The following is a 72,089-nucleotide window of genomic DNA, read 5'->3' as shown; positions in this document are numbered from 1 at the left end:
TTATCCATTCATCTATTGAAGGGCATCTAGGCTGGTTCCACAGTCTTGCTATCGTGAATTGAGCTGCTATGAACATCGATGTAGCAGTGTCCCTGTAGCATGCTCTTGTTAGGGCTTTAGGGAATAGACCGAGAAGGGGAATAGCTGGGTCAAATGGTGGTTCCATTCCCAGCTTTCCGAGAAATCTCCATACTGCTTTCCAAATTGGCTGCACCAATTTGCAGTCCCACCAGCAATGAACAAGAGTGCCCTTTTCCCCGCATCCTCTCCAGCACTTATTGTTGTTTGACTTCCTAATGGCTGCCAGTCTTACTGGAGTGAGATGGTATCTTAGGGTAGTTTTGATTTGCATTTCTCTGACTGCTAGAGACGGTGAGCATTTTTTCATGTACTTGTTGATTGATTGTATGTCCTCCTCTGAGAAGTGTCTGTTCAGGTCCTTGGCCCATTTATTGATTGGGTTATTTGTTATCTTATTGTCTAATTTTTTGAGTTCTTTGTATATTCTGGTTATTAGGGCTCTATCTGAAGTGTGTGGAGTAAAGATTTGTTCCCAGGATGTAGGCTCCCTGTTTATCTCTCTTATTGTTTCTTTTGCTGAGAAAAAACTTTTTAGTTTGAGTAAGTCCCATTTGTTGATTCTATTTGTTAACTCTAGCGCTATGGGTGTCCTATTGAGGAATTTGGAGCCCGATCCCACAGCGTGTAGATCATAACCAACTTTTTCTTCTATCAGATGCCGTGTCTCTGATTTAATATCAAGCTCCTTGATCCATTTTGAGTTAACTTTTGTGCACGGCAAGAGATAGGGATTCAGATTCATTTTGGTGCAAATGGATTTCCAGTTTTCCCAGCACCATTTGTTGAAGATGCTATCCTTCCTCCATTGCATGCTTTTAGCCCCTTTATCAAAAATAAGATAGTTGTAGTTTTGTGGATTGGTAACTGTGTCCTCTATTCTGTACCATTGGTCCACCCGCCTGTTTTGGTACCAGTACCATGCTGTTTTTGTTACTATTGCTCTGTAGTATAGTTTGAAGTCTGGTATCGCTATACCGCCTGATTCACACTTCCTGCTTAGTATTGTTTTTGCTATTCTGGGTCTTTTATTATTCCATATGAATTTCATGATTCCTTTATCTATTTCTACAAGATATGCTGTTGGGATTTTGATTGGCATTGCATTGAACTTATAGAGAACTTTTGGTAATATCGCCATTTTGATGATGTTAGTTCTGCCTATCCATGAGCAGGGTATGTTTTTCCATCTTCTAAGGTCTTCTTCTATGTCTTTCTTTAGGGTTCTGTAATTTTCATTGTATAAATCTTTCACCTCTTTTGTTAGGTTGATTCCCAAGTATTTTATTTTTTGGGGGGATATTGTGAATGGAGTAGTTGTCCTCATTTCCGTTTCAGAGGATTTGTCGCTGATATACAGGAATGCCTTTGATTTATGCGTGTTGATCTTATATCCTGCCACTTTGCTGAATTCATTTATTAGCTCTAATAGCTTCTTTGTAGACCCTTTTGGGTCTGCTAGGTATAGAATCATATCATCTGCAAATAGTGATAATTTAAGTTCTTCTTTTCCTATTTTTATGCCTTTAATTTCTTTTGACTGTCTAATTGCTCTGGCCAGTGTTTCGAGGACTATGTTGAACAGAAGTGGTGAGAGAGGGCATCCCTGTCTTGTACCAGATCTTAGAGGGAATGCCTTCAATTTTTCTCCATTCAGAATGATGCTGGCCTGTGGCTTATCATAGATTGCTTTTACAATGTTGAGGTATGATCCTGTTATCCCTAATTTTTCTAGCGTTTTGAACATAAAGGGATGCTGTACTTTGTCGAATGCTTTTTCTGCATCTATTGAGATGATCATATGGTTCTTATTTTTAAGTCTATTGATGTGGTGAATAACATTTATTGATTTCCGTATATTAAACCAGCCTTGCATCCCAGGGATGAATCCTACTTGATCATGATGTATAATTTTTTTGATATGTATTTGAATCCGATTCGCCAGAATTTTATTGAGGATTTTTGCGTCAAGGTTCATTAGAGATATTGGTCTGTAGTTTTCCTTCTTTGATGTGTCTTTGTCTGGTTTCGGAATCAGGGTGATGTTGGCCTCGTAGAATGAATTTGGAAGTTCTCCCTCTTTTTCTATTTCCTGAAATAGCTTGAAAAGTATTGGTGTTAGTTCCTCTTTAAAGGTTTTGTAAAACTCTGCTGTATACCCATCCGGTCCTGGGCTTTTCTTAGTTGGTAGTCTTTTGATGGTTTCTTCTATTTCCTCTATTGTTATTGGTCTGTTTAGGTTGTCTATATCCTCCTGGCTCAATCTGGGCAGATCATAGGACTCAAGGAATTTATCTATGCCTTCACTATCTTCTATTTTATTGGAGTATAAGGATTCAAAGTAATTTCTGATTATCTTCTGTATTTCTGAAGTGTCTGTTGTGATATTGCCTTTTTCATCCCGTATGCTAGTAATTTGGGTTCTCTCTCTTCTTCTCTTCGTTAGCATGGCTAAGGGTCTGTCAATTTTATTTATTTTTTCAAAGAACCAGCTTTTAGTTTTGTCAATTTTTTCAATTGTTTCTTTTGTTTCAATTTCATTAATTTCAGCTCTGATTTTAATTATTTCTTGCCTTCTACTTCTTTTGCTGTTCTTTTGCTCTTCTTTTTCTAGGATTTTGAGATGAAGTATGAGATCATTTATTTGTTGGTTTTTTCTTTTTTTGAGGAATGAACTCCAAGCAATGAATTTTCCTCTTAGAACTGCTTTCAATGTGTCCCATAGATTCCGATATGTTGTGTCTGTGTTTTCATTTAACTCTAGGAATTTTTTAATTTCCTCCTTGATGTCTTCTAAAACCCATTGATCACTCAGCAACCTATTGTTCATTCTCCAGGTGATGCTTGCTTTTTCCTTTCTTCTTTTATCATTGATTTTCAGTTTCATTCCATTATGATCAGATAAGATGCATGGTATTATCTCTACCCCTTTGTATTGTCTAAGAGTTGCCCTGTGACATAGTATATGGTCTATTTTTGAGAAGGTTCCATGTGCTGCTGAGAAAAAAGTGTAACTACTTGATGTTGGGTGGTATAGTCTATATATGTCAATTAAGTCTAGGTTGTTAATTGTGTTATTGAGTTCTATAGTTTCCTTATTTAACTTTTGTTTGGAAGATCTGTCCAGTGGTGAGAGAGGTGTGTTGAAGTCTCCCATGATTATTGTATGTTGGTCTATTAGACTCTTGAACTTGAGAAGAGTTTGCTTGATGAACACAGCTGCACCATTATTTGGGGCATATATATTTATGATTGTTATGTCTTGTTGGTGTATGGTTCCCTTGAGCAGTATGAAGTGTCCTTCTATATCCCTTTTGATTAGCTTTGGCTTGAAATCTATTTTATTAGATATGAGTATGGACACTCCTGCTTGTTTCCGCGGTCCATATGAGTGATATGATTTTTCCCAACCTTTCACCTTCAGTCTATGTATATCTTTTCCTATCAAATGCGTCTCCTGTAGACAGCATATTGTTGGGTATTGTTTTTTGATCCATTCTACTAGCCTGTGTCTCTTAATTGGTGAGTTTAAGCCATTAACATTTAGGGTTATTATTGAGATATGGTTTGTTCTTCTATCCATATTTGTTTATTGATGTTACTAAACCTGATTTGTTATCCTCTTTGACTACTTTCCCCCCTTTACTGTCCTACCTCCCATTGTTGGTTTTCAATGTTGTTTTCCATTTCCTCTTCCTGTAATGTTTTGCCAAGGATTTTTTGAAGAGATGGTTTTCTAGCTGCGAAATCTTTTAACTTTTGTTTATTGTGGAAGGTTTTAATTTCATCTTCTAACCTGAAGCTTAATTTCGCCGGATACATGATTCTTGGTTGGAGCCCATTGTCTTTCAGTGTTTGAAATATGTTATTCCAGGATCTTCTAGCTTTCAGAGTCTGTGTTGAGAGATCAGCTGTTATCCTGATTGGTTTACCCCTAAATGTAATCTGCTTTCTTTCTCTTGCAGCTTTTAAAATTCTCTCCTTATTCTGTATGTTGGACATCTTCATTATAATGTGTCTAGGTGTGGATCTCTTATGATTTTGCACATTCGGCGTCCTGTAGGCTTCTGGGATTTGGGATTCTGTCTCAATCTTCAATTCTGGGAAGTTTTCTCGTATTATTTCACTGAATAGACTGTTTATTCCTTTGGAATGGAGCTCTGTGCCTTCCTGTATCCCAATGACTCTTAAATTTGGTCTTTTGATATTTTCCCATAATTCTTGGATGTTCTGCTCATGGTTTCTTAGCAGACTTGCTGAGCTGTCTATGTTCTTTTCCAGTTGAAATACTTTGTCTTCATTGTCTGATGTTCTCTCTTCTAAGTGATCTACTCTGCTGGTAGTATTCTCAATTGAGTTTTTAAGTTGGTTTATTGTTTCCTGCATTTCTAGAATTTCAATTTGTTTGTTTTTTATTACCTCTATCTCCCTGTGAAATTGATCTTTTACTTCCTGGATTTGTTTGTCAATGTGATCTTTCATTGTCTGATTTTGCTGTCTCATGTCTTCCTTGAGACTCCAGATCATCTGAAGTATATATATCCTGAACTCTTTATCTGATATTCCATCTGTTGCAGCTATTACCTCTTCTAAAGTTGAGTTGACCTGCATTGCTTGTGGTCCTTTCTTTCCTTGTCTTTTCATACTGCTCGCGTTTCTTTCTGCTTGGTGCAACTGTTGTGTTTAGAAATTTACCCCCTATTTATTTATGTTGCTCTTGTATACTTGAAAAGTCTCCCTTGCAGGTGCGGGCGGCGGCTGTGCCCCTACTCCAATTGGGGTGACGTGTCTACCACGCTGGCGGCTCTCTGGGCCTGTTCCGGGAGTGGAAGGCGGCTCTGCTCTGTCCCTATTCCAATTGGGGTGTCGTGACTACAATGCTGGCAGGTCGCTGGGCCTGTTCCGGGCGTGGGCGGTGGGCTTGGCTGGCGGGATTCCACCTAATGGCAGTCCCTAACCTCCCTGCTTGCTAATTAATGGCTTCTCTGAGGCGCCACGCCTTCTGTAGCTGCGGGGCAGGCCGCGCGAATCAGTTGGCCTGGATCTCCGGGGTCCTGCTGCTGGCTGTTTTGATGTTGCAAGCTGTTGGAGAGTGGTGGTGTATTCTTCAGCTTTCCCGGATGGTGGCCGCTGACTGCCTGGATGGAGTGTCCATTGTTTTGATGTTGCACTCTGAAGGAGAGTGGCGGTGTATCCTTCAGCTTTCCCGGATGCTGGCCGCTGACTGCCTCGGTGGAGTGTCCGCTGTGGGGGATGGGACTGTACCGCTTCCTTCCCCTTCTGAGATCCCGTGCTCGGCCCAAGGGTCCGTGTGGGCTTGGCTGGTGGGATTCCACCTAATGGCCTTTCCTAACCTCCCTGCTTGCTAATTAATGGCTTCACTGAGGCGCCACGCCTTCTGTAGCCGCAGGGCAGGCCACGCGAATCAGTTGGCCTGGATCTCCGGGGCCCTGCTGCAGGCTGCTGGGATCCCTGGCACTCTATCACTTTGATTTTTTCTGCTTGCCCCTCCCCCAGCGCTGGCTAGCCAGGTTTCGTTTTGGCTGCTACTGGGAGGAGGGGTTGGAGGTCAGGTGTCTCTAGATTCCCCCTAGTCTTTATGGAGGCTCAGCTTGATACTCCCTCTCCCGGCAAGCCTAGGAGAGATTTTATGGGAATTCCCGCTGTCTGGGGGGTGAGCTGAATGACACCGACCTGTTTTGATGTTGCACTCTGAAGGAGAGTGGCGGTGTATCCTTCAGCTTTCCCGGATGGTGGCCGCTGACTGCCTCAGTGGAGTGTCCGCTATGGGGGATGGGACTGTACCGCTTCCTTCCCCTTCTGAGATCCCGTGCTCGGCCCAAGGGTCCGTGTGGGCTTGGCTGGTGGGATTCCACCTAATGGCCTTCCCTAACCTCCCTGCTTGCTAATTAATGGCTTCCCTGAGGCGCCACGCCTTCTGTAGCCGCAGGGCAGGCCACGCGAATCACTTAGCCTGGATCTCCGGGGCCCTGCTGCAGGCTGCTGGGATCCCTGGCACTCTATCACTTTGATTTTTTCTCTAGGGTGCTTTTTAATCTCCCTAATTAACTTCTCCTTAATTATCTAGTCTGAACAATGTGAAAAATAATATTTAACATGAAGTTTTATAGCAAATATTTTGTGCGATAATATTGGTAAACAAGTTGAAATTGGAAGGGCAAAATAATGCACAATATTGTTTTAGTCAGCTTTTTCACTGCTATGACCAAAAAGGCATGACAATAACGATTCTAGAGGAGGAAAAGTTTATTTGGCACTTATGATTTCAGAGGTCTCAGTTCATAGAGGGTTGGCTCCATTGCTCGGGATGAGGCAGAATATCATGGAAGAAGAGGAAAGCAGGTACATACATGACCACCAGGAATCAGGGGGCTAAGCTAGGCTAACCAGGGACAAAATATATACCCCAAAGGCATGCCCCCAATGACCCACCTCCTCAAGACACACCCTACCTACCTATAGTTACCACCCATTAATCTGTCAGCAGACTAATGCCCTGATTAGGTTGAAGCTCTCATAACCCAGTCACTTCACATCTAACTATCTTGTATTGTCTCACACATGAACTTTTGGGGGACATCAATTATCTAAACCATAACAAATACAATTAAAAAAAAAACATGGTCTTGCTTTCAGGGAGTAAATAGTGTAATTGCAGAGATGTATTAGACACATGAACAATCAAATCACCTTAAAAGAGATTAATGGCCAATTAGTTGAGCATGAAAGGATATAGTTAATAACACAATAAATGATTTAAGATGGAAAAACAAAAATAAAAGCAGGAGTTATAGGAGATCTTCAGACCAGGGATGATTTGAGATTTGAATCATTCCCAGAATGGAGGGAGGAAGAACATGGACAGGTGAGGAGGTAAGAACACGGAGAAGAGGCTTTGTAGACGTTAGAGAGGCCACTTTGGCTGAGAAGCTGTCCTTAGGGCCCTGTGTATTTGCAGATAAGTCTAGAAAGGCAGGCTAGAGTGGGATCCATGTAGGAGACTTTGAATGTCAAGCCAATGCATCATATGTACACTGAAGGAGGCTGTTTTCCAATTCACTTCAATTGGTACTAAACTCACATAACTCAATGGATCTAGTCACCCCTTACACCCATTCTTCATCATTTCAAAGTTATCTGGTATAAGGGGGAGATAGAGAATGAAGCCTCCAGTTCAGTGTTATCCTCACCTGACTGCTGTGTGCAGCCAATGTAATGCCATCCCTTCTACCACTGTCCCTCAGTGATCTTCATCTGTGGCACTTCCCTTGTGACAATGCTCTGTGTGGGGACGCTTTGATTTTTATGACTCTTCCCCGCCACACACAGATTTTCCAAGTCACATTCAGAAAATCTCCATCTGGTTCTTAAGGACTTTTACAGAAGCTCTGATAATAAACAGATGATGATGATGATTATTATTATTATTATTATTATTATTTTGCAATTCCCTAAACCAGTACTTCCTTCTATCCTCATTGTTTATTGTGATCCTCAGATTTTGCATTTTTATTCTTCTCATTGGTAATTGCTCCCTAGAAATCTTTACTCGTTACCTCATTTTCACTTAGATTGTTTCATTATGAATCTTTTTTAGTTAGTGTTGGATGATGAATGAAAAGTAGTTTAGATTCCTTTTAGATCATGTTTGGTATTCTGTGTCATTTAGTGGCATCATTCAGAACATTTAAATTTACAGCTACAATTATTAAACATTGCCAGTTTTTTTTCCTTCTGCTTAGTTGCTTTAAAATTTTTTTTTTTTAGGTTTTGATTTTTGCATGTAAACTTCTTTGATTTTATCAGTGAATTTCCTATATTGATACTATTACCAATTATATGAAGGCACCACAAAATACTATTGTGGGAATAAATTTTGTTTCATATTTATTAGCCTTTTTATTGCTGATTTCTGATTTTAAACTAGTTATATTTTTATGTATGTATCTTTATTTCTTCTGTAAATTAATATAGTGCTGCCCAGTCAATGGTAGATTGAAAAATTATATAATTGGCTCAGTTTACCTCTATGACTGAACATAAGACGTTTTCAAAATGCCCCATGGAGTAAGCACCAGTTTGCTAAGGCACTTTTTTGTATGGACCTGAGCACCTGCACTGCACAGCATTCAACTCAGGTGAGAAGAAATGCCCCAGGGATGTGGGGGTGATACATCAGTTCTTTGAGGACCTCACTCTGCACTGTGAACAACTCAGCCACCATCCACTGCTCCTGAAGGATACTTGGGGAGGACACACTTTGAGAAAATCTGCACCTTGGGAAAAGTTTTATAACTAGCTAAGATTTAGAATGCAAGATGAGGAAACTGGGCCAGGGAGACACATCACATGTAACCATGAGATTAAAGTCTCAGTTCTAGACAGGCTGATGGTCCATGTGTGCCATGTCATGTTCTATCTGCATCTTATACTGTCCCACTGCAGAGCTCCGGTCCCAAGCTTGGGAGAAAGGAAGGTGACATTCTGCCTAAGAGAGAAAATTTCTAGACAGACTGATGGAGTCAAGCATGGTTAAGAAATATGGCACATTTTTTCATGTACTTGTTGATTGATTGTATGTCCTCCTCTGAGAAGTGTCTGTTCAGGTCCTTGGCCCATTTATTGATTGGGTTATTTGTTATCTTATTGTCTAATTTTTTGAGTTCTTTGTATATTCTGGTTATTAGGGCTCTATCTGAAGTGTGTGGAGTAAAGATTTGTTCCCAGGATGTAGGCTCCCTGTTTATCTCTCTTATTGTTTCTTTTGCTGAGAAAAAACTTTTTAGTTTGAGTAAGTCCCATTTGTTGATTCTATTTGTTAACTCTAGCGCTATGGGTGTCCTATTGAGGAATTTGGAGCCCGATCCCACAGCGTGTAGATCATAACCAACTTTTTCTTCTATCAGATGCCATGTCTCTGATTTAATATCAAGCTCCTTGATCCATTTTGAGTTAACTTTTGTGCACTGCGAGAGATAGGGATTCAGATTCATTTTGGTGCAAATGGATTTCCAGTTTTCCCAGCACCATTTGTTGAAGATGCTATCCTTCCTCCATTGCATGCTTTTAGCCCCTTTATCAAAAATAAGATAGTTGTAGTTTTGTGGATTGGTTACTGTGTCCTCTATTCTGTACCATTGGTCCACCCGCCTGTTTTGGTACCAGTACCATGCTGTTTTTGTTACTATTGCTCTGTAGTATACAATCAATCAACAAGTACATGAAAAAATGCTCACCATCGCTAGCAGTCAGAGAAATGCAAATCAAAACTACCCTAAGATACCATCTCACTCCAGTAAGACTGGCAGCCATTCGGAAGTCAAACAACAATAAGTGCTGGAGAGGATGCGGGGAAAAGGGCACTCTTGTTCATTGCTGGTGGGACTGCAAATTGGTGCAGCCAATTTGGAAAGCAGTATGGAGATTTCTCGGAAAGCTGGGAATGGAACCACCATTTGACCCAGCTATTCCCCTTCTCGGTCTATTCCCTAAAGCCCTAACAAGAGCATGCTACAGGGACACTGCTACATTGATGTTCATAGCAGCTCAATTCACGATAGCAAGACTGTGGAACCAGCCTAGATGCCCTTCAATAGATGAATGGATAAAAAAAAAAATGTGGCATTTATACACTATGGAGTATTACTCTGCATTAAAAAATGACAAAATCTTAGAATTTGGAGGGAAATGGATGGCATTAGAGCAGATTATGCTAAGTGAAGCTAGTCAATCTTTAAAAAACAAATACCAAATGACTCCTTTGATATAAGGGGTGTAAACAAGGACAGGGTAGGGACGAAGAGCTTGAGAAGAATATTTACAGTAAACAGGGATGAGAGGTGGGAGGGAAAGGGAGTGAGAAGGGAAATTGCATGGAAATGGAAGGCGATCCTCAGGGTTATACAAAATGTCATATAAGAGGTAAGGAGGGGTAAGTCAAGAGAATACAAATGGAAGACATGATTTACAGTAGAAGGGGTAGAGAGAGAAAAGGGGAGGGGAGGGGAGGGGAGGGGAGGGGAGGGGAGGGGGGATAGTAGAGAATAGGACAGACAGCAGAATACATCAGACACTAGAAAGGCAATATGTCAATCAATGGAAGGGTAACTGATGTGATACAGCAATTTGTATACGGGGTAAAAGCGGGAGTTCATAATCCACTTGAATCAAACCGTGTAATATGATGTATTAAGAACTATGTAATGTTATGAACGATCAATAAAAAAAAAAAAGAAATATGGCACAAACCTGAGTTCAACCAACTCAGCAAGTAACCAGCTGTGCACTCTCCATCAACACTCTGTGCCCCACTTTCCTCAAATGTAAACTGGGGATAATAGTAATACCTACCAAATAGAGTTGTTGTGAAAATTCAGTGATTAATATCTTTAAAACTGACATTCTGTTTCTGCCCAGTGGAAAGCATTATGTAATATTTGCTAATATTAGTATTTGTGGCAAGCAAAATTATAACAATGAACTCTAATGGACTTTGCTCTTATAAAATCCTCTCCCCTTTTGATCATGGATGGAAACTGTGATAAGATTTTTCTCTGGTGGTTATGCCATGTTATAAGATAAAAGGGAGATTATCAAAGTGGTTTTAACCTAATCATACCAGCTCATTAAAACAGAGGGTTTTCCCAGCTAATAAAAGACGAACTCAGAGATTTAAAGCAGGAGGGAGATTCAGTGGGTTGTTGCTAGCTTTGGGAAGTCACGTGACATGGAATGCAGACAGACTCTAGGATTTGAGGATAGTCCACAGAGATGACAGCCAGCAAGGCAAAGGGGATCCCAGTCCTACAACCACAAGGAACTAAACTTAGCCAACAACTCTACTGAGCTTGGGAACACTCTTACCCTGAGCTTCCAGATGGGAGCTCAAATTGGCTGACAGGTTAATCTCAGTTTTGAGGCACTTTGAACAGTGAATCCAGGAATGTTCTCTGCTTTTCCAACTTATAGAACTGAAAGATAATAACTGGGAGTTGCTCTTTGCTGCTAAATTTGTGGTAATTAATTTTGCAGCAATATTAAACACAGGCATAGATGTCAATATCACCTAAAATACTGTCCCTTACACCTGAGGCCCATCGAGAGCCCCTATCTTCTCCTTTTCCAGACAGCGAGGGTGCTTCCTAGGCTGAGGTCATCCTGTTGTAATATTATCCCCATACCCTCCAGCACAGGGAATTATGACACCCATTATAAAGCACTGTGAGAGAGCTTGCTGACAGCATCCTTATTTGTAATTTTTCTTGCTTTTATCACAAAAACTCTGCTTTTCCCAATGAGCACAAAATTAGTTTTCTTATAGATTTCGTTTTCTTCTTAAGTCATAAAGTAGTTTTTTTTTTTTCCTTTAGAAGAAGACAGACCAACCGAGGAAATAGGATATAGGCAGTTCATCTTTGACAGTCCCCACAGATTTGAGTTGTGGCTTTAATCCACCCCTCTGGTCCCTGGTTTTGCTTATCTTTTGTATTGCCATGTGTCTCTGGTCCTGTCATCTTATGGTCACTTCAGATGAAAAACAAACAAAGCCAATTTAAAAAACAAACAAACAAACACAAATATTCAGGAAATGAGAAGCATCATTCAGGGAACTGTCTTGCTATTTTCCTAGAATATTATTGCCTTATGGAAAACTGGGTGGAGATCCATCCCAATGGAGCGGAAAGTACGTCAGATAATCCTGTATCTAAAGTTGCTTTTTACTGAGTGGCCTTGTTGAAGTGGTTGGCTCACTTAGAGCACTGAGTTTTAAGTAGAAGTTAAGTAAAATTGAGAGGTAGGAATTGTTTGGGACTTGAAGGTATGACACCCTGGCCTCATAAAATAAATTGAGTATCACTTGAAACTAGGTAATGTTGATATGTCGCATTATAGGTCTCCGAGCGAAAGAGTGCAATGAATCCCTCACATCTCTATGCCTGGGTGCCTGCAAAACAGGATCCTGACAAGAATACAGCCACCAGGGGAACACATGATATAGTTCAGAACATTCATGGCCATGATGAATAGAGATCTAGGAAAAACCATTTCATGATCCATAGCAGACACCCTAAGGGAAATACTGCTTATCCCAACCCAAATCTGATTTTGTCAGGGCCCTATTCCTCAGTGATATTTACTTAACCTCTGTTTGAAATTCTTTTTCATCTTTAAAATATTGCTCTGAACATTCATTTGGGGAAAACATATAGGAAGCTACACATATTTCCCACACACGTCACCAACTACCACATGAGCCCATTGGGAATTTCTTCCAAAGGTCACATAGCACTTTCCTCTAGAAATATGGAAGGGAGGCTGAGCACATTAATTAATTAATTTTTACATAGGGGAAAGGATATTTCTTGACTAAGTCTGAAAGTAAAATGTTAGGAGTTACAGATCCATTTCTAATTTAATTCGAAGAGGAAATTATGAAGGTAAGTTTGTCTGAAGAAAGAAAAAAAAAGGAAGAAAGAACAAGGCTTGCACTGCCCCCGAGGACAATGAGTTATTTTTTCCCTTTTCTTTTATTGGTTCTTTTTAGCATTAGGATTCATTTGACATAATTATAAAAGCATGGAATATAATTTGCTCTAATTCAGTCCCCAGAACTTCTCCTTCCCCTCCCTTTTCCTTTCCTCTACTCTATTGAGCTTGCTGCTATTTACTTTTAGTTCGTTTTTTTTTAATAGTGTTTTGTGGATGTACATGATGGTGAAATTCACTGTGGTATATTCACATATGCACATAGGAAAGTTAGGGCAGATTCATTCCCATATTCTGTCCCCTTTCCCTCCCACTCAGTTCCCTTCATCTATTCTACCAATCTTTTATTTCAATATAATCATCCTCTTTCTCTCTCTCTCTCTCTCTCTCTCTCTCTCTCTCTCTCTCTCTCTCCTCTCTCCTCTCTCCTCTCTCCTCTCTCCTCCCCCCTTATTTTGGACTTGTTTCCACAAACCAGAGAAAACATTCAACCTCTAGCTTTCTGAGTCTGGCTTATTTCAGTTAGCGTTGTAGTCAGGAACATGACATTTTAAGAAGTGTTAACCTGTGGGAAAAATGGGGAAGACTTTCCATACTTAGGGCAGATCCTGACTTGACCTCTCTACCAGACAAACTGCATGCCCTATTGAACTGCTGTCAGTCACCGTTTCCTCATTGACTGACTGAATCAAATATCACTAGAAACCAGCTTTTGGAGGGTTCAAAAAGATTTACTGAGATTCTAAGAGTTGCAGATGGGGTGAAGCATGACCCCACCGTACAGGAAATGACCTAAAAATAACACTAGATGTCACTTTGTTATGGGTCAGGATTTGTCTGAGGCCCTCTTTTCCATGCTGGGAGGTTCCCTTTCACTTGTCCTTTTTCCTGCCCATGCACAACCCGAAATCTCTGTGATGTTCTAATACATAGAGGAGCAGCAATTCACCACTCTCCCCCATCAAAGCTCACCGTCCCAAATTCACAAAATTGACTTAGAGCATTGCAAAAGCAGTTTCCATCCGATTGGGTTCTGTACTTTTGGAAATTATGAGACCCTGAAAAGGTTGAACAAGGTTTGTAAGGTTGAGGGCTTCTCTGTTTTCTTGCCTTGTCACTGTTAAGTGACTGCCATCTGGGTGCATGCTGCATATAAGAGCACAGTGGCTACAGCATTCAATGTACTTAATAACTATGAGCTCCCTTTCCCTCACCCTCTTGCACACATCCTGTCCCAAATGGCTGGATCGGAAAGCCATTCTGATTGAGATTCCAAGTGTGTGCACAGAGGCAAAGAGGAAGCTGGGCCCCAAGTGCTGAGAGAGGAGGTCGATGAGGGCAGTTGGCCTGGGCCCAGGGGGAGGCCAGGGACAGGAGAGGGACTGTGTAAGAGCTCTCCCTCTGAACAACCAACAAAGAGTCAGCTAGGAGGAAGGGGCCAACTGTGCAGCAGAGAGGAAATGAGCGCCCGAGAGCAGCAGCATCTCTGCTCCATCTTCTGCATTTCCTCCCAGGGAGGCATCAAACTCCCATTTTCAAGAGTGCTTTAAATTCTAGAGTCCAGCCACCCAGCAGACCAATAAATTGAATTAGATTCTTGCCTCCCCTTTAGTTATTCCTGTTTATGTTGTCACTTTGGTTTATTATTTATTTTTAGCCCTGATTTCGGAAGCTTCTACTCTGTTGGGCCCTGGCAGGGTGTCAATGACATTGCTCTTAGCTCTGAAAAGATCATTGTGCAGGCCTGGCCTCCATTCTTCCAGAGACAGAGAGCTAGTATCCCCACCTCACGCTGCCTCTTCACCCGCCTGGCCAGCCTGGGGACCCTGGCATTCCCTGCAGCCTGGCCAGCACAGCCTTAGTGAGTATTAGAAATGCAAGTGACCTTAGGTCTCTGGTCCAGGCCCTCACTCTCAAATGGGAAAACTGAGACCCAGGGGAATGAAGGGTCATTCCCAACGTCACACATCAAAATGACAGATGCAGATCCTGAACCTTGGAATCGTAATTTCTAGTGTGATGTTTTTCTACACACCAGAGAATAATGTAGGGAACAAAATCATCATTTCCTCAATTTCACCAGAGTGCATGCTCTATTTTTATTATTTCTTTGTTTCTGGACTCTGAATGGACTTATATGAATGGAAAAATAAAAAGGACTAGAACATCAATAGGAGTTCCTCCAGTACCCACTGCTCTTCTATTTGTTATTGTTTTTCTTTAAGAAATACATTTCTTTCTTTCTTTCTTTCTTTCCTTCCCCCCTGAGCCACGAGCAGCAAGCTGGTGCAGTGCGCCTCCTTGGACTGCCTACAGTGGCAATGAAGGGACACGCTTCAGTCCCCAGGACAATGGTCTCTTTGAGTGGGAATATACCGAACCAGAATTACAAGTGTGCAAGAACAAACAAGGCTGGAGTCAATCTAAAGTTGTTTTACACTTTGTTTTATTAAAGTCAATGCATTTCCATTCCTATGTGCCCAGTCTAGGCTTGCTTAATTATAGATACCCAGGGTGAATGCTAATGGAGACAGGACAGGCCCTGTGATTGGAAACCAAGGCCCTTTTCTGACCTCTACAGGCCATTTGGAGGAAAAAGAGGATGCTGCTTCTGGAAAATGACAGACCAGGAGGCACCACTGACAGGGGCTGAGGGAGATTTTTCCTTACAGCTTTGAGTCTGTGCATTCTGCTTTCCTGTGGCTCTACTATCTGTGTTTGACAGGCTACTGAGGCAATGTGTAGGTCATTCTTGGGAGAACTTTGTAATGGAAATTAGGAGCTCCTTCATTCAACATATATTTAATGAAGCCCACCATGTCTCCTGCATGGCATTCTTCAAGTGTAGCAGTGAACAAAATTGTCTTTGTTCTCTAAGAATTACAGTCTGGTTGAAGGAGAGAAGAGTTCAAAAGCAACACTATGCAACAAAACTGATAGCATTTTTTCAAGATGCTATGGGTTCTTAGAATCAAATCATAGGAGATTTCCTGGAGTTTCCTTTTACATTCAGCTTGTGCTAAGAGAGGAGACCAGAAACTTATATAGTGGGTAGATCAGGAAGGGTTCAAGTGCCAGGTTTTGTTTGATTTAGCCATACAACCTAGGTAGCCAGTGAGCAGATTGTAAGCAGCAGAAATAGAAGTCATTTTTCATTCCAAATACCATCTAGCTGCCCAGAGAGAACAGAGTTGGAGAGGAGGCAAAGCCAGGTGAGAAGAGTAGGGAGGAAATGGCTGCTGAAATCCAGGTGAGAAAAGGCTGAGGAAGAAAGAGCACTGGACAGACACAAGCTAATGCTAAGGGTCAGACTCAACCACACTGGTAGCTTAATCCATTCATTGAAGAGTTGAGAGTCTGCTTTGGACTTGAGCTAGGTACCAGGCACACAAAGAAACAAGGCAACACAGATTCCCAACAACATGATCAAGTTCAGGGCCTTGGGATAGAAACTTTGGTGAGAGGAGATGGTGAATAGTCTGGATTTGAACCTGTTTTGTTTGAAGTAAAATAGATGTTACTCAGAGGTGTCTACTACAAGCTATTTATATTTGGTTCAAAGACTGAAAACAACAAAAAACAATATACTTTCCAGAGACAAGCCTTTAAAAGAGCTTTAGGGGTCTTTAAAGAAGGACTCAATACAATGCTCTTGAGAATGGTAGATGGGAAGTACTCATATTCAGCCCATGTTTGCTGCAACTTTCCTTTGCTGTGGTAAGTACTATGTTCTTTCTCTCTGGGGAAGTGGAAGAACCATGAGTTGGGAAGTCAGACTTCTGTAAGAATGATCTGCAACTCCATACTTCATCAAAATCTCCCCCCTATGTATAGCTGAGCTTCATTTTGAAGATGACACTCATACATCCATCTCTCTCAGAGTTGAGAGTGACAGCTAAATGACCTGAACAGACCAGGAACACAGGCAGATGTTTCCTCCTCTAACACCTTCTAAAACAACATCCTCTTCCATCTAAAAGCACTCATGTTTCAGATCCATGCTGTGGATGCGTAGAAGGCAAGACTGTCAGCAAACAGCCTCCTCATTGCAGTCCATAGTCAGGATAGAGCTCAGCTCTCTGCCATGTTTTAACCTGTTCCTGAAGGTCAAGGCCATGAAACATCCCAAGTGGATTTCTCAAACCATTTTGCATAATAGCTGTTCTTTCCTCAGGGGGTGGTCATACTATTCATGTGCTAATCAAGTGGTATTGACCAAAAAAGGTCATGAAATGTACCCAGTGTAGAATAATTCATTTTCCTACATCATTTGTTAAATAATTCTTAAGTCCAATGTTCTCCTCTGGTCACTTTTCATGAGATCTGGATATGGTTCTCCTAAGAATGACCTATAACATGTGCTCTCTTCTGAGGATTACTAAACCCATTTTACTCTGTGACTCAACCAGGTCCAGAATATATGTATCCTTGGAGACCAGCTAGTGTCTTGTTCCAATGATGGATGAAGCCTCAACTTCTACCCAAAAGCTATCCATTTCCATTTCTGTGTGACAGAATGGCCAAAAATTATCACATAGATACCTCTTGACTTTGTAAACTTATGTCTCTCACTCTTTGGTCTCTTGCTTAAAACCCCAGATCTATCACATTGTGTGTGTGTTGCAGGGGGGGGGATGAGTTCTCAAGCTCAATTTCATCTTCTTTGTGTTGAAATGTATATAAGAGATGTTTTTCAGTTATATACAATGGTATCTTTTATATTGTTAGGCAGTGAAAGCCTGCACTCCAATCCATTTTTATCTCAAAATTCCCTTTTCCCACTGTCTTTTTTCCCCCTAAACAACACATTTTTATCAAGAATCATTCAGGCACATGTGAAGCCAAAATGAAACACAAACAAGAGAGGACATCTGTTGGGCAGACAGCAGCAGGCTCCAGACCTGATGAATTATTATTGCCCAAAAAGCTCTCATGGTGAGTACCAGGATACTGTCTGTGTGTCTTTCCAAGACTGGAGCTGGGGGGCCAGAGTGAGAGGTACCATCATGATAAAACAAATCCATCACTCTAATGAGAATCCAAATGTTCAGATCCACCGTGCGGGTCACTGTGCTGAGTCCCTAACAAGGATGACTTATGTCAGGCATTTCATGGAAGCCTCTTCCCTTGGCAGGGGGCAGAGGCTCCTCTTGGAATATGAAATCGACTTTACAGCTTAGTTTTCTGGGCTGATAAATGGAAGCTGCACTTGAGAATTTCGCTTCCCTTTAGAGGTGTAATGTGACCTTCCTGGTATTGACAACCCTCAATGTGAGCTTGTAACTCAGTGGTCAGGATATTTTCAGGTGTACTTTGTAACTCTGAATCCTGTTTTGGGAGGCTCAGAAGAAACTGGTGCCAATGGATGGAATTCTTGGATGCTGACTCACTGACGGGTTTGCAAGTAGCAACTAGGCCTCCAAGTTGGCAGGATGCACTTGGGGCTGCACTGACAGTTCTCAGCAAAGGGAGCCTGTGGTCCAGAGCATCTGAATCAATATTCCCAACCTCTGGGAACATTTAAAGATGCTGTCTCTCTAGTCTCCTAACTCTATTCAAATACTCTCATAACAGAAGAGGATAGGACCTCACACTGCAAACAGTCTTCCATGGCAACTATCAGCTTGAGAGATGGGACTGCACTTTTGTTAGGTGTCCCCTTATTGAAACTTATTTTCCTTTATATAACAGAGACTCAGATTTGAGATGGAAAATGGAAGAGTTTAAGGAAAACATAAGGATTCCATTAAGATGTTGACATCAGGGTTAGAAGGTATGGCAGGGCCACATTTTTGAATACCTTCAATGTGTCAAGAAGTGTGCTAGGTATAAGGAGAGATGCCAAGATCCAAGTATTTTAGAGGTCACTACTCAGTGGTGTATGCAGTAAAGGTACAAAAGGCATATTAATAATACAATAGAGGCATAGAAGGGAGTTATATAACTTGTCCTGGGGTAATTACAGGGAGAAAGGGAATTTTAAATGGGTTTTGATGGCTCCAAATCATTTAACAGGATTCATCATTGACAGAGAAAAACTGTGAAATGATTTGAAAAATCAAACAGGACATTTAGAGATTTGTATGGCCCAAGAAGTGGTGGTGTGTATACAGCAACAGGGGTAGGTCTGTCCAGATGTACCTATCCTCCAATTTCCATTCTTAATGTACCTCTGGTTTCCACAAATCATCTCTGGCTCAGTATCTCACAGGTTTCCAATGTTCAGTATGGTCCCAAACTGCATTCATCTTCCCCTCACTGAAAACCTCTGTCTTTCAAATATGATACTGTCATAGCCAGGAGTATTCCTCAAACTAGTAAGCAAGTATCACTCAGTCATAAACAAGTGTTGTGGTGGTACTGATACCTTTATCCTGATATGAGTCCTGGAAATGCCTCTGCTGAAAATTCTTATAAATACTCATAACATCCAGAATGAAGTTCAACTTCTTTTTCAAGGCAGGCCAAATATTGTCCGATATGACAGGTCTCTCTCTTTTCAATTCCATCTCTTGTTACTTCCCTCCATTTCCAACATAGAAATACATCTTTCAAACCACTCAGACTGAAGATTTTATTCCAGCCTCTGAACTTACCACAGGCCTTTGCAGAAAAACTTTCCCTGAGAGCTCATGCACACCCTTCAAGAATCATCTAAACCATCATCCCCTTGTGGTAAACTCTTACCACTACAACCATCTCTATTAGACTGGATGTTTTCCATATTATCCTTTGCATAGCTCCATAATGGTATGTGAGACTGTGTTTCATGCATCTCAAATTACTCTGAGTAAATTTTTCTCTACATTCTCAGAGCTGAGTAAAGCGGTTGACACATTGTGGGTGCTTAAGATACTTTTGTTGCATAGATGGATCAATAAATATTCCATGTCCCTGAACTTGCCACGTAGAAACTGATCGGTTCTAACCACTTCCTGTCAGAAATGTGATAGATAAGTAGAGATGAATCCCATAAACTGTTTTGGGCTGAGGAACTAATTGCAGATGCTGAGTGAGTCTTATATTCACTCCTCCCAACTTTTAAATTTCAAAAAAATTATTTTCTTGACTCCTCAAAGCAAGGAAAAAAATATAAGATGTTGTGTTTGGGATTTCAATCCAGTGTCTCTGCTGTTTTATTCAAACCTCTGGTGTATGTTGTAGTAATCTGAATGTTTTAATGTGAAAGTTGGATGTACAATTTCTGAGCGATAATAAGAAGATTTAGAAAGAGGTTGGGAAAAAAAGAGGTTGTCAATAATGATATTACTTCCTTAAATCACAACAGGAAAAAAGAAAAGAAGCAAGAAGAAAGCCTTTCTCCATGCCTTGGGGCTAAATTACGGCAAAATTCGCTCTGTGGCAAACTGTCAGTTTTCTCTGGGATTATCTAAATGTTTCCAAAACTCTTGTTGGTGGTTGGTATACATAAAAAAAAATCTCTTTTGCAGGTATGTGATCACCCAATACACATGAATTCCCTTTTCCTTAGTTTTAAAAGTTCAAAATTTAGCTGGGCTTATTTCACAGAAAGACTAAATTTGCCAAAACCCTCCCTTGCAAATACTTTTAGTCATATATCACTTTCTGGATGATGGGATTAAGGAGAAATGTCTATATTACTTTTTGAAAGATAGGGAATATATTATTCCAACTATATTCTTCTGACTACTGTCTGGATGCAGACACAAGGACTGATGCTTCTGCAGCCATCCTAGATCAAGAGTAGAGGTAATACAGCAAAGGCAGAAAACTTACATAGAATCAGAAAACTGTACCATGTATCCATGACATCAGTTTTGGCCTCCCTATATCTGGAATTCCACATGAATGTAAGCACTCATACCTTATAAAAACCACTATTTTGAATTTTCCATCTCTCATTGCCAAATCTAATCTTAACTAAATACGTATAGCATTGGAACAAATCTATATTTTACTTACAGTACAACCTTCATTTTATTTCTCATTTTATATCTACCTTCTCTTTTCTGCCTGGGCCCTGTACTACTCATCACTCACTTTAAGTCACTCCCCTCTGTGTGCTAATAGGCCATATTCCTCTTTCACTGGTTCTAGTCATTCCAAACTCCTAGTCTCCTCTCCTGTGTACCTTCCTTCCTGTGTTCCTTCCAGCAAGAGGTAGCATTTCTCAACCAAGTAACCCCAGAAGATGTCCTATGTAACGGTGAGAATACTTACACAAATGCTCTGTGTTGTGGGGGGAAATAAGCCAACATTATTGTGTAGCATATGCCAAGCTATACACGTTTATATGCCATCTAATTTCGACTTCACAATCACTTTTTGATACAGATACGCTCACTCCTTTTGTATGCATAAAAAAAGCCTGCAGTTCAGGGAGATTTAATTACTTGTGTAAGTTTCCTAACATGCAACTGCCAGATTCAGGATATGAACCACATCTGTCCGTCTGATTCTGAAATGAATGACTTTTCCAGTATATCTTGCTATCTTCCAGTATGTGTTTATTGGTCTGAATATGTAAGATTTTTAAATTTGTGAGGAGGAATGACCGAGTCTTTTTGCATAGAATATAGTCTAGCATTGGCCTCCACCAGATCTGTACAATATAGACTGTTAGAGTAGGTTAAGGATAACACTTGCAATTAGTTGGTTGCACAGCCAGTACCAGAGATGCCTCTAGGACCCTCAGTGTCTCAGTGGTGCCCATGTGTATGCTGGGAAACTCAGATGCTATGGTATGGAGATAACACTCACATATGAGTCATCACTTTGAATTCTGGCAGAGGATCCAGGAAGAGAACCCAACTTTTCTGCTTCTAGTCTCCTTCAGAGACAAGCACAGGAATGCAAGAGAGCTCAGAGAAGGCTTCAAAGGACCCACGGTGATCTTGAGATTATCATTGGATCCCATTCTAGGCATTGGCAGTATGCATAGGCCCTGAGGGCCTCCTAACAGTGCATGCAAAATGTTATGATTAGGAAATAGCCCCCCTCCTCACATAGGTAAATTCAGAAAAGCTCAGAGGGTGGCTGAGCTCACACAGGCCAGCTTTTTGCCCTGGCTTGTACACACATTTAGTGGTGAAGAGGGAGCATCATAACCACTGGATCAGTGGTTGGAGACACAGAGCCCTCTGGAACCTCAGAACTGTGAGATGCTGTCTGTCCTCCTCCTTGTACCCTCTTCTTCTTCCCCCATCTATATTGAAGGCACACTCCTGGATCTGCTGGTCCAGCTCAGCAAAGCTCCCTTCATGGCCCATGCTGCTGTCTGGGCTGTAGTCGATCTCCTCCATGCAGGCTGGCTCATTATCCAGCTCTGAAGTACTACTGCTGCTGCTGTTGCGCCTGCCATGGGTACAGAGGGGAAGGGAGACAGAAAGAGGGAAGTGGAGAGAAAGGAGGAGAAAGGAAAAGTTAGCCAAAAGGTGCAGCATTTAACAATTGATTAGTACAGGAAGGTGGGCCTTACCCTCTCTGGGTTTTAATCTTAGACTTGCAGCTCTTTTAAATGTATTTTGCACACCCTCCTGTGCCCTAAGCTGCTAGCTTGAGACTGGGGAGAAAATCACATAGACTCTCCAGGCTTCTTTCTTCATTTGCCAGCAGAATTTGCATTTCTATGCCGATCAGAAGATGTGGACAACCTCACATATTTAGCATTTTCAGGGTAGTATAAGCTTAAAGTGCACAGGCCCAGGAGGCTGTCATTGGGAGCCTGAGAAGGTCATGCCTTCTACTCCCAGGAAAGAGTGGAACAGGAATCAGGACAGATAGAACTCAAAGCCCAAACGCTTCCCACTCTACCAAACAGCACTGTGAGTCATACTGCACAGCTTTCCTTGATCATGATGAATGGCTTATTGGAATTAGAAAATTAATCTAGGTTGAAATTAATAAATGAAACAATAGTGAGGAAACACTTTCTGTTTCTACTGTGTTTGTAATTCCCCCAAGGTCTCTCCTCCAGTTTATTGACAAATGGAAGATCAACAGGACCTGATCAGAAAAAGATAGAAGGAGACAGTAGCAATGTACCAAAGACCTTATAACAGATTGTGAGTGGGGAGAATTTCCTCTCCAGCAGCTCTATATCTCCTTCATTTGCATGAGATACCTTTTTTTTTTTTTCCTGAATGCTCTCTAATCACTCCCTACTTAGGACTTAATCAATTAGGATTAGCAGCATGCTGAGTCTCTACCCTGTGATTTATAGACAGCAAGCACTTCATAAATCAGGCAGAACTGTTCATCCACCTGCCTCACCATAAACAATGAAATGGGTAATCAGAGGCATGGTTACTTGTTAGCTTGGGAAATGAATCGGAAGTCAGTGTTTTAATTGTCTGCTGACCAGTGTGAGCTGCTTCTGTGCTCTCCAGACCTTCTGCACCCTAAAATAAAGGTCTGGTGGGGGCATTACCTGAGTGGAAAAGAAGGGAAAGAAATATTAACCTTGTTTCCACAGCACCAAGGAATGTCATATTTTATAGGCTGAATTGTGGATAATAAAGTAGTTGAATGAAGGAAAGTTAGAGCCACCTTAGCCATAATACAGTCTCAAGTCAGCAAGAAGCCTGATTGTCAGAGACTCACTTGCCACCACGCTAGGTATAGAGGTGATAATGCAGTGCAGTGTCAAGAGCCTGATTATAAATCCTGGCTATGGGGTTTGGAAAAAGCCCTTAATCTTATAGAATGGCAATAATAATGTGTCAAGAGTTGAAGTGAATTCTAAATGAGAAAACACATGGATATTGTCTTGCAGAGTGCTTTGTGAAATAAAAAAAAAAATCAGGAGTTTTTAATTCTGTCATTTTGTTGTGGATCCTAAAGAAAATGGTAAAACATGATGTGAAAGAACATTATGCATTTAAATTTGTAGGTTTGCAGCTGGGTTACTGCAATATTATTGCAAAGCCATCCAAATTGGCATTGCTAATAATTTTTCTGAAACATAATTTGTATTGTGTCACTTCCAAATCCAGAACTTTGCAGTAACTCTCCAGTGCCTCTTAATGCAGTGTGAGTATTTTTTTTTTAAAGAGAGAGTGAGAGAGGGGAGAGAGAGAGAGAGAGAGAGAGAGAGAGAGAGAGAGAGAGAGAGAATTTTTTAATATTTATTTTTTAGTTCTTGGCGGACACAACATCTTTGTTTGTATGTGGTGCTGAGAATCGAACCCGGGCCGCACACATGCCTGGCGAGCACGCTACCACTTGAGCCACATCCCCAGCCCCCAGTGTGAGTATTGATGTTAACTTTCCTACAAGGTCCAGTTGGCATGAGTCCATGAGTAAACATGATCAGTCTTACCCTAATAAGGTCCTGCCTTTCCACCATGAGCAGTCTGCTCCAGTCACTCACAAACTTAGAACCTCCCAATACACGCACACTGATAAATGGATCTTGTTGGGATAATTCAAACAAAAAATACTTAATGTTTTGCTAAACTTTTACTCATGCAATCAGCTTCCCATACCTATAATAATCTTTCAATTTCTTGACATCCAACCAAATAAGGCATATTGTTTTTTTGTTTTGTTTTATTTTATATAAAAATAAATTTTATTAATTTTTAAATTAGTTATTGTTTTAATTAGTTATACATGGCAGAGAATGCACTTATCCACTTTGATATATCATACACAGATGGGATATAATTTTTCATTTTTTTCTGAGTATACATGTTGTAGAATCATATTGGTCATGCAGTCACATATATCCATAAAATAATAATGTATGTTTCATTCTACTATATTTTCCTATCTCCACATCCCCTTCTTTCCCCTCTCTTCACTTCCTTCTGCCTAATCTAAGGTAATGCTATTCTTCTCTAGTGCCCCCTGCCTTATTGTGAATTAACATCCACATATTAGAGAAAATGTTTGGCTTTTGGTCTTTTGGGATTGGCTTATTTAGCTTAGGCATGAGATTCTCCAACTCCATCCATTTACTGGCAAATACCATACTTTCTCTACCAAATACTTATTTTGATAAATTTCCGCTTAATAATAATATCTTCCTCTGAATACTATTTCATATGTTCATTTAATTGCTTCAATCCTGAACTTGGGTGTAGTTTTACTGTTAATATAGAAAACCCAAGCCTCTGTCAAGATTCAAGTCTATTTTATTCTAAAGAATATATAGACCTAGCTATCCCTCTCCTCGGTCTATACTCAAAGGACTTAAAAACAGCATACTATACGGACACAGTCACATCAATTTTTATAGCAGCACAATTCACAGTAGCTAAACTGTGGAACCAACCTAGATGCCCTTCAGTGGATGAATGGATAAAAAAAATTGTGGCATATATACACAATGGAATTTTACTCAGCAATAAAAGAGAATAAAATCACGGCATTTGCAGGTAAATGGATGGAGTTAGAGAAGATAATGCTAAGTGAAGTTAGTCAATCCCCCTCAAAAAATGCCAAATGTTTTCTTTGATATAAGGAGGTTAATTTATAGTGGGATAGGGAGGGGGAACATGTGAGGAATAGACAAACTCTAGATAGGGCAGAAGGGTGGGAGGGGAAAGGAGGGGACATGGGGTTAGAAATTATGGTGGAATGTGATGCACGTTATCATCCAAAGTACATGTATGAAGACAAGAATTTGTGTGAATATACTTTGTATACAACCAGAGATATAAAAAAATTGTGCTCTATATGTGTAATAAGAATTGTAATACATTCTTCTGTCATAAATAAATAAAAAAATAATTAAGGAAAAAAAAGAACATGGTAGATATACAGTAAAGTATTGCCAAATGGAAGATGAAATGGATGTATGCTGAAAAATCCATATTTTTTAATACCTCTATTTTGTTTATTTATTTATTTTTATGTGGTACTGAAGATCAAACTCAGTGCCTGGCACATGCTAGAGAAGAACTCTACCACTGAGCAACAACCCCAGACCCCCCAAAACCCATATTTTGGATCATCTTTTAAGGTACTACTTTTTCTTGATTTATTTTTAAAGGTTTTATATATGACTATACCACAAATATTATGTCAATGCATTTTAGTAAGGTAAAACAAAGACAATTTCTTTTGTCATTTGGTGGTAGATGTAGGTCAGAGGATACAAAATAGCAGACCTGTAAGAAGAACAAGTCTAGAGATACAACATGAGGGCGAAAGTTAATAAAATTACATTATGTAAGGTATTTTTTCTTTAAATAGTAGATTTTAGCTTCTCTTATTAAAACATTAAATGTCTGAGATGATAATATGTTAGTATGCTTCATAAAAGTAACCATTTTACTAGCTATACTTATCCCATAACATCACAAGTGAACCTTAAATATACACAATAAGACTTCAACAACCAATTAGTTGTTGATAAACAACAATTAAAATAAACGAACCTATCTTGAAGGAATAAAAAATACATTGAAAAATTTAAATGAAAAATATAAAATATTAAAATTTGTGTGACACAGATTAAGTCTTGCAAGAGAGAAAAATTTATAGCAACAAATGCTTACCTTAGCAAATTTCAAACTCAGAATTCTAACATATACCTCCAGCAAGCAGAAAAATAAGAGCAAAACAAACACAAAGCAAAGAGAAAAAATCATAAATATAAGAGCAAAAATAAGTGTAATTAAAACCAGAAAAATAATAGAGAAAATTAGCGACACAGAGTTTGCACAACTTGTAAAGTCCCCAAACAGACCAATGAAAGAAAAAAAAAAGCATCACCAAGTATCAGGAGTGAATCAGGAGCTAGCACTACAGACCCTGAGGGCATCAAAGAGATAATAAGGGGAGATTATAGCAAACCCTTACAAATGTAAACTTGACAACTTAGAATGTAGACCAATTCTTCAAAAAGCAAAAACTACAACAATTTATCTATATGGAATAGATAACTTGAATAACTCTAAAGCAGCAAGAAATTTGAATTCACAAGTTAAAACCATTTAATAAAGAGGCCCAAATAATTTCACTGGGGAATTCTACAAAATAATGAAAAATAAATTAATACTAATTCTATACAATCTCTTTCAGAAAACAAAAGAGGGAACATTTTCATTCATTTTATGTCTTGTATCATCCTGATACAAAAACAAGACATAATATAAACAAAGAAAAAATCTCAAAATAATACCCTTCAGGAATATGGTACAATATTCTTTAAAAAAAATTAGCAAACTGAATTTAGCATCATGTAAAAGGTAATTATAAATCCTGAAGACAAGGAGTTAATTCCAGGGAGTCAAGCTTGGCTCAGTATTTAAAAATATAATAAGTAAATGTAATGCTCTATATTAATAGGCTAATGGACAAAAATTACATAATCATATAATTTTGTACAGAAGTAGCATTTAATAGAATCCTAAATCTGTTAATCATAAAAAAATCTCTAAAGAACTAATAATAGATGGGACTTGCTCACATTAATAAAGAACATCTACAAAATCAGAGAGCTACTACTACACATAATGATGAAAGACTGAACGCTTCCCTCCTAAGACTGGGAACAAGGAGCACAAGTTTACCTTCATCGCTAATATTTAGCATAGCAATGAAGTGCTAGCCAGAGCAGGAATGCAAAAGAATAGTAAAAGACATATACATAGGAAAGCAAGAAATAAACTGTTCCTATTTAGTAAATATATAAAAGAAAATCAGAAACTTCCTGGAACTCTACATGAAGTCAGGGAGGTGGTAGGTGACAAATCAACATACAAAAATCAATTATATCTCTATGTAGTAACAATGAATTCACTATAATTGCTGAATATACAACTACTAAACAAAAATGAACTATTTGGGTATTAAACTAACAAAATATATGCTATACTTACACAACAAATCTACATAAAGATGATCATTCTAAATTAAAGAAGGTCTAAATAAGTGGAGAAATATACATGAATACATGACCTAAGAGACAGCACAGTCAGAATGGTAGTGTCCCCCAATTGATATTTAAGTTCAATGAGATTCCTATCAAAATCTGAAAAGGACTTCTGTTGATCTAGACAAGATTATTCTAAAACTTATATGGAAAAGAAAAGTATCTAGAAATAGCTAAAATAATAATGAAAATGAAGGTAAAGGAGGAAGAATTCATTTATTCCATTTCAATTGATTACTTAGCTGCAGTAATCAAGGCAGCCTGCTACTGGGAAAGTGACAAAAACATAGATCAATAGGAGAGAACCCAGAAATAAATAAGGCTTAAAATAAAGTCACAGAGATGTAGGGCTAGAGAAAAATAATTATTAGAAATGACTTAGAATATAATAAACAAGAGAAATTTTGACTTCGATTAAATATAAATTTTATTCTCAAAGACTTTGTTAAGATGAAAATGCAAGCTATAATCATGAGAACATATTTTCAAAACATATCTGATAAAGGACTCCTATCTAGAATTTTTAAAGAATTCTCAAAACAACTATAAAAAGTCTGTTTAGAAAATATGCCAATGACATAAAGAAAAAATTCCTCAAAGAAGATATACGGTTGGCAAATAAGCACATGAAAAGATGTTCATCCACACTAGTCATTAGGGAACTGCAAATTGACTATGATGAAATATCTATATATACCTATTAAAAGAGATAAAATTAAACAGTCATAATACCAGATGCTGGAGAGGTACAATATGAACAAGATTTCTAATACATTGCTTGCTTGTGAAAATGTATAGACACACTGGAAAATAGTTTGTTGGGTTTTTAAAAAATTGAAAATACTCTTTATAGAGGATCCATCAATCACTTTCTTGGGCATTTAGCCCAGATAAACAATTAGTTACATATACACTAAAACCTCTGCATCCTTGCAGTTTTATTTATAGTAGTTCAAACTTGGAAACAATCAAAATGTTTTAAAATTGGTGAATGGTTAATGTGGTAGATGCAAACTTCAGAATATTACTCAGTCATAAAAGATAAATAAACTCTTGATAAATACAACAACGTGGATGGATCTTCTGCGTGTTATGCTCAGTCTCAAAGGATCATCTCCTGTATGATTTTAGTTATATAGCATCGTTGAGATGATTTAATTATGGGGATAGAAAACTAATGCATGGGTTGCCAGGGCTTAGGGATACTTTGAAGGAGGGCGTCCATGTGACAACAGAAGTGCAACAAGGAAGATCATGTGTTGGCTCCGTCTTGGTTCTTGATTTGGGGAGGTGGTGATTACTTGCACCTATACATGGGCTGTAATGTTCAACTATACATATACTTTAGACCAGTGTCAATTTCCTGGTTTTGATATTTTACTAAGTGACAAGATATTACCACTGGGGGAAACAGAGTGAATAGTATACAGGACTCTGTAGTATCTTTGCAACTTTCTCAAAATCTGTAATTATTTCAAAAGCTAAGAATGACAAATAGTTAAAAAGTAAAATTAAAAAAAATAGGTAAAATATTTTAAAAGTTAAAAAATGCACAATCTTATTTTCTCCACAGTAATATTAAAATTCACCTATATGTGTGAAATTTAAATACTCCAAACTTCTAATGAGAACTTCTACCCATCTAGTTTTATCTCCCCTTGGAAACTTCAGCCTCCTCAAACAAAATCTAAAAAATGAACTCCGTTGCATAATTATCCCTACCCTACTTCCCATGGTTGTACAAAAACCTGGTCATATTTTTGTGCATTTTTTACTTTAAGCAGTGGGATCACTTCTTGGTCCTTGACCTCATCATTCCCTTCACCTGTCATTTAAATTGACCCTGAAATTCCATTGGTTGCCTCTCCTTATTTTGTCTTGAGCATGTTCTTTCCATCTGTACTTTCATTAAGGGCTTAAGCCCATAAATTGTTTTTCATGCATTATTCTATTTTCATATGGCTACTATATCTTCTATAATTTATATTCACATTTATTAACATAAACATCCAAGATGCTTTTTGACCTGGACCTCTTTGATCTTAAGCCTCAACTCTTCCTAGGAATCCATGTGTCTTGCATGTTCCAGACTTGATGAACTGCAGGCAGTTCCAAAAGGTGCTGGTCCAACTCTTTTTCCTGGTAATTTGTATGTACTATGAAAAGAGTTCTCATCTGTCTACTGTAACAACTCTTGGAATCAAATAGATTCTTCACTGGATCCTCTCTCCTTTCCCACATTTGAACTCAGCCATCTCATCTCTGTACTCTCAAAACGCCATAGGTCTAATTCTATTATGACAATAGTTGTAACAACCTTCCCTTCCAGATTGCCTCCTTGTAAGTGAGTCTTACGGTCCTGTATCCCCAGTGTCTGGCACAGAGTAGAAGCTGGGCAGACATTTTTGAACAAACGATTTAAAGAGTGAATAGATTGCATCTTATTTATCTTAAGAGAAAAGTGCATTTTATTTGAAGTCAGGGATGAGGATGACAATGAAGAAATTAAATTATTTCATTTGGATTTTGCATTTTATACTCTTTCTAGAATTCCCCACTACTTTGTCCATTCTGAAACTGAAGTCATTAAAGAGAACTGAGGGGATTTTCTTCCTGTGTCTTTTCCTGTTTTGTGTTGTTTCCTATAACTGTATCTTGATTTGTAACCCAGATAACCAGTGAAGCTGACTGGTTTTAAGATATGTTTTGCTACACACAAAATATGAAATATTTAAATAATTGGTGTATTTGAACAGCCCTTCAGCCTGCACTTGATTAGATCAAAAGCAAAACTAAAATGAAGGAAATATTCAAAATAAACCACAAAATTTAATACTATATGTAGGTGTTTATGTGTAAGTAAAACAATCTTGGTAATTATAGGATTAGAATTCCACAGATTTATGATTCCTAAATTGTTTCAGAATGATAGGAATTGTTTGATTCAATCAGAATTGACTAATTTGAAAAGATGCAAAACTTGTGTGCAAATTATCTCTTTAATACAATTTTTGACTTTTCTTTAGTGATTCCCATTTAAACAATCAACAATAGTAATATCAATCATGTCTAGATGGCTTAACATAGAACAATGAAAACCATCTATTGTGTGAATCCTAAATATTGATGTTGTCACTAAATAGTACACAGCATGGAGCCTCATGCTTAGCTCTTCAAAGACTTATCTGTCAGTTTCCAGATCCGTTCCTCAATATGTCAAGTGAAAATCATAATACCTCAGTAACTATGGGAGATTGTTGCCAATATACCGCAGACACTAAAATCAAGAAACTCAAGTCTGTTATGTAAAAGAACATAGTTGTCTACAGAATGGGAGAAGATCGTTGCCACCAGCTCTTTAGATAGGAAATTAATATCCAGAATATATAAAGAACTCAAAAAATTGATACACACACAAAAACCAAATACCCAATTAATAAATGGGTGAAAGAACTAACAGACACTTCTCTAAAGTGGTCAACAAATATATTTTTTAAAGTTCATCCTTGCTAACAATCAGGAGGAAAATGAAAATCAAAACTACCTTGAGATTTTATCTCTTTCCAGTCTTAATGGTAATTATCAAGAATAAAAAGGAACACTCACATATTGTGAGTACAAATTAGTACAACTCCTCTGGAAAGCAGGATAGAGATTTCAAAAAAAAAAAAAAAAACTAGAAATGGAATGACCATAATATCCAGCTATCCCACTTCTCAGTATATATTGAAAAGATCTAAAATCAGCATACTATAGGAATACAGCCACATCAATATTTATAGCATATTTCACAATAGTTAGGCTTTAGAAGAAACCAAGGTATCTTTCAACAGATGACTGGATAAAGAAAATGTGATGTATACACACAATGAAATATTACTCAGCCATAAAGGAGAATGAACTTATGGCATTTGCTGGTAAATGGATGGAACTGAAGACTATTGTGTTAGTGAAATAAGCCTGACCCAGAAAACCAAAGGTCAAATATTTTTCCTGATTTGTGGAAGCTAGTCCAAAATAAGGAGGAAAAAAAGAAGAGAGAAAGGGAAAAGGAGAAGGATTCCATCAAAATAAAAGAAAGTTCTGTCAGGGTAACTTAAGGAAGAATAGCAGAATGATTCTGACCTAACTTTCCTATTTACATTTATGAATATACCACAGTGAATCTCACCATCATAAGTATTTGCAACAAAGTAACTATTAAAAAATAAACTAAAAGATAATAGTAAAAAAAATTAGTAGACTACATGGAAGGGAATGGAGGAGGGAGGATGAGAGGGAAAGAGAAAATACTGGGGACTGAATTAGAGCAAATTATATTGCATACTATTATAAGTATGTCAAAATGAATTCTAATGTTATGTACAATGAAAAAAACAAAATAAATAAATAAAATGGCAGTAAAATATAAATGTGAAAAAAGTTAATCAAAATGTATAGAACCTATACAAAGAGAAATATAAATTGCACTAATAGTAGATTTCATCAATGAATAGAGAAAATACAATGTTTCTCTATAAAATTTTTAGTTTTTTTTAATCATCCTGATTCAGTTTGGGAAAATAAATTCTTTTTAAAATTTATTTCTTACATACATGACAATAGTGGAGTTCATTACATTCATAATTATCCATTCACAGCACAATTTTTCATAACTCTGTATATAGAGTATGTTCATGCCAAATTATGCCATTATACATGAGCTCTCTTTTTTGCATAACAATTCTTCATACACCTTTGTATTTTTAGTTTTATAATTTGTCATTTCTTCCATAATTCACTCATAAATATAGAATAGTCATGAAGAATAAAAAGATCATAGTATTCACATACACCCTATGCATATCCTTCTGTATTCTTTAAGTCATCTCTAGATTACTCATAATTCCTATTACAAAAGAAATGTCATATAAATAGCTTTTATGCTCTTTAGGAAACAGAGACAAGGAAAAATCAGGAAATGTTTAATATAATTAAAAAAAAATAGTTCTGAATAGCAGGTGGTTGAATTTGGGATGTAGAACCCACAGATATGTAGGGCTCACTGCATTTGAAAGGGCTTTAAAGTTTAAGTAAGACGATAGATATTAAAGTTTCATTCAAAGTTCTTAACAGTCCTAGAGAAGAATAGACATTCAAAACAAATTATTTCTTTTCACTCTTTCTTAGAAAATGCAGGAGTGTGTTGTCTCCCCTCAGTGGCTCCTCCCACCACTAAATTTTATAATTAACATCATAATGTTATTCATTTTATGTTGAGGTGCATAATTCTCTTACGCTATGACAGGAAAGAATTGTTTTTCTGCCTTTAGATAACATTGACCCTTCTATGTGGCATTTCCTTCTCATCTTTCTCTCCAACCTTTTCCCACTCCTACCAACAGAAGTCCAATTTCTGCTTTAAAGTCGAACTCTGATGTTTCTTAATTGTTTAAACCATTCATGGCATTCAGGTTTCCCTCTCATCCTAAGAATCTGTAACTCTTGTATGATATTTGTTGGCCCAATTGTCTTTATCTGTGTGAGATTCTTCATAGCACTAGCTGGGAGGCTAAATGAGGCCAGAGACTGAATTCCATCCCTGCACCATCTGAAGCAGGGTTTCTCAGCCTCAGCACCAGTGACATCTGAGGTACCTGTGTGCTTCAGCACAGATTCTGGTTGACAGAATAACCTGCCTCTACCCACAAGATACCAGTACCACTGCCACCTCTTCTGCTCAATGTGAAAACCAAAAATGTCTTCGGACATTGCTAAATGGCCCCTGGAAGGCATAACTGCCCCTGATTGAAAACCAGGAATTTATGTGCCTAAAATTTGAGAAAGCTTTATGAGGGGAACCTGCGTGAAAGAAGTAAAATATGGGGAAAATGTCATATAAAATAAAGGAAAGAGAAAATCCTGATTAAAGATTATTATGTTAGAGGAAAAATATCAAGGAATAGAAGGCTTTATTCCCCCAAAGATGATAGAAAGCATCTATCACAATAAAAAGCCAATCTTGTGAAGTTGTCAATTTTCTACAATTAAGCTAGACATTTAATTCAATCAAAATGCCAATGGCCATCATCATATGTAATATAATCATTATGAAACATCACATGCATTCAGTTTAAAATTGATACCAAGAATCTTATGTCAAGTAGCAAAATTAATTATAATTTTTCTGGATATTCAGTTTAATAAAATTTGTCAAGAAAAACCAGGATATTTAAATATAGAAAGAGAAAAACAATATCATTTGATGATGCATATGATTGTACCTTGAAAATGAGAATCAATAAGAAGAATATTTGAGAAAAAAAACAAGCTGACTTAGGTGATCCATTGCATATAAATATTAGTAGTTTTTCTATTTGAATATTATCCAGTTCAACTTTAATGTAACAATAAAGAATTCCACATATTAGAATCAAGGTATGCAAAATGTTCAGTCACCAAACTCTTAAGAAATATGTAGGGTTACATGAAAAAATAGCAAATATCACTGTGAGTGAGAAAGTGACATTTATAAAAAATTATGTTAAAGTGAATATTTTATTCAATTATAAGAATTTGTAAAATTGTCATTTAACTAGAATATCAAATCACTGACAAAATCATTAGATACAAAGAAAAATTATTCAAAGAAATCAGGGGAGTACTTTCAATAATCTACCTTCAGATACTTTACTAGCTATAGTACAAAACTTTGTGGTACAGTTCAAAAAATATGGAGCTAATACACCAGAACAGAAGGTTTGAAATAAGGGCTCCATTCTAAATACAACTTATTACATGATAAGATGGGCATTATTCTTCAAATAGAATACCTGAAATGACTTTGGAATGAAATCAAGCCCTGCATCACACCTCAATAAATAATTCTATACAGTTTGAATATACTAAGAAAATGCATTACAAAAATATTAACAGAAAATGTCAATAACACTTTATAAAACATATGATAGAATTCTTTCCAAAGGCAATTGAACTCCTCAAAAATATTTTGAAAATAAAAAAGAAATCTGAAATCTGATATTTGAAGGAATATGAAAACCTAGAAAATATTTCAAATGTGTAAAATAATCAAATGTCTATTGTTAACAATATTTAAAGAAGTCATATAGCCAAGCAAAATAAAATCTTCATATGTAAAAATGATCAGGATAATGATGAGACAATTTATGTAAGAAGATTATAGATAAGGAATTCAGCTTGTAAAATTTGCATAATCCCATTGAATAAACCCAAAACATAAAAATGAAAATAGATATGAAAGAAAAGTAAGGAAATGCCACTGTAGCTGATAAAAAATTATAATTTAAAGACACATATGAAAGAAGACAATAGATCTGAAATTAAAACAATAAAGGATCAATGTAATGGTAAAAACATAGGTCAAAGATATAATAGAAAAAAATCCTAAATAGAGAAAAACTTGAATTGCATATCAAAAGGAATTGCCTGATGCCAGGAATAAAAGCAGACTGAATGATCCGCAGCAAGATTAAATCTTGCTCATGTAACCATCTGTTTATTCACACAACACTGTCTTCTTCTTGTGGGCCAGCAGACTTGCATCTGGGAAGCGTACAAGCTTGAACTTCAAGATAAAGGGAAAAAGTATGTAAGTATGCAAGCATAAAAATATGCTTTTAAAATGGGAAACATAGACTGATTTTAATGCTCTTGAATGTGGGAGGACAGAAACCGATTCCAGAAAGGGCAAAAAGAAGATTAAAATCTGTCCAAGTTATTTTGTAATGTAAGTTGTTACACAAAATAAGATTTATTAAATAGGAAAGACCTCTAGAAATACAAAAGCTATTTGCTTTCCTTAGGGAAGTGCTGGTGGTAGGTAAGAAGAGAACCGGATAAAATCCAAGTGATATAAAAGGAACCGAATGAACATCTCAACAATGGGAAGTTACAGTCTTCGAGAATTGAGTATAGTGCTTTGGCAAATATATGGCAAGGCTAATCTGGAATTAATGTTTGTAGAACAGATATGTAATTGTTATAAAACCTGTCAGTGTAAAAATGTCAATGGACTATATATAAGTTTAGAAATGAAACAAGAAACTGAGTCATAAATATAGGAAAAATGTTAATAATGTAATAATTAGGAAAAGACTAAATAAATAGGAAAAGACTGAGAGGAGAAAATACTCAAAAATAAAATAGAAACATAGATTATGTAGAAGAATTGGAGTTCAAATTATATTATGTACCACAAACAATTGACTCTAGTTGGTGAAATTCTGATGCTCCATCAGAAACAAAAATAAAACTACAATTTAGGATTTTTTTTTAAACTGAGGGCATATAGAGCTCCTATGGGAAGACATGAAGGACACAGACTGCTAAAGATGCACAGAGAATAACAATTATGAATCACATCAAGAAATAAACCACTTCAACCATTGTCAGCAGATATAAAAAGCAACAGAAACAGATACCCACAAACTTTAAATTGTATGGCAATTTGGAATAGGATCATAGAAGAAGTATATTGAAGATGATTAAATAATTAGAATAAGTTCTGGAACACAGAAAAGAATAATACTTTTGAAAGGTGGATTGAATATTCAACAGATTATTTCTAAATGAAAAGAATTCAATAAGAAGCTTAATTCAGTGGTTACACAGCACAAAAGAGAGAGTCCAACAAAGAATTCATGAAAGAAAAGAAAGCTTTCCAGATGTAGAGTTTAAAGTAAATTGGTAAGAGGCAGTATTCAAAAAGATAATGGAAAGGTGATAGTTCTCAAATTGAAGAACTATTCTGGAAAAGAGGACAATTTAGCAGGGAAATGAAGCCCATAATTATACCTATTGCAATGGTTATCACTAAAGGTCAAAACTTGGTAAAATTGGAAACACAGATCACCCTTAAATGACAGACATTCACACTCACAGTAGGTTTCCCAGTTAAAAATCAATAAGGGAAACTAGATGATGCAGCTTTCTGTAGGATGTTTGCAACTTTTCTACAAATCCAAAATCATTCCAGATTGAAGAGTTTAACTTGAAATAGTCTAATAATAATAATAATAATTATTATTATTATTATTATTATTATTATTATTATTAGGTAAACACAGTTAGAAAAAAATATCTTGAATTACAAGGAAAAATGAATCCAAAATTAGGATTCTATACTGCAAACTCTGAACAAACAAAGCAAAAGCCTTTAGTTCCCTTGAATGAGAATGAAATATTTTACCCAAACATAGGCCATCAACAGATCTGCTCAACAATTTACTTCAGTAGGAAAGAAGTTGAACTCATAAGAAAGCAATGAGTTTGTAAGAGATAATTTTGTTTAAAAAATTACTTAACATGTTGGAAAGATGATTGGAAAATATACATTGATCATTTGACAGTAGTTATATTTATTTAGATAATGAGAGTGACTGAAGTCACAAATTATTTATTATCATTTTCTATGTTTTCCCTAAAGCCTAACATGATTATTTAGTAAGGGGGGATTAAAATGTTTGTAATCTAAAAATATTAAGTAAAGGCTAAGTAGATAAAAAGAGAAGATGTAGAGAAGGAAAATATGGAAGAAAGTCAAGAGAGAAAAGGGAGAGGAACAGAAGGGAAGAAGAAATGGAGTGAAGATAAAGAAGGAAAGGGATGGATGAAAAAGATAAACTGCAGTTGGCAGGTGTCCCTGGCAAGGGTCAGAGTTGACGTGGACATCCTGCCACCATCCAGTCCACTGTGGCACTTACTTCGAACAAATTTGCTCAAGTGTAGCAAAATGCAATTAAACATGTCCTTGACACTTCTGCCAGTTCTTCCCATCTTGAAGGCAAAGCTTGCATCCACCTCTTTTTTGAAAACATCAGAGAGCTTCTTTGTTGTTCTCTTGCTCAATTAGTTTGAGCACTCTCTTAAACATATTATTTACATTGTGTCCAACATGACTGTCAATGGTAACAAGCAATTCTATGTGTGTTGACCGTCTATCAGTTGGGCTTCTAGCTACATTGCCCTTGTGGATAGGGCAGTGAATACGTACCATGCTACCCCCATTTCTTTAGCTGTATGATCATTCCAAATAATTCTGCATTCTTAAAGTCTCTCTTAAAGAACGTCTTAAAGTCATTCTTAAAGACCCTGATGTTATTCTAGCAGAACCCAAAAGCGTCCAGAGACAATTGAAAACTTTCTTCTCCTTAGAAGTAGCATCTTATATACAAAGAGCAGAGAGCAGTTTCTAAAATGAAACTAACAACACTATTCTGAGTTGCTCTTTGCAGCTCATTGATTCAGCTACCTCAGGACAAAATATCTATAGTGAGGCTAGGTTACAGCAACTTCTGAAATATTAGGATGTCAGTTACTTTCTCTCTCTTCTCTCCCACTCCTTTTTCCCTTCCTCTCCTACCTCACTCTGCTCCTCCTTCTCCTCTCTCCTTTTCCTCTGCTATGGTTTGGATTTGGAGTATTCCTCAAAGACTCATGTGTTAAAGTCTTGGAACTGAATGCAGCAATCTTCAGAGGTAGGCTCTTGGGATGTGACTGGATCATAATAGTTATAATCACATTAATGCATTAATCTACTGGTAGTTGAATGCATTATTGGGAAGTGGTAGAAACTGTAGGAGGTGAGAGATAGTGGAAGGGATTGGATCCTTTGGGATGTGGGGACCATATATTGTCCTCAATCCTTCTCATTCTCCCTCTCCCTCTCTCTTCCTCTTCTCTGCTTCCTGTCTTCCATGAACTGAATAGCTTTCCTCTACCACATCCTTCTGCCATGATGTTTCTTTCTTGGAGTCAGCTGACCTTGGACTGAACCTGTGAAACTTTGAGCCAAAATAAAACTTTCCTCCTCTAAGCTGATTTTCTCAGCTCACTAACAAACTCTTGCCTTGTTTTTCAATGAATATGAATTCAATAGGAAGGAATCAACATTTGCAACTGAAATTCTATAGAAATAACAGAAAATAGCATTATACATAAATCAAATTGATATGGTGGGTCTTAATATCCAAATATGCAAAATATGTGGAGAAAACATCTATAAATTAATTTCATTTCCTCCTTTTTAACTGGGCACCCTGATATCCAGTAGACAACACATTCAAACATCACTTTGCATGATGCTGTGGAATCTTGAACTACAGGGAGAAAATGTAAATCAGAAACGAAACAAAAACTTGGTATCAGACAAGTAACTGGGGGTTTGAATACTGGCTGCAAATACCAAGGAAGAAACAGAAATACCTTCTGTAAGCCTTACTGTTTTCATCAGTAAAGTGGCAATCTTAGTCTCTTTTTATCTAAAATGATATTAACAGAAACACATTTCATAGCATGAAACCTTTCACAATTTAACCAACTGAAATTTTATCCCCCTTGTCCTCTTCACAACAATTGGATAAAAATGTGTAAAAAGTAATCTCACCCTGGCAAGTTCACCATCTTCATTCGCAATCATAAACCTACAAATGCAGCTTTCAAACACAGTGTCTAAGCAAAGCCATTAGAACTCTCTATCCCTTGCAATTCTTCCCAACCAGCCTGTACAGCAATTTGCAACTTTATGATGTGATAAATAGAATTTCTTTGTTTTGATTTTTCATTTGCATATTTATTGAGATATGACGATCTTAATTAGTTCTGCTTTTTTTGTTTTGTTTGTTTTCTTGGTTGGGAAAAGACAGCTTTCTATAGTGCAAAATAATTTTGCATGCTAACAGGGTGAACCAAACCCAGCCTGTGGCATTCCTTGATGCTGATGCTGCTTAAAACACAGCGATGTGGATTCTTTTTTGCACTTGTTTTCTCTTTAAATGCTGAGGTAATGCTCAAGACTTGGGTGAATGCCAGGCCTCAAGAGGCAGCCACCTACTGAGAAGCAAGAGGAGAACACTTTTAAAATTCCAGACACTCATATTTATCCAACATGCTCTCCCCAGCAGCCTATCACCCATCTCCCTTCTGAAAAAGCTGAACCCTGCAGAATGCCTCTTTCTAATGAAATGCAACTCTGTCTACATTGCAGACTTTGAAGACTGGAGGAGAGCGTCTGATTTCCTCAGCGGGCTGAGTCCCAGGGGACAGTATCTGGATGTTGCCGCATCGTGGTATTCCTCCTTAATCCTCTATTTGCTTTCTTCAGGAGAAGAGATGTGTGAAAACTGTGCCCGATCTAAGAAGTACCAGCAGCCTATTAGACAACTTGTAAAACCTGGGATATACTGATTATGCCCACTATAAAACATCTCACCATCATCACCCAAAACAATTAGCAGGGTTCCCCAGGGCTTTGTGTTTTTCTGATTCTTCACACCATCCCAAATTCTTTCACTGAGTCAACACTTATATGAGAAAGGACATAATTTATTATTTCCCTGTTTTCTAAGTTTACTCATGTAGTGAAGCAATTCCTACAGACAGAGAAACACAGTAGGCACTATTGAGAAAGGAGGAAGGGCAAGCATTGCTAATCGCCTACTGTATGTCAGGGGCTTTGCTTTTGTTCTCCCTTCAGTTAAAATATAAGTGAGCAAGCAAACAGACCTATGGGGTAGACATGACATTTCTATTTTACAGTGGGCCAAAGTAAGACCTTAAAGTTTTAGATAATTTTTAATATCATAAAGTTACTCACAGTGTAGAAGATGTAATTAAATTAGACCAGAGGTTCCTGTGTCCCATGATTCAATCAACAAATATTTATGTATAAAGTTTACATTGCCTGAGGAAGAGCTGGTATGTGACATTAATTTAGCCAAAAGTGAAGTTATGGGTTCTGTCATGTGACCCAGAGGTCGAGTAAAAATCTGTTGTCATTCTTATATTTAAAGGAGGGAAATAAATGTCCTATCACTTACTGAACAACTGCATCCAGATGGTCTAGGGAGCTGAGGACCAAATTTTTCATCAAAATAGGAATAGAGGATGAGAGGGGAAGAAAGTGGGTTGTGGAGTAAAACAATGAGAGCAAAAGCCAGAAGGACGAAAGAGAGATGGTGTGGGAGATGTTCCCTGACACTCATCAACTGATCTCACAGTGCAAATTTTCTCTTATATTCCTGTAACATCTAAGAAAAATGGGCTGACCTAAGTGGCTTGAAGGAACAAATGTATAAGATGCTGGCTCATTGTGGAGAGGAGTCAATTGCTAAAATTTTAGTGTTTGAGAGAAGATGTTTGTATATTGAGTGGTCCACCAATGTTTCAGGCTTGCACTTTAAAATATTGTCTAACACAGTTGATGAAACTCCACTGACTCAGACTGCAGCCATTTTTTCAGTCCTTCTCTTTGCATTCACTGAAGTTAAAGAGAGCGGTGCTTTTGTGTATATGGTTGGCTTAGCAAAGGAAACCAAAAGAAATTAACTAAATCCATAGAGGTATCCAGATCCTAGGAATCTATGAATTGAAATTGAGCCTGTGATAACCTGATGCCACTTGAGCAGTGACAGTGTGTATGGGAAAGCCAGGTTGTCACTTTATAAATGAGCAGTGTTCAAGCTGTTGTTACAACATCTAAAATATACCCGCTCCCATGCCTGATTCTTACCATTCTCATTGTATTTTCTTATTGAAAGGCTCCAGATAGGTTTTACTGGATGCCCATGGTTCATTACTAAAATGCTACAGTATAATTGAGCACAGTTAAGATAATTAGCATGTGACACAGTCCCTGGAATAGTGGAACACATGGTGCAATGGAAGCTTCAAAGGTCAAGGGAAACCACCCTACAAGGACAAAGGACAATCAAGCTGTGGTTGTGTCCCACTGCACCACACTTCTGTAAAAAGCATCACCATCTTTCTAAAACTTGCAAGCAAGCATTTCTCCTTATGGGAAAAGGAATCAGAGAATCTGGAAAGAAGTACACATTTGCTGAAAGCACTTAAATCTTTGTTTATTTTGTGGTCTTTCTGTGTTAAGTGGTATCACCACTTTAATTTTATATTAGATGGACTTTCCTTTCTCACATGCTTCAAAACCACAAAGAAACTTGGTTATGGGATATAAACTAAGCAACATTAGGAAGAAAGGCCAGGAGTGATTTCTCAGTGCAAATAAAACAAAATATGAAAAATTTAAAAGTAGGTTAGGTTTTAATTCTCAGAAGGGTTATAAGATGATAAATCTGTGCATTTTTTTCTGACTCATAATTTTGTAAACATTTTTACTTGTGTGCCACTTGGCACTTATTTGATATGGAACTCTTACTGTTATAAATGTCTGTATATTGTTAATCTTACACCAGAAATGCACACCATCTATACTTCCCAGCCAAGGAACATCATGTGCTACTCTGTACTTTCCTTATTCTAAAAGTGCTTGTTTTTCTTTTAACTCCTCCACGTTTTTCTCTCTCTGACACTATTTTATGTTCTGGTTAACAGTTTTGACTCATACTGGCTCACAAAACACATGAAAATAATAGTTCTGGTGATGCAAAGACAGTGATGCTAGATTTAAAGCAACTTGAGGCCATGAGCCCATATAGGGAAATGAAGGGGCAGGGAACAGATTGTAAATCTCCAGAGTCAGTTGATAAACTCATCAATTGGGAATCTCAGGAGGTGGCTGGAAAATCCCTGGTACTGGGATTTAGAACAACTTCACTTCCTCTCATACTCAGTAAATTACATTTTATGTTATTTTGTTACTACCATTTCTCCTCAAAATGTTGGCTTATATGCAATTATAAGCTCTCTCCTCCTTCCCGCAACCCCGGTGTCTTATATAAAATTCTGACTGACGGAACTCACAGGGAATAAACAGTTTGAATTTCAGCATCAATGTTGTGTTTCAAATATAAGCATGATTAATTTTTAGCTCTGTATTTTACATGAACTGGTCTGGTTTTTTGTCTGTTGTTGTTTCTGTTTCTGTTTTTTTTGTTGTTGTTGTTGTTGTTGTTGTTTTTTTTTTGTGTGTGTGTGTGTGTGTGTGTCTGTTTGGAGAAGAGCTCCCACATCCTGAACATTTAGTTTTTGCTTCACAGCACAGTCCTACTTTAGAAGGTAGCAAGAAGTGGATGTTTTCTGGCCAGGTCATTTCTGATACAATCAGACTCATGGACCTGGGTCTTTAGAGGGGATAATACTGAAGCTCTCTCTCTCTCTAACACCTGAGACAACAGAATGGGTCCTGTCTTGTCCATGTTGTTCTCTCTCTTCAGCTGGTCCCAGGCACTGAAGTTCTCTCCTTGTACCCAAGCAGAGGAACTTAGCTTTCCAAATGCTTGAGGCTCCCAAAAGATGCCTCCTGTCTTTCTTTTCTTTAGCATGTAGAGGCAGAAGGAGTGATAAGAGATTGTAACCCCAACCTCTTCTTTGTGATATTTCCTCACATCCTTCCCCACAGGGTTTAGAGTAAGTGAAAGGAAATTAAAGCTTGCTTGGATTTACACACATCATTATGAATCTTGACTCTGTGTGAAGATCTCCTATGCAGAGGATCCTGATGGGCATATGTTTCTTTTTCTCCCTTTTGTTTTTCTTTATCCTTGGCAACGCCATTGGAAAAATTTCAAAGTCTATTGATATCACAAAGAACTTCATAAACCTCGCTGTAAACTGTGAGGAGCGATCCCTAATTGTATGATATGTAGTTAAAAAAAAAATCTTGGAGAGATGCATGAAGCAATGTTGAGGAGTCAAAGTTAAGGGTACAGCAAATGTAATAAACTACGCGAAGAACTCATCTCCATAGGGACCAAGTTCCAGAGACTCAAATGGCTTTGATTCAGATAGTATTTCCATTTTCACAAGCACCTCCTCCTCACTAACCTCAAAATGCTATACATATTAGCAACTAAAAAACCTAACATGAGAATACAGTAACATAGACTTGTGGGAGATGCTTGAGCAATACCAGAGGGGTAGGAATTAACTGAACGATGGCACTGATGAGCATGAAGTTTGAGGTCAGACAGGAGGCTGTAAGCAGTTAGGTGAGTATTAGAGAAGGAGGCACTTATCTTTATAGTTGAGAGGCATGCTTCATATAGGTGGAAGCATTTAAAAGTGACAACCAAGTGCTACAGTTTGGGTGTGGAATGTATCCCCAAAGCTCATGCTTCAAAGGCCTAATAATTAGTGTGAGGCACTATTAGGAGGTATTGGAACCTTAAAGTAATGAGGCCTAGTGGAAGGAAGTTAAGTCATAGGGGTGTCCTTGAAGGGGATATGGGGGCCCCAGACCCTTTTCTTTCTTTTCTTGACTTCCTGGCCACCGTGAGGTGAGTAGCCTCCTCTATTGCATGTTCCCATGATGATGTGCTACCTCACCCCAGACCCAAAGCAACGGGGCCCAGCAACCATGGTCTGAAACCAGGAAACAAAGTAAACCTTTCCTCTTTATAACCTGGCTGTCTCAGGTACTTTTTCAGAGTAATACAAAATTAAATATAGATATATAGACATATGCATCTTTATATGTGCACGTGTATATGTCTCATTATTTCCATTTGCTTTAAAGAATTACTTTGACAAAGCATAGTCTTTGCATAAACGATTTAACTGAAATCTAAATTCTAAGGTATTGATATCTTGTAGGAAGAGCCCCTCACAAACCCCAGTCACTGCCTCAGGCCCTTTACTTAAGAATGCTTTGGTATAATCATCTTCTATTTGGGGGAGTTGGTGAGAAAAAAGTAAATTCCATAGTCTGATCTCTACTTATGCCTTCTTCTGAGTGCTCAACCATAGTCTCTTATATAATTTACCATTAAAGTTAACTCAGTCTATCACCTCACCTCAAATTCCTGTGGAGTTTGCTGTTTACCTTGGCTCAGGCAAACTCAACATGGAATGGCGTCTCCACAGAGCTAATTGCAATTTCCCCCACATCCTAACATCAATCGCAAATGTTATTTTCTCAAGTTAAATGTTTATGATCATGTAGGCTAGAAATGTTTACTCATTTATTTTATTGCACTATTCACTCTCCTCATAGAGGTTGAGACATATTTTTTTACTAATTTGTAAACCTTCTTTTTAGATATTGTGTTATGTACACAAAAATGTTCAACACATTATAATTAAAGATTGGTAAGTAAACTCTTTCTTTTAAATCAATTAAGATTATATTCTGTCCTAGATTAGAGATAACCAAATATCCCTGTTACTCTCCACTTGAGTTATACAGAAATTGAAGGGCGAGAGTGTTTAAGAGAATGTGTTCCTTACATTTTAAAACCACAAATGAGGCTAGTGCTACCAAAGGACATTTCTTCACAAGATCATTTGCTAAAACTTCAAGTTAATTGGAAATCTCACAAGAGATTCTGTTTCTATTGCTACAGGCAGATATTTATGTTCTATTTTACTTCATGTTCTATTTTATGCTGTATTTTACTTCTTCTTTCATAAGAAGTACAAGAGCAAGTTAACAGGTAAGATGGAGAAAGAAGAGATGGATAGAAGTCCACAATTTTCAGGTTGGGGTAGATGTTTCAGAGTCCATATGAGAAAACAAAAATCAACTAGGCTGTTTAAAGACTCTATTTTGTTATCTTAAGAGCTGTCTTCCAAATTCTATATTTTTACCAGGCTCTCAGGTTTCAGATAAAAGGATTTAGTGTTGCTATTGTTACAGACTAAAAGAATTCTTTACACAGGTCTTTTTGTTGTAAGAACAAAATCAAATCTCCTTGCCTTCTCAAACACCTGGGGATTCTGAGGGGTTTACAGAGCAATGAATTTTGATCTCAGTTGTAGGAAGAAAACCAGATGGCTCTTGGTCTCAGAGCACAGAGTCAGTTACGCTGCCACCTACAATTGACTCCAGGCTAAAACCACAATTTTGTAGATGTCTCATTCTATTCTAGTTAGAAGTAGCATATTTACTGTTATCTATAGGTTATCCCTTTTACAACATGCATTTTTCCTAAACATGAAGTTACATGATTGTCAGGCAGAGTGGCTGAGGTTGTGAGTACCAACATCGCTGGGAGAAAGCAGTGGAAAACCAAAATAAAAATGAAGTAGATATGCTTACGAGATATTACATGATGCGGAGAGCGCCACTCCTTTGAGCTAAGTAGGTAAGTATCAACAGATGGTATTTTAAGAGATGTGAAGTGTTTAGAAAGAACTCCCATATTGCATAAGCCAACTGCAGAGAAATCTAATCTCTTTACAAGATGTAAGAGAGGAAGTCATCAGAACCTTCCAAAAGAGGTTTTTCTGACCCTGATAAACCAATTTCAATTTATCCCACATTCAATTCTAAGGTAGTTTAATTAATGGAGAATTAACTGAAAGAATCAATTTTACTATAAACATGACTGTTGACCTTCATGGAAACATTTTAATTTGAGTAGTTAAAAAGGCACAGCTTGAATTGGGCTAGTGGAAGAAAGGGTATATTTTTAATGGATAATTATGGGCTTTATTTGAATATGAAAATATTAACACAGTAGAAGATAAGTCTCCAAGGATCATAAGCATGACAGGATGTAAAAAATTATGAATACCCTGTTAAAAGAACATTGAGAAAGTTTGTCACAAGGACTGAATAAATAAATATCACTCGTAGGAAAAATCATGGTGATTTATTATAAACACAGTAAAATATACTTACACAACATAAAATAAAATTTAATATGATGCATAATATGTCACAGCAATTTGGCATAAAGTGGTAAGTTAATTACTTAACAAAACCGTGACACTCCATTATAAGAAGCATAACAAATAACATTATATATGTGTGTGCATAAAATTATTTTATTCACTTTATATAATTAAGCTGTTATATATCATAATTGATTTCAAAAGTTTCCTTAATGCAAACAAAAATAGCTTTGCTAAGTAGATGCTCTAGCATTATCTGGTAACATATTTTCATTAGGTATTCTTTTCATTTGCTAATTATGGAACAACTTAGTAATAACAACAATAAGAAGCATGGTAGAATATTCTACTATATTTGCGAGCTCACTGACACACATTTGCTAGATATTTTAAATAAATCACCTCATTTAACCCAATGGTGTTGCTTTGTAGTATGTCTTTAACTTTGGACTTTAACATGTAAGTAGTATTCAGATTTTCATTCATTATTCTGTGTACTTATGCCATATTAATCCTAAATTCACTAAAATCCTTAGTCACTAATATATTTAATCTGTCCATTTATTCTACAAGCATTTGTCATTTGTAAACAACTTTTCTTTGGTTTATTTATGTATTCATTAATTTAGGAAAAAGAAGAAAGAAAGAAAAATACTCTTTACTCATCTGCCATCTGCTAGGTCCTATGGCTGGACGGAAAAGTAGGAGCCAGCACCCTAGTAGGGTACTAATGGGATCAAAAGCCAGTCACAGTGTTATCCAGAGAATGTTATTTTTTTTTTTTTTTTGGTGGGGGGAACAGAGATTGAATTCACTGGCACTTAACTATTGAGTCAGATCCCCAGCCCTGTTTACATTTTTTTTTTAAATTTTGAAACCAGGCCTTGCTAAGTTATAAAGGGTCTCTCTTTGAACTTGTGATCCTCCTCACCCCAGCCTCCTGAGCCACTGGGATTACAGGTATGCACCAGGATGCCTGGCTCAGGGAATGTTCTCACAGAGGAACAGGCAGCTGTACTCTGGGAACTCAGTAGAAGGAATTAGTGACTCCATTAAAGAGAGGCTGAGAAGGTGTCTCCAAGCGGGTATATGTGAGACTTTAACCAAAGAAATGGGGAAAGGACACCCCAGGATGAAGAAGAGTATGCTCAAAGACCTGGAATCATGGGAGACTGAAGTGCTCACAGAAAGTGAGTCCCTTCCAGGTATTGGAACATAAACTGTGTGTGGTTGCTGGTGGGACAAGAAGCTAGGGAGGAGGAGCCAGAGGCTGAGGCACTGGCTAGTCAAGGAAAAGAAATTAGACTTGATTTTATAGGTCATTTTATTTTGCATTTATAAAGAAGATGCTGGCACACACTCTATTTCATTAGCATTAGACTTAATTATTTAAATATAACTTGGTAGAAATAAGATGTTTAATTTTAAAAACATAATTAATTAGAGCAATGTATTAAGTGATAATATTTGGTATCTATTAACAAGAATATAATTATATGTGTCATTTAAAAACTTAGTGCAATACCAATATTTTCTCAGAAAATGAAGTAAAGAATACTAACTACAAAATATCCACAACAACTTGACTAAATTCATTTTGGAATCCTGCATGACTGGCAAAAAACACTCGAATTTAGGAAATCTGCTTAAAATTTCTTCATACACACTCTTTTTTAAAATTATTTTTTACTTGTTTTAATTAGTTACACACTCTTTAAGGGTAAGAAAAATATATCAACATTTTCAGAGAAAATGTGCTTTAAAAAAGAGAAAGATTGCCATTAGCTTCATCTAACTTTTTTTTTTTAATAAAAAAGCTCCTCTTCCTCTAAAACATAGGAGAATTTGGAAAAAATACCTCCAGAGTTACCATTTAGTTACAGAGCACTGAAAAGGACCAGAGAAGATGAATCCTAATAGTTGGCCTTGTATTGATCCAGAGAACAATGCCATTCAACCTCGTGGAGCATTTAATAAATTCCAGACACCGTATTTAATACTTTATATCTATTGTTAATATTCAGCAAAGCTCATTGGGCTGTGAGTTACATGCTACTCATGTGCCCAATTTGTAGAGGAAAACAATAGAGCTTACAATTATACAAGGTTTGTTCAAGGTCACTCAGTCAATTATTAATGATGTCAGGACCAACTCTGAGATTTTTGACAGATTTTATACTGAGAGAAATTGTGTATTGACTTCAGAATTGATATAATTCACTCAACAATATAGAGAGGTATTAAATGTGTATATAGACATCCTTTATTATTTGATTTCAATATGCATTTCGATGGTATATGTCTATTAGTTGCTGCCTAATATCTAGTAAATAACATCTATGGGAAATCAGTTCTAAAATACTCTGTAATATCTGTATATATGAATGCATATATGTTAAAGGCTTGGTCACCAAACCATGAAGCTATTGATAGGTAGTGGAAACGTAAAGAGGTAGGGCCTAGTAAAAGGAAATTAGGTCATTGCGGGTATTATGGTTTAGATATAAGGTGTTTCCTCAAAGTCCTGTGTCAATGCAAAAGGAAAATGATTAGATAATAAGATCAATAATCTATTAGTGGATTAATTTGTTTGATGTCTTAATTATTTGAATGGACTAACTGGGTGGTAACCATAGGTGGGTAGGGAATGACTGGAGGAGGTAGGTCACTGGGGCTGAGTTTTTTTGGGGGGGGTCTATATTTTATCCCTGGTGCCTCAATCTCTGTCTCTGATTCTAGGTTGACATGAGCTGAGCAGCCTTCCTCTGCCACACGCTTCCAGCATACTGTTTTGTGTCATCTCACACCCACAGCAATAAAGTCAGCCGACCAAGGACTGAATCTCTGAAACTGTAAGCCCAAGTTGTTCATGTCAACTCTTTTTCTCACAGTGATAAAGAGCTGACTAACACAGGGGTGTGCTCTTGAAGAAAGATGGGGTATCCAAGTCCCTTCTTCTCCCGCTATTAGCTTCTTGGCCTCCATTTGGTGAACAGCCTTTCTCTGCCATGAGCTCTCACCATGAAATACCATGCTGCCCCAGGCCCATGGACTGAAACCTTGAAACAAAATACACCTTTCCTTTTTAAATTAATTATCTCAAGTATTTTGTCACAGTAATGAAAGCTGATTAGAAAAATGCTTATTTAAGTCTGAGAAAGTGACTAGGAAATGGCATTCAGAAAGTTCCCCTGTCTGAACTATTGTAATAGAATGTAAACAGATTTGTGAGTTAGATACTAGTGTCATGTTGAACTGCTAATGTTTGTAGTTCAAGATGGGTTGGCCATTGTCAATTCCATATGTTTTGACCTTATACAATGAGGTCTTTTTGTTGTGAGGTATTCTGGGCCAGGTGTGTAGCAGGGACTGTGAGAAATGAAAAAGGAAGACAGTTGAAGTTTCCTTGCAGTGATAATGGCAAGAAAGCATGACTGTTTTCATAAAGCAGTAGCTAGGAAGGAGAGATTGAATCGTTTCTAAACTGAAATAACAGATAACCAAGTGGATATAAGGGGTGAGAAAGTGAGAATCATCATGAGGATGCTGAGATTTCAGGAAAAGAAACAGTGAATTTTGAAAAGAGTTTTTTTTTTTTTCACATTTCTATAAGGTTTATTCTTTTGGATTCCACACTAATTCAAAAAATGCATTTGTTTTAAAAAAACAAACATGCCAAGAAAAAGTGACAATTCCCAGAACCCAAAGTTGCCTATTGGAGCACAGCACTTCTGGTGAGGAAACAGGTAGGAAGGGCGCTTCTGCCACACACACTAACTACTGCCTCATGCTCATCAGCGGTGTGCACTTTCTGCCCTCAGCAGATGTTTCATCAGCTCCTGCCATAAGCCAGGCTCAAGGCCAGGTGCTGGGCATGTGAGTGAAGAACAAGATGTCTCCCACTCCTCTGGCCCTCCTAGTGGAGAGTTGGTCATTTTAATGTAAATATGAAGGCAAAAAGAAGGATGTGGGTTGTGACAGGGAAGTGGGGCAGAGGCTGCTGAACAGAGGGGATCTTAGCTGATCTATTGCAAGTTTTTGGCCTGTGTGTGTGAATGTGTATACATAACCGGGCACATGCAAACATGCATAATCTATACACACCCCTTACCCACCTCTATACATACAAATGCACTCATGTACCATACCTGCACACGTATAGAGCCTCACATGTATTCACATCTACATAGACACAAGTACACACACAAATACACAAATGTACATGTATATCTTCATATATATGCACATACACCCATACCAACTACAGTTGCACACATGTACACATAAGTGCACATTCACACATGTGTACACATGTGACTGTACACAGACTTACATAAGCAAGGTACACAGTTCATCCTCTCACACATGTGAACACGTGCAAATTTTTACATGTATAGGCTATGTGTGCCTTCTTGCATGTACTTATATACATACAATGTACATGTACACATACAAATGTAAATATGCATACTGAAAGACACCTGCATGCGTGTCTACAACCACATACATACACACACAACAATACCAACCTATGCACCAATACAGACACACACAGGTATAATCTCACACCTACACACACACATCACATATACATATCATCACACATATGTGGACATGGATCATATCTCTACACACACACAACTTGTGGGCACACATGTTCACACATACTGCCAAACACACAATATACATCTATGCACACACAGAGGACAACTGCCACTCACACAACAACCCCCATAGGAACCTTCTAACTATGATAAAGATTCAGAGAACATTTACCTTCTCTCAGCCATCTTTGGCTCTCCTGACACATAAAAATTGTTTCTAAATTTCTCCATCCTCTGACTCCATGCTTAGAATGTTTATAAGTTTGCTCGCTTGTTTCCCCTTTTGTCCTGATAATGATGTTAACATTTTGAATTACACTTCACGTGTCAGCTCAGGTGAAGGGTCTTCAAGTGTGCGGATATGAGTTCCATAAATGAGCTAATGTCCTGCATTATTGTTGATATAATTTTTGAGTCTGATTTCCAAATGCAAAACAAGCTCTATGGGTGCCTAGAGATTTAGCAAGGTCCAAGAATCTATGTCTGTTGTTAGTGGGAGAAAAAGGAAAAAAAATTTAAAAGTCTGCATTTGTGTTTCTTCCCTGGCAGGTACTGTTGCTGAAAAATGCATTGTTGACCTGTCACTTAACACTACTTTCCTGGTCTCAGAACTAGAGAAATAGGTCACTTCTCTTTCCTCCCCAGCATCATCTGCAGCTCCTGCTTCTGATTTTTCCAAGTTAATTGATGTTTCTCTCTGTGGTAAAATGATGGGACAGAGTACTGTGGATATTCTGGTAAATTCTTCAAAGTGGACAAAGATGATGTGACTGCCGCCCAGAGCCCTGGCATGCTGCCTGTAGCCACCTCTCACAAACACCCACAAATGCACAGCAAAGTCCAAGAAAGAGAAGCTTCGTGATGGTCCCTGGCAAGACGGAGCAACCCTGTTTCTCTGCCTCCTCAGAAAACAGTTTTCTGGAACATAAACCCAAAGGAAAGCTGTAATTTATTGTGGGGATTGTGTATTAATTAGTTTTCAGGAGTTCCTTGGGTAATTACAACCTGTAACATTTGTCATTGATTTGGCCAGATTAAAAATGGATGCTTTGGTGCATCAGTGAAATTAGCTAGAGGCCAAGGAGGCATGGGAGGAGGAAATATCTTACCTTAGGAGACAAAGAGGAAGCTGGACTTGGGCCACATCTCACATGACACCCTCTCTGGAGCCAAAATCACAGCAGGCATCTAAGATTTCACTCTCAGCAGGTAAAGTTTTCCCAAGGAAAAAAACTAAATGGGGTGACCAAGTGGCTTCTGAGCATCTCCTTAACAATTAGAGGAACTGCTGCCCCTGGACTTGTGACCTCAGACACTTACTTCAGCTCCGCATTGACAATGGCCAGGCAATAAGATTAGCATGATTAAAAATCAATCCTTTGCAAAATAAGAGAAAGGAGACTTACATGTGGAAGAGATGAGGACAAAAGGCAGGGTGAATGAGTCCAGGATGCAGAAAGGAGGTGCCTTCAGCCACAGGCACCTTGGGTGGAACACTCCTGTGCTGAGTGCTATGGAAGGCCTCTGCCCTTGGGACCTTTACTAAAAGCCGCTCTGTCCCTTGCTGTACCACTCATGCCTCTGCCAGGGCTCCTTTATTCCATCATGATCAGTTGTGCTGCTCTAAGTGGAAGGAACTGGCATAGACCAGCTCCTGGAGATTCTTGGAGGCAGACCTTCTCAGAGGCTCATCCTCCAACACAGAGAGGCCCAAACATAGACATGAGCTGCTTCTGAGACACAGCTGCTGGGGAGGTAGTGGGTGGAACTGGTTCAGGAAAAGAAGCAAGGCATATCAATTTTGTCAGTTTATTAGCTAATATTTATGAAATATGCCATCCAAAAACTTTTACAAATTCTCAAAAACAACTTGAAGAAGTCCAGTATTGAATGGATGTGCAACGCAGATGACTATATGACAATATGGAAAACAAGTGCTTTCTTTTTTTATGAAATACAGATAAAAAGAAATTAAGGATCCAAAAGATGGACAAAGGAAGGAGTAGAGAAGGATGATCAATATAGTAAGGAGGAACAGTTAAGTGGTGAGGGACACCAGCCCTGGGCCACAAACAAGAAGTCTGACAGAAAGTAGGGATGGCTTTATAAAAATAAAGAATAGTTTCCTCTAGAATGGGTGTCATTCAACTGCAGCCTGCAGGACAAATCTGGCCCACTGACTGTTTACCTAAATAAAATTTTATTGGAACACAGCAGTGTTCATGTGTTCACATATTATTTGGGCTGCTTTGTGTTACAATGGCATAGCTCAAAGGCTTCAAGACTCTCTCTAGGGAGTTGCCTCATCCTGCTCTAGAGCAAAACCTTAATCACAAGTCATCCTCCATGCCCAAGAGCACATGTTCATTCCCTGTCTGGAGGGACTGGCTCTTGAAGGCCGTGTCACTGAGCTACTGTGTTCCATGTAGAAGTCTGGGTCCATGGAGGAATATTTTCTGCTCCAGGCTAAAGATGGCTCACACTTCCCAGGGTTCTTTGTTTTCCTCAACATCAACATGGAGCTATGATGGAAGTAAGGATGGCTGTGATGGAAATGGCTCTGTCTGAAAATTAGAAGTGTGCTTATTGGAAATTTCACCAGGTTCAGCTTTGTCCTTGGGGATAAGAGAGAATGTGAAAAGAAAGAGGCAGGTTGGCAAAGACACTGCATGTGAAGGAGTGAGTGGTGTCCTAGAATGTGGTTTAAGTAATCCAGAGGTGGCCAGAGAGAAGCTGCTCAACTTTGGAGCATTTGGAGGCCCTTGGTCTCTCTATCTTTGTGTAGTTCTTCTAGCTGACAATTATGGAATATAGATAAATGCTTCAGTCTGAGGCTGCTCAGTGAGGAGTGTAAAGTTCTAATTGCACTTGGAGCTGGTCAGAGCCTTTTCCTCTATGAGTGAGGATAAGACTCATCACCTTCTACCAGGCCTTCCCCAAATACCTCATGATTAGCATACAACCAAGGGAAGTTTCCAGGTATCTTTTTTTTTTTTTTTTTTTTGTACCAGGGGTGCTTAACCATGGAGCCACACACATTCCCAGACCTTTTTTATATTTTATTAGGGACAGGGTCTCTCTGAGTTCTTCAAGGCCTCACTAAGTTGCTGAGGCTGGGTTTGAACTCCTGATCCTCCTGTCTCAGCCTCCTGAGTCACTGGATTACAGGTGTGTACCACCATGCCCAGATTCCAGGTGTCTTTTTGACAAGAGCATCTGTCCTCATAGGTTAGCTAATTTCAGCCTCCCACCCTAGGAAGAACACTAATTTCCTCCCAAAGGAATGATTACCTGCTAGTCTCTTTGTCATGGATGTGCACACCAGCCAGGCCCAGTGCTATACTTTGTAATGATCCCTGCAGTGAAGTAGGGATCCTTTGTGCTATTCACTTGGAAAATGGGGCAGATCTGAGCATCTGCCACCCTCTTTCCATCCAGGTTGTTGTGTAACTCAAGTTTTCTTAGTAACTCCACCATTGAGTGGCAGTTGAGATGACTGAAGAAAAGTAAGCCAGAATTATACACTTTCGTTAAGATTGTAAATTAGTATAACCATTATGCAGATCAGTAGGGAGGTTCTGCAAAAGATTAGTCATGGAGCAACCATTCGATCCAGCTACACCATTCCTTATTATCTAGCCAAAAGAATTAGAGTCAGCATATTTTATATATATATATATATATATATATATATATATATATATATATATATATATACACACACACACACACACAGAGTAATATACAGAGTCATATTATATATATGGATCCAGCATATACAGAGTCATATATTCTCATGTTTATAGCAGCACAATTCACAAAAACCAAATTGTGGATCCAACCTAAGGTGTCCATGAACAGATGAATGGATAGAGAAAATATGGCATATATATATGGCATACACACAATGGAGTTTTTTCAACCATAAGGAAGAATGAAGTTATGTCATTTGCAAAAAAAAAATGGATGGATCTTATGTGTACTGTGTTAAGCAAAATAAGTCAGACTCAGAAAGTCAAGAGTTGTATGTTTTTTGTTTTGTGTGGATACTAGAGAGAAAAAAGGGGGAAAAAGATATGGGAGGATCCCATAAAAATAGAAGGGAAACTAGTAAAGTAGAGAAAGGAGAGCAGGGGAATGAAAGAAGTGAGGGAAAGGGGAAGAAGTGGAGAATGAAATTGACCAAATTTTGTTATGTGTATGTATGAATATGTAACGATGAATCCCAATATTGTGTATAGTTATAATGCACCAATGAAAAATAAAAAGAAAAGTGTACCAGAGAGCTACTGTGGGGTGGTTATGAAGAAAGGCAGGGTATTGGTATTGGATTTTGGCACATTTGTACAGAAATATGGGATTTGGGATTTAACAATTGACCCATATACTCTTTCTCCTACAGAACTCAGAAGACTTTCTTAAGCCCAGTGAATGAGAAGAGTGGGTAGAATTAGTCCCTGAAAATTCCATCCTTGTCCAGGAATGGGAAATAAATGTTAAAATGAGAATAAAATCAGTATTGCTACACATCTTATCTTACTTAACAAACTAGATACAGCAGTCAACCAATAAGGAATCTCCACACTTAATGGCTCGCTGGCGTTACTTCACAAACCACTCCCTCTGGCAAAATGCCAGGAGCCATCTTGACTTGTTTACAGACCCTAACAAGTTTCCTTGTGTATGCATAGGAGATGCAGGTTGGCCAGCCACAGATTTAACCTCTCCTTGACCCAGAACTAGTGGCAACCATTCCCAAGAGGGACTCTCCCACAGGAGAAGAACTAGCTTTCTTACATCTGGAACATGAGGTCTGAACACAGCTCTGGAAGTGCAGGGTAGCCTCACCTCCAGGCTCCTGGCTACCTGTTCTGAGGAGTCGATTAGTGCAGCTTTCCCTCTATCCATCCCCTGGTTTCTAGGGCACCTTCTGATCTCTGTTAGGCCTGAAGATCTGACCTGAATCACTGACCAGTTTACTGGGATATGGTCTTCCTGCCCCTGCCTTTTCTTGTGGTTGAACGTTGCCTCCATCATTGCTCTCATATGCTTCAATGGATGTCTTGCATTTGGATTGTGTAGTCCCTGGAATCCAAGAGAATGGCTGCCTAGAAACTGAATCCAAATGCTCCATGCTTCAATAACTTGAATAAAAATGCAAGCCTGGATCAAACTGGATCCAGGCTTGCATTTTTATTTTATTATAAACTACACTGTCTTATGCTTAGTGACGAAGGGTCTCCAGCATTTATGGAAAATAAAATCCTGCATTCTGTCTGACATTGCTGCTAGGATACTTCAGGAGTCAAGAGACAACTTTGTTTCCTTCTTCACCAATTACCTGATGATCTGGATCACCTGATGGTCAAGGAGTGAGTGATAAGGAGGAAGTCAAGTCTCCTGTGGAGGTAAGGTGAAATCCCGCCTTGGCCTTGAGTCTGTGTTATCCTGATCCCTACTCAGTTCTTAACAGTAATCCCCTTGGGGAACACTTTCTGATCTCTACCTTTAATCCTCCCTTTGAACATGGAGACCAGAAAGTTGGAGGAAAGCCAGGGGTTCAATATCCCATGTAATCGTTAATTTCTTTCTCATAGAAAACAAATCTATATGTCAGTGCTGTGCTAACACTGCATCTTTAACATCATCGAAGTAGCTTTAGGCTAGTAAGCATTAATAAAACAAACCTACTTGAACAGATGCAAGTTAGACACTAAAGAGAAAGGAGGTTTTATGCTGATCCCAATCATTCATTCATCTGCTCCTTTTCTAGGAAATCTTCTATTGAAAAACAAATATTAAAAACTCTAATTACATTGCAGCAGAGGACACTCTCCAAGTCTGAGGGAAACTGGTGCATTTGTCAATCAAGGCTGGATTTGGAGATGTGATTTAGCTCTGGGCTTGTCCCAGGTAGCAGGGACATTTGTAAGACCTAGGTCTTATTTATGGTGACAGTGGCAGAGTGTGATGAAGTGATTGCCCTTAGCAGGGCTGGGAAAACCTAAGACAGATGTCTCCCTTTTATTGCTATTAAAAGATTCTTAGCATTTCAGGTGAAGAGAAATTGTTGAACTTCTTCTCTGGGGGTCATTAACTAAACAATCAAAAAAAGAACAAAGTACATTTTATTCCTGTTGTGTATTTTTTCTATCATCTAAAGTAACCATCATGATTATGACTTCTTTGTTTTGTTACTGTAAAACAATAAAATTTGCTTTTGTGACTTATTTGTCAGGGACATGTTCTGCAGCAATCAAAAAGTTGTGGGGCTAGAGATCATGCTTGGAGACCTGTAAAGTTGTTTTTGTGAACTTTTGGATTGTTACCAATTAGTGCATCATAAAATACAATCTTAAAGTTAATTAGATAAATAGAATAGAAAGAGGTTAAACTAATGATAGTAAAATTAGGGATTATTTCATCAAGTTATGTCTTTGATTATATATGTGCATGCTTATATATACAGGACCATTGCATAAAATTTGCTTTTTAATATGGGTTCTATTAACAACATTTGAAAAATACTGTTCTAAAAGTTAACCCTAGGTTAAATAAGTGGCCCTATTTCTTTGTCTTGTGGTATATCCCACATAGAGCAAAGTCCCTGACCTCAGATTATGTGGCACCCAATTAGCAGCTGATGTTTCCCAGCTTCCACCACATAGACTCAGGTACCTACTCTGATGATCACTTTGAAAGACCAGGGCTTTTCTCAAACCAAGAACAAGCCAGATTGAGTGAGTGCCTGAACCATGTAGGGAGAAGGAACAAACACTAACTTAGTACTTATTGTGTGTTGGTTTTTGTGTCTAGGGTATGCACACTCACACACACACACACACACACACACACACACACACATAAACTTTATAGCAAGCTTAGGGCAGGTATTTTTACTATGTTTTGTTTTTAAGGAAATTAAAGTTGAAAACCACAGCACCATGAGTTTCCCTAAAAACCTCATTATGTTGGGTTTTTAATTCTTCTTTTCCTTTTATTTAAGTAACTTCTGGGATAGTTAACATGCCTTGTGGGATGAACTGGGAAATACTGGAAAAAATTTGGCTCTCTAGTCAGGCACTTATTTTAAGACAGCAACCCATGCCGTTAAGATGGGTTTCATTATTAATGAAGGGCTTATATAGTCTTGTCTGACTTGACCCTCACCATATATCTGTCAGGTGGATAGGTAAGTTCTTGTACCCATTACAGAGACCAGAAACTGAGAACTTAGAGGACAAATGATTCAAAGTCTTAATAAGCAGTACAGCCAAATACTAAACTTGGGCCTGACTTCCAAGTTCTATTTTCTTCTATAAATACTACTTCTATAAGACTATAAAGACCATTGTGTCTTCAGCTGCATTCTGTAGTTTTTATTATGTTGGAGATAAAATAAAATAATTAACACCACAGGAAAGATGGAGAATCTTAGTACATTCAGGTTGCTGAAACCAAATACCATAAACTGGGATATCTATGAACAACAGACATCTATTTATCATCGTTCTCAAAAGCTGGGAAGTCTACAATGTAGGTGCTAGAAGATTTGCTTTCAGGTGATAGCTTGTTTTTTAATTCATAGTTGACAACTTCTCTGTGTGTCCACACTTGGAAAAAGGAGAAAAGGACCTTGCTGTGACCTCTTCTATAAGGACACTAATCTCTCTCCTGAGGGCCCCACCCTCATAATCTGATCACCTGGCAAGGACTTCACCTCCTGATATATTATGGGTTAAGAGATTCTAATACATGAATTTTGGGAATTCATACCACAGCAGGGAGGAAAACTGGACATTCTTAATACTGTGGAGTAGAGATTGGCTAGTAAAGCTGTAGAGAACATTTTCAAATACCCTTAAAAGTGCAGAAAAAAAAGCAGATTCTTAAAATTTTTATTATCATTATTAATATCTCGTAGCATTCAACAGTAACTAACCAGATTCCTAACTCCTTAATAGAATACTGAGAATCTTGTTCAGAAATCAACTCATCTGGCTCATCAGGGAAACAGGAAAGATCAACATGCCTTCGCTCCCGTACTGTATTCCCTGAGCTCTTAGAATGAAAAGCAAAGATAAGGATTTTTTCTCTGTCATTTTAAACAGGGAAAATTAATTGCTCCTGCAGAGATGAAAACTTTTATGTTTCAAAAGAAATAGGCACAAAATGCTTTTTTTCCCTGTCAGTTCCCACCTGTGGAGACCTAGGGTTTGGCTGCAAATTGTTGCTTAAAGAATATATTCACAGAGACAAATGCCAGAACCTTCCCTAATTGGAAATGGCTGGTCTGGTAGACACTGTGGCTGAAGACTAATGACAGGTAGGGGTGAGGTGTATAATATTTGCATGTTTGAGAATGAGTGGCTTCCTGTCAACTGTGTATGTGGAACTACATGTTCCTATTGAACTGCTGAGTAGTGAAAATTAAATAAAGGAGGCTTGCTAACCATACAGTTATGGATTTGTAACAAGTGTTAAAATACACCTATGCACTTTTCTATTTTATCTTCAGCAATAGTAAATGAGCTCACAATACCATTAGTAACAGATTATAATTAATTAATGAGGAAAATTTGACCAAGAATTTCAGAATAGTTTGGGGGTGGAAGGGCTTCTATCTTCAGATCTTTAATGCAATAGTCAAATCAGTCCATCAATTTGTTTCTCAAATGTTTTCATCTGAAAAAAAATAGGAATGCTGCCTTATTTGACTTTAAAAAATGTATTGAGGAGAAAAAAGTGAGGTGGTTCTGTGGGAATTCATAGGCACTGTTTGTGATTTCAGCAAGCAACTCTGCAGTCCCAGCAATCTAACTATTGCAGTTGTCTTGACAGAGTGCTCACAATTGCTTTGAGCTGCACAGCAGCCTTGGAATTCACTCTTCAAAGGTTAGATATGTCTTGGTTGATCAATAGGAGTTTGAGAGATTCATTTCAACATCTCTTAAGCCATTTTCTCATCTGAATGAAGCAAATGGGGATATGGATATGATAGGGTTGTTAATAGTATCAGATGTGACAATCTGTACCAGAGTCGGTCTATAAGGGGAGCTGTATTTTTAAGTCAGATGTATTGTATGGCTATCATTCAAATAAAGAATTCGATTTATCATTTTTTTTTTTTACTTGAGTAGGTACAGATGTCCAGACTCTCTTTTGGCCCAAGCGGAGATCTGGGGTTCCCTAAGAGTTTGGAGGCCTGGATCTTTGGCATAGAAAGAGGTTAGAGCTCATTGTCATAGTTGAAAAGGAAGGTGAAGATTAGCCTGCAGGTTAGGTAAAATATCAGAGAGAAAATATGAAGATGAACCAAACAATCCAACCATTGGAAAAGGCCAAGCAGCTGTAATTTTGAGGTACTGAAACAGTTAGATGTCACAAAGTTTAGTAAACAGTGGGGGGGGGGGAGAAGTGTGTGTGGAAGGACAGGGTCTCCAAGGAGCTAGCCCACAGAGAGGACAACCTCTGTTCCAAGAGCTTGTAGGAAGGAAGAAGTGGAGGGAAGTCTGTTCAGAGAGTCAGTGATGTCACGGCTTAAGGCAAGGCAAGGAGTGCACTTGGGCTTGTTTGATGACGAATGTATCTGAGCTTCCTATCAGAGCAGTAGGCAGGTCTACAGGCTGGGGTCTTGCCTGGTCCTTTTCAGTGTCTTTCCAGATGGATATTGCCTTTGACATACTAGACCTCATAGCTAAAGGATGGGTTTCTGAAGGGAAACACTTTTTTTTTTTTTTGGTCCTCATCTGCTATCCACAGATAACAAAGGGGAAAAATGAACAAGAAAGAGGGCCAGGTAGAGAAGGAGGAGGAACAGGAGGAGAAAGAGGAGCCAGGACCAGGAGGAAGTATAGAAGGAAGAGAAGGAAGAAGAGCAGGAGAAGAAAAATGACAATGATACTCCCTTATTTGGTTTCTTGAGCTGACTTCTCCACTAATTCACTCAGGTAAGTCTGTCTAACTTCATGCCAAGTTTCCAACAGCAAAGCATCACATGGGTTGAGAGAGTTGGTGGGTGCAGTCTAAACTACCATCCCTAGTCAATTAACGACTGGGTACCACAGGTGACCTGTCCAGTCTTTCTAAGCAGTAAAGTCTAAGGGAATTCATATTTTAGATATTCACTTAAGTTAAAAACTTTGTTTGGAAACTTCCAATGCTGTTGCTGCAACCAACTGGCCAAATTGAGAGATCAGATCCAATTTCATCTTTGATGAAATAGTAATCTCAGTACATTTGACGCATCCCCAAGAGTACAGGCAGCATCCTGTGTGCTAGTTTATTCCAGAGGGAATCAGGGCTACAGTTACACTGCATCTTTTCTCCTCATGGATTCTCCTACTTGCTTATTCATCAGATGGCTTTTTTCTCCTCTCCTTTCTTGCTTTCCATATATCTATTTGAAATATGTCTGAAATAAATCCCAGGGCTCTCGGGTATCTTTCTGCTCATGTAAGCATGTGTACAGTTTCCATTCTCATGTTTTCACACAAGCAATGTTTAAATGTCAAAGGGAAAGGGCTTTTGTTGTGCTTTGTTTCCTATTTTTATGCTTTTCTGCCGACACGCTTTCATTTTTTCTTATCACAGTGAGATGCAAGCTATGGATTCTCTTTTAAATGTTTTTTTTTTTTTTTCAAGGCAGAAAGAGCTAATGGAAAAGCTCAAATCCTGACTCCACTGTGCACTCGCTATTTGACCATCAACATGTGACTTAAATTCCATAAGCCTCAGATTTCTTTCTTGTAAACTGAGGATAAAAAAATAAGGCAGAGCAAAGGTATTGCATAGTTTATAGAAAGCACTGGATATTGGTGGCTAAGTTGGTTCTGTTTGTCTTGTCTTCCAGAAGACAATTTAGCCAGAAAGTTCCTATTATTCAATTATGAATATGAATTTCTTATTAATCAAGGTTGTTTATTAGGAAAGACGTTCTCTGAACAGAACTGGAGAAATATAGCAGAAGGAGCAGGAAAATGTTACTCAGCTGCAGCTGTCTCAAAGCAGGAACTTGTGGGCAGTGGGGTGGCCTGTTTTTCAGCTCTGTTGGACACAAGCCCAGATAATCAGCCAGGCACTGTCAAGTCACAAAGTGATGCTTGTCTTTTCATGAACTCCCTGGGAAAGTGAGGAATCAATTTAATATTGGTGCAGAGCTAAGAAGGCTCTCAAGAGATGATTGAGCTTAGACCTTGGCCAATGGAGGTAAGGTATGCAAAGTACTTAGCCATGGGTCTTGTACACTGCTTCCTTTGACAGATTTGTAATGATTGAGGTAGTAGGGCTGGATTTATTATTACTATCATTAGGAATCATTTGTCTGTGATCAAGTCAAGGCAAAGTTTGGGAAAAACGTTCTCCCAGTGCTAATTGGTTAGGATGGTAATTTAGACTGCTCCCACCACCTCTCTCAACCCACTTGATGCTCCGCTGTTGGAAATTTTGCATTAAATTAGACAGACTTTCCTAAGTGATTTAGCTGTGAAGCAAGCTCAAGAAACCAAACAAGAAAATACCGTTGTCATTTTTCTTCTTCTCCTCTCCACCTCTAGGATCTGCCCACATATCAGATCTGCAAGTTGTAAATGGACATGCTTAGAAGAATATTTTCATGACTTTTGGGCCATGATATATACTCTTCTCCAAAAATACCTAAGTCTCATTCAGCTTTAGCACATCTTAGATTTAAAAAGCAATGAACTCATTTCTAAACAAGGAAACCTAAGCCCTAAAAGTGGCCTTGATTGCTAATGCAAGCATGTTCAAGGGCTCAGGGTCAGAGAGAGGATGAGTCCTATGGCTGGTGTCTGTTGAGCAGCCATGGTGGCACCACTTTGTATTCAAGGGTGGTCATCACACTGACCACTCAGAAGAAACCAAGGATTTGGAGACTTGTGCTCCAATTCCCCAGCCCCTTACAACTTTTTCTCCTAACATACTTCTATGGTTTTTTTTCAGTAGAGAGCTGGAAATTGACTATGAGAATATAGTCATCATTTAAGTACTGTTTCATAGAATTTAGTCTGCTTAACTCAAATTCAGAGTTAACTCAATTAACTCAAATTCACCAACAAGGTTGACAGCTAAGATATAAATGTTCTCAAAATTCTTTGAAAATGGCACCTCTGCTTATCCTTAAAACTGTGTGCATTAGGTAGAGGCCTTGCATCTGGAACATTCTGAATCCTGAGCCAAAGTGGGCATCCCACATTTTTTTCACTATCTATTTTCTACTAAAAACACAGATAGTTTAATTAATACATATTTTCCTATTCTTTCTCTTCCTGCTTTGAGATTGCTTTTCATTTTCTCAACAAATGTTTTCTGTCACCATTTGATTAATTTGTGTCACCCCACCCATATTAACTAATGGTTTGCAGGCCCTATGTTTTAGCAGTTTTGTTGGATATATGCCCAGATACAAACTAGGGAGTTTGAAGTCACAGAATGGAGCTATTCTCCCTTTAATAAACTCTCTGGGTGAGTAGGAACCAATTTAATATGGTTCTAGATAGTCATATTTCTTTGCAACATACTCATTATGATTCCTTTATATACCTGCATTTTTAAAGCATTACTGCCTTTAAAGTACTTAGAATTCTGTGATCATTGAATATGCATCTTATGTGATACCCTCATGGAGAGGTAGATTCTTCTTTTATGGTTTCTAATCACTAAACCTGAAAGGATCCCCTTGGTTCAGGGGTCGATCCTCCTCATAAGTGTTTGCTAATTGTTTTGCAAACAAAACTTCTCATGCTGAAAGACTGAAGAGGTTGTAGCCATGTGGTTATCTGTACAAGATCCTTGCAGTTAGTGTCACATATAAATATCCCACTGTGTTTGCAGCTTTTCTTCTAACCCATTAAAACACAATCATTCGATCTCTATCTCTATATCTGTTCATTTTACATGTGTTTGTGTTTACAGTTTCAACCTTACCTCATGTCTGATGTCCTTTGACCTCATCTGATGTTATTTCCTGACTTCCTTCTTTGATCAGATACAATGTGAGCCACATTGTAATTATTTTGACAAATTATAAAACATATACCATCTTCCATCTCTTAGATGGTACTCCTAATGGTACCATCTGGATGCAGGCATTTATCAAACACCAAGTGCTCATCTTTCTGCAATGGTTGCCATTTCCTTCCTTCCCTAAAGATTTTAGATTCACGGGGACCAATACATTTGGCATTCATGGCAAAACATAGGCCTTTGAATCTAAGGAGATAGTTTAGTGCTTCAGATCTTTAAACTCAATCCTATCCATTTCCTGTGCTTTAAATTACATCTACTAATTTATTTCTTCCGCTTTTACACCAATATATATCCTATTACTTTTGAATGCCTATTTATCTTTATACAATGCTATAAAAGTAAAATCCAGCTTCAAATGCTGAGCCCCACAAGCCCCATATACTTCAACTGAATTTTTCAACTATATTGTCCAGGTTGTCAGAGCCTGGTCCCTTTCAAAGTTTCTGTTACATGGTATGGTTCTACATCAAGTAAAGTACTATTGACTTTTCACAAAAATATCAAATTCCTCTGCTTAAAATAAAATTAAAAGTGTCTAAACTAATTTGGCACTTAAATTTATTTACTTTTTAAAGTATTTTCCCTCTTGTGGAATATAGAACCTCTCTCTCTCATCCTTGGGATGACCAGTAATTTAAAATACACACCACAAAACTTCAGAAAGTTATTCTCACCTACCTAGTGGGTGAGTTGATTTGTAAAATGTAGAGTTAGCATCATGCCATCTCTTGTCAAGAGGGAAATTGAAGTGCCAGCGCTTTCAGCATGCTCTTGAAGGAAGTGTGATGCTGTGACCAATGTGGGCCAAGAAGGATGAGGGCTGAATGTAACCACAGTGAATTCTATCACTGCAGCCACCACTGATGACTGTGAGAGAGAATGGCCCACCCTCAAGGAAAAGGTGAAGCCTAGATATTTATAGCATGAGATAGATGCAATATGTCCCCTCTCCCCAACTCACCTCACACTCCAACTCCAATCACAGCCACACTGATGTGGTAGATGTCTCCCAAGAGCACCTGGCCTTCTCAGCTGGAGCTTCCAAGACTTTATTTAATAAGATGGGAGATCTTTTCTCCAGCTCTCCGAACTTTATCCAATCTTCCAAATACTCTTCTGCTATTTTCTCCTCTGAGCACCTTTCCTGACTTCTTTGGTCTATGTTGGATGGGCACATAATAAACCAAGTGTACTTGTAGTATAGGACATTTTGTGTTGCATAATGGTCTTTGTACTTTCTCTCTGAAATAACCTTTTTTTCAATGACTTTCTTGAGATCAGAGATAACATCCTATTTATTGTTGATTCCCTGGCCGCAGTCGCAGTTAGGATTCCCTCCCTGGCAAATAGTAAGTACTCCATAACTCTTTTCTGAAAGAATCATGCAAGAAGTGGATACCTACCAGATGAGCCACCATTCTCCCTGCAAGCTATGTCTGCAGAATCAGTATCCCAGTTTGCACGTATCCCTGAGAGTGTGATAACTGTCATATTGACATGAAGTAAATATTGCTAGGGGCATCAGTGAATAACATTTGGGATATAGGTCTGAAAAAACAGTTCTGAAATGACACCCAAGGAAGCAATACTAAGTCAGTGCCAATGGTCACTATATATATAAAAAAACCATCTATTGTCCTATATTGCCAGCTCAACCTTTCTAATTTTTCAGTGGAAAGTTTATTTTTAGTTACATTCTGGTTATGAGAAAGCAAATGATCTTCTTTTCATACATAGACTTAGAGTGAAAGAAAACTGTGGTGTGAGAATTCAGAAAGGAAATAAAAGGGGCGATAGGATGGATAGAGATGTTTCTCATGGTGCCAACCCAGGGGAGGAAAGAATGGCTGCAGCAAGGTGGTCCGGGTGTTAGAATAATAACAGTGATGAAAATGAGAATCATGTCAGCTAAGAGTTTCTAAACATTTGGTGATGTGCCAGACTCAGAATTATTAAGCACTTTCATTTTCTCATAACTCTGTGAGGGGTCGAAACCCAGGAAGTTTAAGTAATCTTACTTCAAAAGCTACACAGGAGAGAGAGAGAGAGAGAGAGAGAGAGAGAGAGAGAGAGAGACAGAGACAGAGAGTAGGGTTTGAATCCAGTTAAAAATCCAGACTCCATTTACTTCACATGATGGATGGATTGGAGCAAAGAATAGGGGGTAGCACCCAGATGAGTTATGAGGTGCAAAATTGTTCCCTTTGGTTAAGATTGCTTTAGTGTACCTACAGGAATCATGCATTCACTCTGCTATAATTCTAAGAGCATGGAGTATCTTATTTTTGTCAAACGCAGTAGTTGGCCTACTCTCCCTTGATTGTGCACCCATCTGTGCTCCACCTATTCTACTGGGCTCCCCAGATCATGGGATGTGCTCCATGCCAAAATGTGGAGAACAAATGAAAGATCCCATCTTGACTTTGGTCATGACACTTTTTTCTTTTCTCTTGGATCTAGGAGAGCCCAATGTCAGCATCTGAGGGAATGGGACCTGACTTGAAGAACATGAGAAAGTCGGCAGAGCATGCCTCACAACCTCTGGCCCCGAGCCTCATGCAAATCCAGAATAAGAAGCACCAGCAGAGGGGAGCTGTGGGGCATAGGGCTCCTCCCCCTGAAGAGGAGGACCCCAGGGTATGTGGACATTGGAGGCAATGGGAAGCCAGGGGCCGACACAGGTCAGAATCGTGGTGACGTACTCTCAGATTGCCTCTACCACCCAATTCTCCCATTCCACCCCACGAGGACCTGCCCGGGCACCTCCTCTCAGCTTAGTCCTTTCCTAGGATGGGAGTAGTCATCTTTTGGAACCACTTGAAACCCATGCATCCCAATGTTTGTCCTGTTGTTGAAATCTGGCCCAGGCTCCTCAAGTTGCAACATCCAAACCTTCCTTCCAGTGCCCCTGAATAATAGGTGATTCCACAAACGTGTTCTAGGACCTTAGAATCCCTAGAAATTCATGGTTCACAGGCCTGAGTTCCTGACCTACAACAAGAGGAAACTAAGACTTAAAATCTCTCTTTGTCTGTAAAAGGGCAGAGCTGGTTGTGGTTGGGCTGACTCCTGACAACTTGTGCTTTTCCACCGACAGCTGAAGTGTAAGGACTGTGGGGCTTTTGGACACACTGCGAGGAGCAGAAGATGCCCCATCAAGCGCTGGGATGGTGCGCTGGCCCCACAACCCTTGGGCCCAAAGAAGGAGAAGGAGAACCAGGCACCAAGCAAGCCTAGCAATCTCCAGAACACAGGGGCCTGTGAGCAGCCAGCCAGAATGAAGGGCCAGGTGCAGAGGTGAGGGATGGGGAAGCTGGGATCCAAGCCTCAGGCATGGAACTCCAGCGGGGTGGTGTCTCTCCTTCTCCACATAGTCATCTCCACACATTCACATGCAGCTAATGACTGGGTCAATGGAGAGAGAGAGACAAGGACTCCATGTCCCAAAGCCAGAGCCTGCAGCACATTCTCCTGTGCATTCAATTCAGAAAGGGAAGGGGGTCAGGGCAGCACTAGGAACATGACCACGGGAGGCACAAAAGCAATGTGTCCACATGGAACTACTTAGTGATAAATGAGAAGGGCTTCCTGGATGTAGGGACTGGGTGTTGTAGGAGGAAAGGCACAGACTTGGGGGAGAACCCAGGGTAGCACAGGAGACACTAAGAAAACGGGCACCTCTTATTTTGCTCCCTCCTCTGCATCCATCCAAATACCATCGTGTGTTCTGCAGGCAAGAAGAGGAACAACGGGGAAAGGCTCTACTCCAGACATGGAGTACCTATAGGAGACCCCAGGAGAGGCAGCAACCCAAATGGAAGGAAGAGACAGAACCCAGTGCCTACCTAAGGGTGAGTATGTGCATGGTGGCCTGCTCTTTTGGTGTCCTGGAGAAGCCTGATAAATTCCTTCTCTGTGGCCCTTCTGCCTGAGGGATTTGCTATCAACATTTAAGCCCAATGGGACTCAAGCTTGGGGGTCTTACACATTTGCTCTTTCCAGTTTTGTGTGGTACTTTTTTCATCTTCCCCACGATGTGGTGCATGGGCTCATGGGGGCAGAGTTGACTCCAACCTCTCAAAGGACACAATGTCCAATGCAGGCATATTCCTATTGAAAGTGGGAGAACACTATCAGCTTCTGTAGGCCAACTCCTCAGTGGCCACATCTGCTGAGAGGAGCATTAGCCATCGACATCCCATGGAAGAACACACAAAAGAGCCCTGCCCATCTCAATGCATGAGACCTCCGATTAAGAACAGGATATTTCCCAGTGTGCCCTGAAACATGTCAAGTCGTTCTTGGAATGGGTCTTTGGCTGATAGTCATGGAGGTGGAGGTGGAGCGCCCCTTTTCTTTCCTGGGCTGATGACTTCTCTTCCTGTTCCACTCTATGTTCTGTAGTCCAATTCCTGTTCAGGTGGGCCTTGTTGGTGCTTGAGTTCAGGGACTCAGGAAAGTTTCTTGTGTTTGTCTTTTCCTCCAGAAACCCAGTAGGCCACTGCCCGTCCACATGACCAGGACGAGGTGTGTCCTGGGCTCCGTGTTGGAGAGTGAGCCTTGTGTCCAGAGCTCGGATGAGAGTCTCACCTTCACTAGCACACATCCCTTTCAGAGACCCAAAGGTGGACTCCACTCAGGTCCGGGGATCCAGAATAAACAGGATGTGAGCATCCCGGGCACCATCCAGCCGGCAGCAAGGCACTCAGGGCAGAACCCTGCCCTCATTGGGAAGAAAGCACCTGAAACACCAGAGGTTGTCTCCTCTAAAATTGCCCAGACTTCTGCCAATATTCTCGGAGGGGCCCATGTGCTCCACCCTCCATCACTAGCCAGGTGTCCTGATGTGAGCAAAGAGCCCTGCCTGCAGCCAGCAGCTTGTCCACAGGGCCAGGGCCATAAACTCAGCCTCCAGGCCCCAGGCAAGAGACAAGCTCAGGTCCACATCCAGACTGGCCAGCACTCCCCAAAGAAACTCAGGCTGGGGCACAGTCCAACTCCAGGGGGGAACACCTGCAGGCCAGGCTCGGAGGCTAGGAAGTCTCTGCCTGCTTGGCAAGACACAAGTGGTATCAGACTAAAAGGGTCACCCCAGATGACCAGAAAAACTCCAGCCCATGATTCCAGCATGGATCTTCGCCCTCCCAAGGAAAGCCCTTTCCTGAATCCAGTCGAGCCATGCACCACATCGAGTCCACCAGCACCCAGCTGTGTTCCCCGACAGCCCCTCCAAATGCTCTTCAAGAGAATGCACAAGAACTGGTGGAGATCCAGGTTCATTGCCGATCTCCCTTCCTCTCCTGCTGCAAAGACCAGTGCTCTTGCTGACACACCTCCCTATCTTGATGAGTCAGAGAGGCCCAGCTCCCACGAGCCAGTGAGTATCCTCTATGAAGACCTTCAGGTATCCTCCTCCTCTGAGGATAGTGACATGGAGTGAGGCACACCATAGCAGGGAAGAATGGCCTTTGGGGCTCCAATGATTTGCAGGGTCTCTCACGCTGAGGAAGCAAAGATGCAGGAGCGGTGGCACCAGGGTCACAGGACCTTCCTAGCTATGGAGTAGGAGCAAAGGCTGGGACTTCAGAAAGCTCTGGCACAGCCACGGACCCTGCCTCTGACGCACAGCCACCTGTCCAGGACTCAGAGGAGAGACTCCTCTGAATGGGGTTTCCAGGGGATTGTCCAATGTGCTCATGTCACCTTCCACAGGCTGTCTATGGGATGACAAATGGAGTGGATATTCAGGTGTAGAGACGGAAGTGGAACAGAAGTAGAAGGCTCAAGTTTGTCCCTTTTGTCCTATGACCGCATGGAGTGTAGCACCTGCTGAGCACTGGGACCTCTGTCCTGTTCTGCAGTGGACCTTCTTGACTCTTGAATGTGGCCATGGAAAGCATTGTGGACAATTTCTCTGGCCTTATTTTTTTTTTTTTGTTTCTTGCCCCTTATGATAATCATGTACTTGACGTTTCTCTGAATCCTCATCCAATTTTCCCCATGTTTTACTGTGTGCATCGTTGGAGTGCTCAATAGGCATATGCCTTTGTACCTTGTCTCTCCTGCAAACTGCATTTGTTGTGTCTTGGTGCTCAATTGTAACGACTTGGACATCTCAAATGTCTCAGGTGATGTCCACGTGGCAATTAAGATCATTCATTTGGTGCAGTTCAGGATATCACTGGATTTCCCATACTACCATAATAAATGGGTGAAAGTGTGTATCCCAGATCAAAGAAGTCACTTGCGATTAGGAGGCCTGAACATTGATGCTTTTCAACTCTCTCTCCGGGTGCTCCTAACTGTGAGCAGTTGTGGAACCACTTCAGCTGGTGGAAGGAGCTCTTGTCCTTCACACCCAGTCCCCATTTCCTATGTCTAGGAACATGTGTGTCCAGGGTCCAGAATGACTCTGTGGTATTTTAGCCAAGATTTGTCAACTGGACACTCCCTTCTCCAGATGGCACTGACATGGCTGTCCCTATTCAGAGACAGAGTCTGGGGTGATGTGGATTCTGATCCACAGGCAGGTGATTTTGCAGGAAAACAGGGAGGAGAAACAGAGAGCTCCTCAAGTTGAGTTTGGAGCCTGAAAGAATGGAGATATGTGAACACTGATGCCTGGGACAAGCAGCTCTTGAGATGCATTCCATATTCAGATTTGATTTTTCCCTCAGTGTAGGCTTTCCTGTACATTTCCTAGTTCCACTCCTGATGTGGAGAGTGCCATACATACAGGGGTCTGTCCTGCCCCGCCCCCCAAACTATCATAGGAGTTCCTTCTCCCACCCATGCTGTGAGCAACCTTGACCAAGTGACGCACATTTAGAAAGGGAAGGAAGGGGTGGAGAGGTGGGGGGATTAGTCTGGACAATGCAGAGGGTGAAGGAATGGTATCTGCTCCACGGTGTGCACTCAGGAGTACATTGTTCTGGGCCCACCTCACGCATACTAGGGTCTAAAAGAAAGTTGTGCAGAACACCCAGGTGCCAGAACCATGACTAGACCAGAAAAAGGCATGCATATGATGCATCTCATGTCCATTAGTAGGAGTGCCCCTGTTCTCCCCCTTGAGCAGGCATAGGGCCAAGAAGGTCCCTGAAATGGAGCCTGGTTCTCTGATGAGCAGAGGTGGATCAGTCACCTGTGTGCATGTGACAGTGAGGTTAAAAACGGGTTGTGGGTCTTTCCTGTGCCCTGGAGCATGGAGACATGGAATTCTTACAGATTGCAGTGGTAGGGGAGGAGCCAGACCCTTGAGCCCCCTACAGACATTACAGGTCAATCTACAACCTGCACATCAACTCTCAGTTTTATTGTAGACACACCCTACAGAATCCTCCATGTGCTCCTAGGAAAAGTCCCAATGAATACCTAAGGTGAAACCTCTGTCCATCAGAGCTGGTATCTGTGTTGGTTCAGGTTCTTTTAGGAGCCCCAGCATGTGCTCTTCTTCATCTTCCCTCTCATTCTGGTTCACCAAGAATTCCAGAGACAAGACTGCACTTCTCAGATCACAGGGCAAGGGGACCTTGCTCAGATCCCGAGGCACCTGAGAAATTAGTGCACACTTATCTCAAAGGTGACAGAAAACATAATGCAACCCCTCCTTTCTGACTCCTTTCATATTTCTGCAACAGACTGGTATGGTCCTTTCTGAATTTTTCCATTCCAATTTGAAACCTGAAGGACAATCTCCCCAAAAAGACAGCCGCCACTACCTATTGGTCGTGATGAGACCAATGTCTTTAGTCTATTGAATCCACTTTTCTTAGGAACTCCATTCGGTGAAACAGTTATGCCAACTAGAAAGGTCATGACTGGGGCAGGTTGTTTTTCCTTCTGTTGTGGAGACCCTCTAGAACATGAACTATCTAACTGGGCAGTGACTCTGTAACTGGGGTATCTGGGCTCTGTTTCTTCAATTGGGGCAACTGGGCTCTGTTTGTATAACTGGGGTGACTGGGCTCTGTGCAACTAGGGGTAACCGGGGTGACTGGGCACTGTTGGTGTAACTGGGGTATCTGGGGCTTTTGGTGTACCTGGGGTAACTGGGATCATGTGGATTGGCGTAGCCTCCCATCACCTGACTGCATTCTCCTGCTTCTGTGACTTGGCTTGCTTGCATTGGGTAAACCCCCCAAACATATCTTTGGTGTGTTTCTGGCTTCGGTAGGAGGCTAAAGAGAAGGGGGTGCACCACTCTGACTAGCTCGCTTTTAGAGAGTAGAGTGTCCCCTGCTGGCCCACAATAAAGGCTTCATTGGAATGGCAAAGTGTGGTCTGAGAGTGATTTGAAGATCTCCCTATCAGTATAACATGGGAAACTGTGAAAGCGTGAAAATGTTTCTGTTTCCCGTGCAGGTGGCTGAAATGGCAATACTGCTTTGAAAACGTGCAACCTCTAATACTTTCTGGATCTTCCTTCATATGAAAAC

At 39.2% G+C, this 72,089-nt stretch overlaps 1 protein-coding gene across 1 annotated transcript; it reads left to right on the top strand.

The window, feature by feature from the left end:
* The first annotated feature begins 37,364 nt into the window (after positions 1 to 37,364).
* LOC144250228 (protein FAM90A26-like) lies at positions 37,365 to 69,091 on the top strand. The gene is made up of 5 exons (XM_077792721.1): positions 37,365 to 37,377; positions 39,456 to 39,634; positions 66,112 to 66,288; positions 66,749 to 66,940; positions 68,138 to 69,091. The coding sequence occupies exons 1-5, from the start codon at positions 37,365 to 37,367 to the stop codon at positions 69,089 to 69,091; spliced, it is 1,515 nt and encodes a 504-aa protein (XP_077648847.1).
* The last annotated feature ends 2,998 nt before the right edge of the window (positions 69,092 to 72,089 follow it).

The sequence above is a fragment of the Urocitellus parryii genome, chromosome 14, assembly GCF_045843805.1.
Source record: "Urocitellus parryii isolate mUroPar1 chromosome 14, mUroPar1.hap1, whole genome shotgun sequence".
NCBI lineage: Eukaryota > Metazoa > Chordata > Mammalia > Rodentia > Sciuridae > Urocitellus > Urocitellus parryii.
This window is presented reverse-complemented; position numbering and strand designations above follow the sequence as displayed.

Excerpts from the sequence above, each read along its gene's own strand:
- LOC144250228 (XM_077792721.1), top strand. Across the intron at positions 39,635-66,111 it reads AGCAGCCTATTAGACAACTT|GAGAGCCCAATGTCAGCATC; the intron begins GTAAAACCTGGG and ends TCTTGGATCTAG. Across the intron at positions 66,941-68,137 it reads CAGCCAGAATGAAGGGCCAG|AAACCCAGTAGGCCACTGCC; the intron begins GTGCAGAGGTGA and ends CTTTTCCTCCAG.